The sequence below is a fragment of the Carica papaya genome, chromosome 4 (assembly GCF_054855325.1).
Source record: "Carica papaya isolate Zhongbai chromosome 4, ASM5485532v1, whole genome shotgun sequence".
NCBI classification, from domain to species: Eukaryota; Viridiplantae; Streptophyta; class Magnoliopsida; order Brassicales; family Caricaceae; genus Carica; species Carica papaya.
Window position 1 is genome coordinate 24,594,317 of NC_142312.1, and position 71,948 is coordinate 24,666,264.

At 37.8% G+C, this 71,948-nt stretch overlaps 4 protein-coding genes across 7 annotated transcripts; all 4 read right to left on the reverse strand.

Annotated features, from left to right (window-relative positions):
- Positions 1-29,917: 29,917 nt before the first annotated feature.
- Positions 29,918-32,192, reverse strand: GLIP5 (GDSL-motif lipase 5). Its single transcript, XM_088218355.1, has 5 exons — positions 31,794-32,192; positions 31,549-31,670; positions 30,747-30,977; positions 30,403-30,667; positions 29,918-30,327 (listed from the first exon to the last, which is right to left on the reverse strand). Exons 1-5 carry the CDS (start codon positions 32,047-32,049, stop codon positions 30,077-30,079), a joined length of 1,125 nt encoding a protein of 374 aa, XP_088074481.1. The 5' UTR covers positions 32,050-32,192; the 3' UTR covers positions 29,918-30,076.
- Positions 32,193-34,245: 2,053 nt separating this feature from the next.
- Positions 34,246-35,977, reverse strand: LOC110822150 (uncharacterized). Its single transcript, XM_022052169.2, has 3 exons — positions 34,586-35,977; positions 34,397-34,501; positions 34,246-34,317 (listed from the first exon to the last, which is right to left on the reverse strand). The coding sequence occupies exons 1-3, from the start codon at positions 35,090-35,092 to the stop codon at positions 34,252-34,254; spliced, it is 678 nt and encodes a 225-aa protein (XP_021907861.1). The 5' UTR covers positions 35,093-35,977; the 3' UTR covers positions 34,246-34,251.
- Positions 35,978-36,126: 149 nt separating this feature from the next.
- On the reverse strand, positions 36,127-39,388 carry LOC110822141 (ethylene-responsive transcription factor RAP2-12). 4 transcript variants are annotated; one of them, XM_088218356.1, is made up of 3 exons: positions 38,954-39,388; positions 36,492-37,412; positions 36,127-36,384 (listed from the first exon to the last, which is right to left on the reverse strand). In XM_088218356.1, exons 1-2 carry the CDS (start codon positions 39,261-39,263, stop codon positions 36,535-36,537), a joined length of 1,188 nt encoding a protein of 395 aa, XP_088074482.1. In that variant the 5' UTR covers positions 39,264-39,388; the 3' UTR covers positions 36,127-36,384; positions 36,492-36,534. The 4 variants fall into 4 exon arrangements, with proteins under 4 accessions (XP_088074482.1, XP_088074483.1, XP_088074484.1 ...); XM_088218357.1 differs by having other exon boundaries at positions 36,127-36,400; XM_088218358.1 differs by having other exon boundaries at positions 36,488-37,412.
- Positions 39,389-45,535: 6,147 nt separating this feature from the next.
- LOC110822132 (Subtilase family protein) lies at positions 45,536-48,347 on the reverse strand. The gene has a single exon (XM_022052148.2). It carries the CDS (start codon positions 48,194-48,196, stop codon positions 45,839-45,841), a length of 2,358 nt encoding a protein of 785 aa, XP_021907840.2. The 5' UTR covers positions 48,197-48,347; the 3' UTR covers positions 45,536-45,838.
- Positions 48,348-71,948: the final 23,601 nt, after the last annotated feature.

Here is a 71,948-nt window from a genome sequence, read left to right on the forward strand (position 1 = left end):
ATCCAATCTCATCACCAGTATTGTTAGAATAAAAAAAATATTTTTTAAATTAATAGATCTGTAAATCTTCGTACTGAATTAATGAGAATGAATAAACGGAAGCGTACATGGACCCGTCGCGGAAGATTTAGTTACGTTCTGCAGTAAGTACTTTCGAATTAACACAATGTCTCAAAAGATAAATTTTTTGGTGACGGAATTTCAGAAAAATAAAATGGCGATATTGTGATTCAGAGACCATAACCGTCTTTTACATCAACAAATTTTTACAATTTTTATTTTGTCCATCATAAAATGAGAATATTACAAAAAAGGTATCTGCACATTACAAACTCATACTTCAACCTGATCCATTAAATCCTAATATTGTTTAAGTATATTTGATTAGACAAGTTCATTAAATTAATAGTCTAATACACATATTAAGTTCTATATTAAGCCCACATGTTAGAAAAAATCTAACAATTTTCTATTTTAACTTTATGTGACATCTTAATTATGCATTAAATAACTGTAGGAGTGCTCAGAATTGCGCTATCAATACTTGAATGTATCACCAAACAATCTCGTCCATCGATCATAATGACATAGAATCAAAGCAGCCTTCGCTACATTTAACGTAGCTAAATCGATCAAAGGTTACGTATATCAGTATAACCGAACGATATGGATCAACTATAGATATGCAACATAGAAATTATATGCTATGTGATCTAATCATGCCTATTTTTAACTGGTCCTACTTTATCCTTAGTGAGATCAACTGTAAGAAAACTCAAAGATAATATATATAAGCAAAAACACAAAACTGGAATTAAACTATACATACATAAACCAAAACTAAAACCAAAATATAAAATTTATAACATGTCTTATAAAATAAATGAAACTATGGTACAGGACTCCCACTAAACCTATACATCATCTAAAGAAACAACATCCATATGAGCAGTGTGCTCATGAAAGACTTTATGTGGTAATCTCTTAGTGAGCAGATCTGCAATCATGAAGTTTTTTTCAATATACTCTATTAATATTTGCTTATTCTGAACTTTTTCTTTAACAATGAGAAACTTGATATCTATGTATTTTGACTTCGTCGAGCTCTTATTGTTGTTGAAATACATAACTGCTCATTTATTGTTACAAAATAACTTTAATAGTCGTTCTATACCATCAACAATACACAACCAAGTGAAAATTTTTTGCAGCCATATTCCATGATTAGATACCTCATAACAAGTTACAAACTCTGCTGCCATAGTAGAACAGGCTACAAATGTTTACTTAGCACTCTTTCAGGAAACAGCTCCCTTAGCAAACAAGTAGATATAGTTTGATGTAGATTTTATGCTGTTTTGACATCCGGCGAAATTAGAATCAGAATAACTAATGATCTCCAACTAATCTGATCTCTTATATTCAGCATATAACATTTTGTTCTTTATAGATACCGTATGACACATTTGGCTGTTTTTGAACGATTCATACATAAATTGCTTAAATATCTACCTAACATCCCAACAATGTACGCAATATCCAGACGTGTATAAATCTGTGCATATATAAAACTCCTTGCAGCTGAAGCATAAGGAATCTTTGCATCTCCATAATCTCTAAGTTATTGTTGGAGCATTGAATTAGAGTAAACTTATCTCCTTTAGTTATAAGAGAATCACCTAGATTACAATCCTGTATGCTAAACCTTTTAAGAATATTATCGAAATAATTTTTTTATAAGAATCCAAGAATACCTCGAGAGCAATCTCGGTGTATCTAGATCTCTAATATAAAAAAGGCATCCCCAAGATCTTTCATCTCAAATTTATTTGACATAAATCTTTTAGTTTCGTGCAATAAGTCTATATCACTACTGGTAAGCAGTATGTTATTGAAATATAAAACTAAAAAAATATACTTACTCTCACTGAACTTATGGTATATATAATCTTTCACTAAATTCATCTCAAACCAAATGAGATGACGACTTGATGAAATTTGTGATACCATTGACGAGAAGTCTGTTTAAGTCTATAGATGGATTTCTTTAATTTACGAACTATTTACTGTGCATCTCCATATACAAAATTTTCTGGTTGCACTATATATATCATCTCATCAATGTCACCATTGAGAAATGTTGTTTTAACATCCATCTGATGTAGCTCAAGATAAAAATATGCTACTAAAGCTATTATATTCCTAAAAGAGTCTTTTAAAGAAACCGGAAAAAAAGTCTCTTTATAATCAATGTCTTCTTTCTGTGTAAAGCCTTTAGCGATAAGATGGGCCCATACCTCTCCATATTATCTTTCGAATCCCTCTTGCTCTTAAATATCTATTGCGACCAATGGGCTTCGCATCCTCGAGCAATGGGACAAGATCCCAAACATCATTATTCTTCATGGACTTTATCTCTTCATTCATGGCATCAATCTACTTTTGAGAGCTAGAACTTTTCATGGCTTGACGAAAGTTGATAGAATCATCTTCCACCGTACTAATGCCAAACTCATATTCTTAAAGTATACAATATAATCATCTATAATTACACTTCTTCTCTCTCTAGTGGATTGCCTTAATGGCATAAGTTCTTAAGGACGTGAAGTTTGTGCTTCAAAAATAGTTTCCTGAACAGGTACAAGAGATACTATAACATTGTCTTGATTTGGATTTGTTTCTTGAATAATGTTAAGTATAATAACCTAGTCTTGATCATTGTTAAGAACAACTGAGAAAATAGGAATATCGACCCATCCCTATTCAAAGACAAAGTCTCGAATTCTTTCTCTCCTCGTAAACTCAACATTATCAAAGAACTGGATATTTTTCGTTTCAAAAATTATCTTAACAGTAGGATCATAAAACTTATAACCCCTAAATCATTCAAAATAACCAATAAGATATCAACTAACAGTTTTAGAGTCTAATTTCTTTTACTATGGCCTATAAGGCCTAGCCTCAACTGGACATCCTCAAATATCTAAATGTCTCAAACTAGGCTTCTTGCCCATCCAAAGCTTATAAGGGGTTTTTGTAGTTGCTTTAGTTGAAACTCTATTAAGTAAATATGTTATAGTCTTGAATGTTTCTCCCCATAGTAATTTAGGTAAGGAAGAATGACTACTCATACTCCACCATATCCGTAAGTGTTTTGTTTCGCCTTTCAGCAACACTATTCGTGCTAGAAGAACCTGGAATGGTGTACTGTGGGACGATACCGCATTTTTTTAGGAATCAAGCAAACAACCCTAGACATTGTTCACCTGATCCATCATATATATCATAGTATGTACCACCACCGTCATATCTAACAACCTTAATCTTTTTGTTGAGTTGGTTCTCAATTTTTGCTTTAAAACTCTTGAACACATCCAAGAACTATAACTTATCATGAATGAGATATAGATAGTCATATCTTGAATAATCATCTATGAACGTTATAAAAATTTGTTTACCATTCTAAGAAATCATAAGGAACGATCCGTAAATATCTATATGAATGAGTTCTAATATGTACATAACCCTATTGACACTTAATCTCTTAAGATTTGTCTGTTTTTCCTTAATACAATAGACACATATGTCAAAACCTATAAAATCAAGGAGATCTAAAATTTCATCTGACACAAGTCTCTCAATTTTTCTTTGGGAGATGTCACATAATTTTTTGTACCATAATGAAACGGAATTCTCCTTCATTAATTTTTTCTTTACACCTATTGTACCAGCATGAAAAGATTCATTATAAGAAACAATTGTATCAAATAAATAAAGATTTTCATTCGTTCATAAAGAACTAGAACCAACCAGATTTGAATTAAGAAAAAGACTATAATTTTCATTTTCAAATGAACATGAATAACCAAAATTTTCCAATACAGAAATAAAAATAATATTTCATCTAAATAACGGTACGATAAAAGTCTTTTTTAAATTCAAATAAAATATAGTCTTTAACAACAATCTAAACCTGCCAATTACTTTCACCTTGATTAGTTTGTCATCGCCCACATAAATGAATTTGACACCATCACTTGGCTTACAGCAATGGAGGCAACCCTACATAGACCTAATAATGTGAGTTGTGGCACTAGAATCTATTTTCCAGGTATGTGTAGGTAAAAAAATGTTAAATTAACCTAAAAAAACAAAATTAAGAAGTATATCTTTCTTTGTGCGTCACACATGATAGTTAGTGCATTACTTCTTCTAGTGTTTTAGAGGTTTACAGAAGAAACATACATTTTCATTATAAACCTTTGTTATTTCTTTGGTTGTACAGGAACTGTAACAGATTTACTTTTTTTTTCTTATTTTTCTTATCCTTTGAGATCACTGCGAAATGAGCACTCTCTGTCCTCTCAAACTTGAGTCTTTCCTCATCTTGAATATAATATGAAGTGAGCTTATTCAGATTCTAAGATTCTTTCTAACAATTGTATATCACCTTGAAATGATTGAACTATAGTAGAAGAGAAATGAAAACAAAGTACACAAGTACTTCTTCTGATAATTTCACTTTAAGTATCTTGAGCTTTGCATGCACATGTGACATCTCTATTATGTGTTCTCTTATGTTTCCATTTCCTTTACACCTCATGGAAACAAGAGTCGACAAAAGTATACATACCTCGACCTTATCACTGATGGGAAAACGTTGTTCTAGCGAATGAAGAAAATCTCTAGCTGTTGTATTCTCATCAGACATAGTGTCCTGAAAAATCTTTGGAATGGTCTGTTCCATAACCAACATACTCATACGGTTTGATTGATCACATGTTTCAAACTTATTCTTTTCTTATGGGTTATTGTCAGGAGTAATCAGACCGGGTTGATTAATCCGTAAAACTCAATCCAAATTCATAACTCCAAGCACAAGTCAAACATTATTCTTTCATTGCTTAAAGTTTATGATGTTCAACATTGGGATGGAATTAACATTCGTGGTAATATTCCAATAGAAAAGGAAGATGATCAGAGAACATATAAAAAATAAATTAATTAATACTTATATAAAACTATAAATTATAAAATTTAATAATGAATTTTAAATAAAAGTATATTCTCATATCAAGATACTGAGCACTCTATTAACACTCTATTTTTGGACAGAATGTTAACTTGTAAGTGATACTCTGTAACAGTAATTAAATACAGATAATAAAAATACATCAAACAATAAACCTTTTTTTTTAACCGATTTAAAGTTTATATGTTATATCGATTAACATTCAAATAAATTATACTTATACAATTGTTTACATTATGAAATAAATGAATTATCCACAAGAAATGTTACTTTGGTGACATGTTGTGTAAATTAACTTATTTTAATATGTATATGGACATATGAATATTAAAATTCAAAATTAAAACCAAATTTAAATTGAATTAGGAAGAAAATCAACTACAAAATGACCAAAAATACTTTTAAAAAATTTTATTTTTTTTGGTCAAAAAGTTTATTGTTCACTAGTCAAAGTCAATGTTGACTAGTTAACCGTTGATCGTTGATCGAGTCGGATCAACACCCGGTCGGGTCCTAGACCAGGTTGGTTCTGGGCCAGTTTAGCCCAGACTAAACTCGTTTGGGCTTTGACCCAGCCGAATTGATCTTTTTTTTTTCTCTTTCCTTCTTTTCTTCATTTTCTTTCCTTCTTGTGGACCAATGTCACATAACTTAATTTAAAAACTTAAAAGAAAACCCAATAAACCCCAATTTTTTTTCTTTCTTCTTCCTCACACCTGTAACTGCTTTTTCTAAAGTGCTATAGCAATGGATGGAAAAACCAGCCATTACACATGAGATTCGAACCGTTTCGACCGTAGAATAATCGTGTAACCGACAGGCTTTCTTTTTCATGCAGCAGTTGGCCCTACTTTTCTTTTTTGTTTTATGCTTCATATATTTACATATATATACATCCTAAACTCATATATATACATATATTTTCTGCTTTATGGATCCTTAATTTATATATATATATTTCTAATCCTTATATATATATATATATATATATATATTTTTACATATATATACACATATATATTTGTCAAAATTTAAAATCACAAAAAAATCATAAAATAAATAAAATATCCAAAATTCAAAATTCTGAATACAAAATCCAAAATCACAAAAAAAAAAAATTTGAATCTTGAAAATTCAATATGAGAAATGTTCTTATTCTAATTGTTAGAATAAAAAAATATTTTTCAAATTAATAGATCTGTAAATCCTCGTACTGAATCAATGAGAAAAGATAAATGGAAGCTTACCTGGGTCTATCGCAAAAGATTCGATTGTGTTCTGCAGATAGATACTTTTGAATCAACACAATGTCTCAAAAGATAATTTTTCTGGTGACAGGATTTCAGAAAAATGAAATAGTGATCTTATGATTCGGGAATCATAACCACCTTTTATATCGACAAACATTTATAATTCTCATTTATGTTGCTCATCACTAATCTTCATACAAGAACCCACAAGAACAGATGAGATTTTTCCTTTTTTAAGCACTTTGTTTCTTATCTCTTTTAATGAATTAATTATAAGAAGAAACAAACAGAGAAGGTGAATGGGGAACTATGGCTTTGATACCTTAATTTGCACAACACTGTTTGTAAAGGCCCAGAATTTTAAAAGAAATAAATTTATAATTTTAAATGCGAAAGAGAATAATAAAGTTAGAATTTACATTTCTTACACAATAATTTAGAATGTTCAATAGGGTTATGAGAATCTCCCTTCAAAAGACAAACAGTGATTAAAGAAAAACAAATAAATAAAAATCCTAAAACAACCTTCACTAGCACTTCCCCTTCGGCGGTGAACTATTCATAAACCTCTTGCTGATCGATATCTGAATCTTGGTCTTTTTGGTATGAAATGATTAGTGAAAGGGTGAGCTATACTATCCCAGTAAGAATATTACACTATTAACATATACGAAAAACTGAAGATTTGGTAAACTAATGGAGCCCTTAATTTGAGTAAATTCATTCACTGTAAAGAAAAATCATTTATTCCGAACTTACCATAACGAATTTTCCAAAAACAACCTATGAATACTCATATTTATACCACTTTTTATTTTATGCATAAGAGAATAAGAGATGATAACTTTCCTTTCTTACCTGCTTACTAGTACCTTTGGGGGTCTGTAGTGATGTCCTCCTTCTTGTGAACCCAATATCTAATTCAAACAATTAACTGGGCATCCTTATACCCTGCTTGGTAATTAGCGCCAAATATTCCATCGTCTCGATATCCTGTTCGGTATGAGGGTGAACCGTATCTCTCAAACCTTTTCAGTAAGGGACTTTCCAACCCTATTCAACTGAGGTAACATTAACGGTAGGGTTCTCTATGTACCGGACCCATTCACCCTTTCCTTAGGTACCTAGTAAGCCTTTTACATAAAGATTCTCATCAACAAAATAACCAACCACGCATATCAATATCTCATATTACATTTACAGATCAATTAAACTATATTCATGCTGACGATATATAGCCGGATAAACCAGATAAATTGGTAAGACTATAAAAAATATAATTTAAGAACATGCACCATCTAATAACAAGCAAATAGAGCAGTACAGAAAAATAAATAGAAAATTGGAACAATTGTGAACTAACCTGTTTCGGCTCTACTATTGACCTGTAATTATTTTTACAATTCTCTAATTTTTTCATAAAAACACGAAATTATAAATTGTTGAATCTTAATTTATTGTAACATAGAATAGGGTGAGTGATCCTTACCCGGATCGGTGTTTCGAGACATTACGCTATCTACAACGCCTCTTAATAGGTACCGAATTTTTTAAACTTTTTTCTGTGAAAATTCAAAACACTCATCATATACCTAAAAATACCCCAAAAATTCAAAATCGGTGTCCAACACTCTTTCCGGTCAATTTTAGGTTCGGGCATAGCGGCACTACCGTGCTCCGGTGTTGGCTCTGCCCCACACGACAGTGGTTCACCTTGGCATGGTCATTTTTGGGCGGGTTTGACTGATTTTACACGTATCCCTACAAAAATATACATTAAGGAGTCTCTGTTGGCAGAAAAAATCACAAAAACCAAATCTACCTGCTAGGGGGAGATCTTCGGGTGCGACGGCTCCGTCGATCCCCCTTCACAGCTAGGATTCTTTCTTCGGCTAACCTGCATAGAAAAGGACAGTGAACACAATAACTAGAAAAATGCGTTAAACGAGAAGCAAAAAGGGGCTCATCGGAGAGAATTTTTTAATTTTCACTGCAGCGACTCCATCGAGCTTTACTCGCGATTTCTAGCTCACCCACCATCCCTCTTGCTCTGTTTTCACCACAAGGATGCTCGGAATCGAATTCTGAATGGGTAGGAAATTTTTACCTTTTTTGGCAGTCGGTTGTGACTCCGGTGCAGCGAGGGTTCGCAGTCGGCCTCCTTCTCTAATGCTTGGTTCTTCTTCTCTGGCAAGGGCTATGGCTAGAGTTTGGGTCCCCATGCGACGCGAAGTATTTATACCAATCCCACATCGATCTAGGTCATTCATTACGATTGATCTCGTCCATCCAATCGCGCCTAAGGAGGGAACAAATTCGAACCATCCATGAATGCAGGATCGATCTTGCATCGTTCGATGGCTGGACACATTAATCGCCCACATGGCGTCCTGTATGGCATTGACATCAGCATATCTTGCCAAGCAGTGTGCTTCGATTCGTCGGGACTGCTGATTAAGCCGCTCTACGTGACCAAATTTTTTTCTTTTGCACTTTGATCTTCTATTTCTAATTTTACTTTCAAAAACACCTCCTGAACTCAAATTTTTACTTTTTTTTCCAAAAATATTTTTTGATTACATCTTTAACCTATGTTTTTCAATAATTTAACAAAATTAAATTAAATTAATTTATAAATAATATTTTTATTTATTTTTAAATTGCCAAAATTGATCCCGGGCCAATTTGTGGGCCCGGGTGTTATAACTCTCCCTCCCTTAAGAAGAAATATGGTACCTCAAATTTGTCACCCTCTAACTTAGTTAAACAGTTTGAGATACTGGGCTCTGAAGTCCGATTTTAGCTCCCATGTGGCCTTTTTTTTGTGATTCTGTCATAGGAGTTTGACGAAGAAAATTTCTCTAATACAGAGTACTCTGCTTTTTTTTATCTACAATACTCACTGGTACCTCCTCATAGGATAAATCCTCTTAAAATAAAAGGGACTCGTGGAGTAAGATGTGTGTAAAATTCGGGTTGTACTTGCATAACATAGATACGTGGAACACATTATGAACCTTGGATATCTCTGAAGGTAGTGCCAGTGGCAGTCGTACCAATCCAGTCTAAGATTTTGCATGGCCCGATGAAATAGGGACTTAATTTTTTTCTCTTGTTAAACTTACTGATCCTCTTGAAAGAGGTGACCTTAAGAAATACTCGATTATCTTTCTCAAATTCTAAATCCCTCCTCTAGGTGTCTGCATAACTTTTTTGTCTGCTCTGAGCTGTCTGGATGTTCTTCCTGATATTAACTATCTTGATTGTAGTCTCCTCCATAGTACTTGGGCCAAATAATTTTTTATCACTCATATCTTTCCAACAAATCGATGATCTGCATGGGCGGCCATACAATGCCTCATAGGGAGCCATGTCAATACTTGCTTAGTAGCTGTTATTGTAGCAAACTCTATCAAAGATAGGTAATCATCCCAATGGCCTCCGAAGTTTAGAACACAAGCTCGGAGCATATCCTCTAGTGTGTGAATCATCCTCTCTGATTATCTATCGGTTTGATGGTGGAATGCAGTACTAAGGGACAGTTTCGTTCTCATGACTTACTAAAAACTAGACCAAAATTGAGAAGTGAACCTGGGGTCTCTGTTGGATACTACTGACATTGGAACTCCATGTAACCTGACTATGTCCTGGATGTATATTCTTGCTAGCTTGTTCAAAATGTCGGTCATCTTAATAGATAAGAAGTGGGAAGACTTGCGGAGTCAGTCGATAATTACTCAAATGGTATAATGTCCTAAGTGTGTCTTAAGTAACTCTGTCACAAAATCCATTGTGATATGTTTTCACTTCTACTCCGGGATCTGTAATGGCTGAAATAGACCGCTTGGGCGTTGATGTTCTGCCTTAACCTATTGACATACGAGACACTTGAAAATAAAGTCAGCTACCTCTCTTTTCATCAGAAATAAAGTCGGCTACCTCTCTTTTTATCCTGCTTAACCAAAATTGGGGTTGCATACTTTGATATATTTTAGTATTTTCGGGATGTATGGCGAATTTTGAGTTATGAGCCTCTGTTATGATGTCTCTTTTTAGTTCATTGTTACCTGGACTATATACTCTGTCCTGAAATCTGAGCAATCTATCGGTAGAGACTCGAAATTCTGAATTTACCCCCTATTCTGCATCCTTCCAGAGGGCTGTTAGGGTAGAATCGGTGGATTGGGCTTCCTTTATTCTCCAGATCAACTCAGGTTGAATAGTCAAGTGGGCCAACCATGTGACTCTCTTCAAATCATGAATTCGTATCTGTTGTGCGGCCCCTATTGCCCTGCATTCAGAAACCATTAAGTAAGCTAACATACCTGCACTTTTTGTGCTGAGCGCATCTGCTACCACATTGTCATTGCCTCGGTGATACAAAATATTGCAATCGTAGTCCTTGAGGAGCTCTATCCAACACCTCTAACGTATGTTGAGATCCTTTTGAGTGAATATGTGCTTCAAACTCTTATGGTCGATATAAATTTCAAAAGTCTCCCCATACAGGTAGTGGCGCTAGGTCTTCAAGACGTGGATAATGGCGGCAAATTCTAAGTCGTGGGTGAGGTAGTTTTTCTCATGACTCTTTAACTGGCTGGACCCATAGGCTATGACATTCTCATGCTGCATCAGAACACAACCAAACCCCATGTATGAGACATCACTATTAACTGTATATCCACCTGTTTCACTCGTAAAGTTAATATAGGTACAGTAGTCAACCGCTTCTTGAGTTCTATAAAGTTCCTTTCGTAGCCCTCGTTTCATTCAAACTTAATGTTCTTCTTTGTGAACCAGGTCAAAGGAGCGACTAGGGTATAAAATCATTCCACAAACCTATGGTAATAACCTGTCTTTCCCATAAAGCTACGAAGCTCCTTAATTGAGGTTAATTTCTCCCAACCAAGTACTACCTCAACTTTTTTGGGGTTCACTGATACTTCATCTCGTGATATGATGTGCCCTAGGAAGGTGGTCTACTCGAGCAAGAACCCACACTTGCTTAATTTTGCATACAACCTTTTCTCCTTGAGAACCTGCAAAACCTGAGTCATGTAGTGAGCATGTTCCTCTCTACTTTTTGAATAAACCAGGATATCATCGATAAATATAATGACGAACTGATCCAAGAACTGTCTGAAAATCCTATTTATTAAGTCCATAAAAATGGCTGGTGTATTGGTTAGTCTAAATCGCATGACCAAGAACTCATAGTGTCTGTACCTGGTTCGGAAGATTGTCTTAGAAATATCTTCTACCCTGAGCTTTACCTGATCGTAACCCGAACGCAAGTCTATTTTGGAGAAAACCTAGGCACCTTGCAACTCATCAAAAAGGTCATCGATCTTGGGGAGGGAGTACTTGTTCTTAATTGTGACCCTATTCAATCCCTTGTAGTCAATACATAATCTTAATGTCTCATCTTCTTTCTTTGTAAATATGACTCCAGCACCCCAAGAGGACATACTATGTCGAATGACTCCACTATCCTACAACTTATTGATCTGTTTCCTCAACTCTTTTATCTCAACCTGACTCTGCGGTAAGGGATAACTAATATAGGCTGGGTGTCAGGCTCGAGATTTATGGTGAACTCAACTTTTCTATACACAGGCGGTCCAGATAGTTCATCAAAAAACATATTCAGGAAGTTTTGGACTACTGGAATCTCTTAAATACAATTTCTTTCTTAGATTTGCCTAATGTAGAGAAAACAACCGAGTTAAATCACTATGTAATAAGGAAATTACAATGAGATAATAATATTTAAAATTTTTATTAACTTGTACATGACTCTTCATTAAGAGGGTTGACTACAAGTTTTTTATAGAAATAATCTACGGTGAGTTGATACGCCGCTAACTAGTTCATTTCTATAATTATATCAAAGTCCCTCGTATCAATCTCTATTAGGTCCATACTCAATTTTCTATCTACTATGTTTATGATACAAACTTTGTATATAATCTCCCCTAGTAGTGTCTTACTCCCAAGAATAGACACAAAAAACACAAAATCAAGTCTTTCAGGTAACACATTTAAATTTAGTGTAAAAGCATGTGAGACAAATGAATGTGAAGTACTAGTATCAGTCAAAACATGTGCAAGGTAATTACAGATAGTATACGTACCATGTATCATGTCTGGGTTAGCTTCAGCATCCTGCTGAGTAAGGTTGTAATCTCTGCCCTGGATAAGAGGTCTGATCTGGTTCTGATTTCGCGGGTACTCTCTCGCGTAATGTTGGGCACTTTCACATATGCAGCAGGTATTGTTGAGGTGATAGTAGAGCTGGTTCCCATGATCCTTGCCACTTTGCAGGCAAGTCCTACCGTGTCCTGTTACTGAAGCCTGAGGAGGAGCCTGAGTCACTAGCCTAGGTTTCTTATTCTACTGAACCAATGCAGTGGGTGCTAGTCTGCAGTGTGAAACTGAGGATCTAGGATTCTCCATTGCTTGAGAAAAGATGCAAATGTTCCTCTCCACTAGCTGTGCCTTGGCCAGAATGGCTGAGTAAGTATTAAGCTTAAATATGTATAGTTGTTGTATAATCTCATAACGAAGGCCCCACTCGAATTTCTTTGCCTTCCTACCTTCATCCATCATACTCTCAGGGGAATACCGGCTCAACTCTAGGAACATTTGGGCACACTTCAACATAGTCATATCACCTTGAACTAGGTGTACAAACTCCATTTTCTTCAAATATCATAGGTGCTCTAGGAGGTATTCTACATTGAAGGCCATTAGGAACTGTTTTCAAGTGACTGGAACGGGCAGGGTGGCCTGCTTGAGCTGCCACCAGCGACCTGCTTCTCCCACAAACATGTAGGTGGCAAGTACAACTTTCTGTTCAGAAACCATCCCAAGAGTCGCGAAAGCCTTCTCTATCTCAGCTAATGAATACTTGACCTCTTCAAAAGAGAATGCCCCTACAAAAGTAGATGTGTTTAGTCTTTTGTACCTTTCAATGTAGCTTGGATCCATTATGGATGGAACTAGGTCCTATGGAAGAGGGACTGAATTATGATGGGGAGGGGCCAAGTGGTCATGTGGTGGTGCTGGATGATATATTGAAGGCATCGGATTGTACTGTGGTGGTGTCAGATGATGTGGTAGAGGTACCGATTTTACTGTGGCAGTGCCAGATGGTACATTGGAGGAGCAGGGTTGTACTCGAGTGACTCTGAATTTTTTCGCTTTAAGGGTAGCTCAAACTGTGACAATAGGGGAGGGTCAAACAACTCTCTCTTTTCCTCCTAAGCCTGCTAAGCAGAGATGAGTCTCTTTAGCATCTCAAAGAGTCGGTCAACATCCTCTCGAAGTGAACCATCCTAGGCTGGTCGGTTTAGTGGGAGCCTTCCTCTCCTCATATTTTTGTACCTGCATTTCATAAGAAAGGGTTGAGTGATAGTTCGTATTTGGTATTTTTAAGTCTTTGTGTAAGGAATGATTTTGAAGAATGCGGCTCTGATACTAATTGTAAAAGTCTAAAAACTTAAAGAAAATAAATTTATAATTTTAAATGCGAAAGCGAATAATAGAGTTAGGGTCTATATTTCTTACACAATAATTTAGAATGCCTAATAGAATTACGAGAATGTCCCTTCAAAAGACAAACAATAATAAAAAAAAAAACGAACTACTCACAGGTGGTGAACTACTCACAACCCTCTTACTGATCGATATCTGGATATTGATTTTCTTGATATGAAATAATTAATGAAATGATGAGTTACACTAGGCCAGTAAGAATATCACACTAATCACATATATGAAAAATTGAAGATTTTGTAAAAATTATAAAACAACTAATAGAGCCCTTAATTTGAGCAAATTCATTCAATATAAAGAAAAATTATTTATTCTGTACTTACCATAATGATCAAGAACAAGTACCCCCTCCCCAGGATCAATGACCTTTTTGATCAATTGTAAGGTGCTCAAGTCTTCTCCAAAAGAGACATGAGTTCAGATTACCATCAGATAAAAATCAAGGCAGAGGACATTCCTAAAACAGCTTTTTGAACCAGGTACGGACACTATGAGTTCATGATCATGCCATTTGGACTAACCAACACACCGGCCATCTTCATGGATTTGATGAACAATATTTTCAAACAATTCCTAGATCAGTTCGTCATTGTATTTATCAATGATATCCTGATCTATTCAAAAAGTAGAGAGGAACACGCTCACCATTTAACTCAGATTTTGTAAGTTCTTAGAGAAAAGAAGTTGTATATAAAGTTGAGTAAGTGTGGGTTCTGGCTCGAGCAGACTACATTCTTAGGGTACATCATATCAAGGGATGGAGTGTTGGTGAACTCTAAAAAAGTTAAGGTAGTTCTCAGTTGGGAGAAATTGACCTCAGTCAAGGAGATTCGTAGCTTTCTAAAGATGGTAGGTTATTACCTCAAGTTTGTGGAAGGATTTTCTGGATTAGCTGCTCCTTTGACTCGGCTCACAAAGAAGAACATCAAGTTTGAGTGGAACGATGACTATAAAAGGAGCTTTTCATAACTAAATAAGCAGCTGACTACTGCACCTGTGTTGGCCTTGTCGAGCGGGACAAGTTGATATACAGTTTATAGTGAGGCCTCATACCTAGGGTTGGGTTATGTTGTGATGCTGCATGGAAAGTTATAGCCTATGGGTCCATAAAGTTGAAGAGTCATGAGAAAAATTACACCACCCATGACTTAGAACTTACCGCGATTATCCACACCTTGAAGACTTGGCGCTATTACTTGTATGGGGAGACTTTTGAGATCTATACCGACCATAAGAGTTTGAAACACATATTCACTCAAAATGATCTCAACATGCGTAAGAGACGATGGATAGAACTCCTCAAGAATTATGATTGCAACATCTTATATCACCCAGACAACGGCAGTGTGGTAGCCGACGCACTCAACAAAAAATGTAAAGGTATATTAGCTCACCTAATAGTTTTAAAATATAGGTTAATGGGTCGCACAACATGTACAACTTCAGGACCTGAAGAGAGTTACATATTTGGCCCGTCTGACTATTCAAGCTGAGTTGATCCAAAGAATAAAGGAAGTTCAATCCGCCGATTTCACCCTAACAGCCCTCATGAAAGATGCAGAATAGAGAGTAAATTTAGAATTTTGAGTCTTTGTTGATGAGTTACTCAGATTTCAGGACAGGGTATGTGTTTCATATGACAGTGAACTGAAAAGAGACATCATAATAGAGGCTCATAACTTAAAGTTTGTCATACATCCCAGAAGTACTAAGATGTATCAAAGTATGCGACTCCGATTTTGGTAGAACAAGATGAAAAGAGAGGTGGCCGACTTTATTTTCAAGTGTCTGCTGTGTCAGCGAATCAAGGCAGAGCATCAATACCCAGGCGGGCTACTTCAGTCATTACCAATTTCGGAGTAGAAGTGAGAACACATCACAATGTCATTTATGACAGGATTGTCTAGGGCATGCACGGGACATAATGTCATTTGGATAATTATTGACCGGTTCACCAAGTTTTCTCACTTCTTGGCCATCAAGATGACCGACCTCTTGGACAAGCTAGTAAGAATGTATATCCGGGAGATAGTCATGTTATATGGAGTGCCAGTGACAGTAGTATCCGATAGGGACCCCAGGTTCACTTCTCGGTTCTGCTCTAGTTTTCAGTAACCCATGGGAACAAAACTGTCCCTTAGTACCGCATTTCACCCTCAGACCAATGGATAATTAAAAAGGATGATCTACACACTAGAGGATACGCTCCGAGTATGTGTTCTTGACTTTCAGAGCCATTGAGATGATCATTTATCCTTAATAGAATTCGCCTACATTAACAGCTACCAAGTAAGTATTGGCATGGTTTCTTACAAGGCGTTATATGGCCACCCATGTAGATCACCGATTTATTGGGAAGAGGTGGGTGATAGAAAATTGTTCGATCCATATCTTGTGGAGAAGACTACAACCAAAATAGTTAAGATCAGGAAGAACATCCAGACGGCTCAAAGCAAGCAGAAGACTTATGCAGACACCCAGAGAAGAGATTTAAAATTTGAGAAAGGTGATCAAGTGTTCCTTAATGTCACTCATTTCAAGGGAATCAGTAGGTTTGGCAAGAGAGAGAAACTAAATCCCCAATTTATTAGGTTATTTAAAATTTTAGACAAAATTAGTACCGCCACCTATAGACTAGTACTACCTCCAGAACTATGCAGGGTCCATAATGTGTTTCATGTGTCCAAGCTACACAAGTACAATCTGGACCCCTCTCACGTCTTGGCCCACGAGCCGCTTTCACTTAATGAGGATCTGTTCTATGAGGAGGTACCAATGAGTATTGTGGACCAAAAGAGTATTGTACTCCGCAATTAGAAAATTTCCTTTGTTAAGGTTGTATGGCAGAATCACACACAAAGAGAGGCTACATGGGAGCTAGAATCAAATTTCAAAGCCTAATATCCCAAACTGTTTGATTAAGTGAGAGAGAGACAAATTTGAAAAATTAAATTTCTTTTAAGGGGGAGAGTTGTAAAACTCGGGTTGGAAATTTGGCCCGGGATTAATTTTAAATTTTTTAAAAAATATAAAAATATAATTTTTAAATTTTTAAATTTTTATTTAATGCAAAATTAAGAAAAAAAAAATAGGTGGAGGATAAAATTGAAAATAATTTTGAAAAAAATGGATGAAACTTTGGGTTTGGGGATATTTTTGAAAAAAAAACTCAGAAATTAGGAGTCAAAACGTAATTAAAAAAATTGTGCCATGTATGACTGCTGAGTCAGCAGCCCTGACAAACCGGAGTGCACCGTGTGCTCGAATGGTCCGGATACGTTCCCGCGTGCGTTGACATTCTGGATATGTTCCCTCCTCATGTGCAATTGGACGGTTGTGATTAAACGCGATGAATGGGTTTAGATTCGTTCCCTTTTTAAACACGATCGTACAGTCGAGATCAAATTACGATGAACGGTTCAGATTTATTTTTTCTTTAAACGCGATCGGACAGTCGAGATCAAATGCGATGAACGGTCCAAATTTAAGGGAGACGGGTATAAATATCTCTAATCACATTGAACCTAAACCTTAGCTGCCAGTCTCCTGCCGAAGAAGAAGAACCAGTCGCTGGAGAAGGGAGCCGACCACCACCCGTCGCTGCACCGGAGCCACCTCTGACTGCCAAAAAATATAAAAATTCTCCTATCCGCTTGAAATTTGATTTTGAACACCTCCTTAGCCAAATCAGAGTAAAAAGAACGGCGGATGAGGTGAAAACTACAGGTAAAACCCGGCGGTGCCGCCGTGAGCAAAACCTAAAGTCGCCTTCGATGAACCCCTTCCCTTTTTCTATTTCATGTGATTTTTTACCATTGTGTCTATCGTTCTATTTTCTACAAGTTGACTAAAGAGAAACGTTCAGCCGCGAAGGTGAGTCGACAGAACCACTGCACCAAAAAATTCTGCCACTAGTAAGTTTTTATTTTTGACTTTTTTCGACCAACCGAGATCCCTTAACGTATTTTCTCACAGAGATGGGTATAAAACCAGTTGACACTGGTTGAAAACGGCCAGGCTGAGACAAACTACCGCCCCGGGCGGTGGTGCCGCCGTGTCAAAATTTTGAAATTGGTTGAAAAAGATTTTTAACACCGATTTTGAGTTTTTTGGGGTATTTTTAAGTACATGAAACGTGTTTTAATTTTCACAGAAAAATTCATGAAACTCAGGGACCGCCAGTAGGCACAGTAGAAAGTTCAGTATTTCGGAAACTTATTCGAGTAAGAATCCCTCACCTTATTCCCTATTATAGAATTGAAATTTAATTATCAATAATATGATATTTTGCGTAATTTAAAAAATTTTGAGAATTAATTACAGGTTACTAATAGAGGCAGAACCAGTTATTTATTATTGTTTATCCTGTTTAACCGGTTATTTCGCTTCTCAATTTTGGAATAGCTTTCAGCTAGCCATGGGAATGAAATTGTCCCTTAGTACTGCATTCAACCTTCAGATCGATGAACAGTCAGAAAGAATAATCCGTATACTTGATGATATGCTGGGAACTTATGTCCTTTACTCCAGGGGCCATTGAGATAACCATCTATCCCTGATAAAGTTCGCGTATAATAACAGATATCAAGTGAGTATTGGCATGACTCTGTATGAGGCGTTATATGGGCGCCCATGCAGATCGCCGATTTGTTGGGAATAAGTGGACGATAGAAAACTGTTCGGCCCAGATCTGGTAGAGGAGACTACATCCAAAATAGTTAAGATCAGGAAGAACATTCAAACGGCTCAAAGCAGACAGAAGAGTTATGCAGACACCCGGAAGAGAGATTTAAAATTTGAGAAAGGCGATCGTGTGTTTCTTAAGGTCAATCCTTTCAATGGAATCAGTAAGTTTGGCAAAATGAGAAAATTGAACCCCCGATTTATTGGACCATTAGAAGTCTTAGACAGAATTGGTACCGCCACCTACAGACTAGTACTGCCTCCAAAACTTTTCAAGGTCCATAATGTGTTTCATGTGTCCATGCTATGCAAGTACAACCCGGACCCCTCTCATGTCTTGGCCCACGAGCCTCTTCCACTATAGGAGGATCTGTCCTACGAGGAAGTGCCGGTTAGCATTGTGGATCGAAAGAGCAGATTACTTCGTAACCAAAAAATTTCCTTTATAAAGGTCATATGGTAGAACCACACACCGAAGGAGGCCACATGGGAGCTAGAATCAGAATTTAGAGTCCAATATCCCCAGTTATTCGATTGAGAGTGAGAGATAAATTTGAGGGATCAAATTTCTTTTAAGGGGGGGAGAGTTGTAACACCCATAAATTTTTTGTTGTGATTAAATAATTAATAAATATAAATTTTTTTATTTTATTTTATTTTATTGTATTTTATTTTATTTAATTTAGAGTAAAAAATAAAATAAAATTGATGGAGGATTTAAGTGAAAATAATTTTGGGGAAAATTGAAGAAAATTTAGATTTTTGATGTATTTTTAAAAGAAAATTCGAAAAACAGTAACCAAAACGTAATTTTGGAAAGTTTCGCCACGTTAGACGCCAGGTCAGCAAGCCTGACCAACCAGGACGCGCCAAGTGGTAGAGACGCTGACGCGGGAGGCAACGCGGGGGGCCGCGTGGGCGATTCGCGTGCTTGCAATCGAACGGCTGAGGTCTATTCCCACGCGCACGAACGGCCTGGATGCGCTCCCTCCCAAACGCAGTCGAACGGCCAGATTCAAATACGATCGGACGTGTAGCACCCGGAAAGGAGGAGGAAAAAAAAAAAAAAAAAAAAAAAAAAAAAAAAAAAAAAAAAAAAAAAAAAAGGGGGGCCACGTCAGCAGCCGCGTCAGCAGCCACGTCAGCAGTCCCGGCCAACCAGGGCCTGACACGTGGCAAGATCGCGTCACTCCGAAAGGAGCCACGTTGGCGATCCGCGTGGGTGCGATCCGACGGCCCAGATCAATCACGCGATCGGACGGCCCAGATTCAATCGCACGGACGGCCCAGATTCAATCAAAAACGAACGGCCCAGATTAAAACAAAATGAACGGCTGTGATCAAAAGGCAAGGGGTTATAAATAGAACCCCCACACCAGACCACAAACCCTAGCCGCCAGCCGCTCGCCGGAGAAGACGAACCAGAGGCCGACCGCCGCCACCCGCCGCCGCTCGCCGCCGCACCGGGGAAATTTCCGACCGCCGATCGAGGTAAATTTCATACCCCCGACTCGTTTTTCCCCACTGATTCCTCCTATGGCCAAATCGAAACCGAAATCCCGGCCAAACGGCCGGAATACGCGGCCGAAGCCCAGCGGCGCCGCCGCGCCCCCTCTCGGTTTTTGCCTCCGACGAGGCCCTTCCCGGCCTCCGTTCGATGCAATTTTTATATCACCGTGATCACCATTCTTTTCTCTACAGGTTGACCGGAGCCGAATCACCAAAACACGAACCTCGCCGGAGAGCCGCTGCACCCGAGAGCGCCGCCGCCGGTAAGCTCCGTTTTTCCGTGATTTTTTGGCCCCCCGAGGGCCCTAAGGTTCTTTTCTGACAAGGACCAATGCGAGTGTGGCCGAATTCGGCCGAAAACGGCCGAAAACAGCCAACCCGAGGCGACTCGCCGCCGCCAGCGGCGGCGCCGTCGCCGGAGCACGGCGGAGCCGCCGTGCCGGAGTTGCGATTTGGGCCGAAAGAGGCCCTGGGCCTAATTTGGAATTTTTTTGGAACACGTGCAGGTACTGTTAGTGTGTTTCAGTTCCCCGAGAAAAATTCAGGGAAAATTAGGGACAGCCTGCAGGCGCACTGTGAATCGTATTCGGATCTCGAAAACAAGTAAGGACCCCTCACCCTATTTCCTATCACGGTATTAAAGTTCAAAATGATAAAATGGTATTTCTTGAATTAACGCATGTGTGAAATTGCTTAAGGTTGCTAATGGAGCCCGAGTCTAGTGTGATTGATGATTTACTGTTATTTGGTCTGTTTTACACTGTTTTACAGCTTTAAATGCAGTATGAGGTTTAATATTGTTCATTTTATAGTTTCGAATGCGTATATTACTGTTTTTATTAATTATGGGTTGAATGACTGAAAAAACTGATATTGTATGTTGTCTGTTGGTATGAATTACGATTTGCTTGTTTAAAAGTGAATTGATGATGTTGATTGAGGAAAAGGAAAATGAAAGATTGTATAGACTGATAATTGTATTATGGGGGTCAGCCTGACTAGATATCCTGGGAGATGGTGGACGGACCGGGTCCGTAGGGAACCCTACCGGGATTGTGGTCTCACATGCCGGACGGGGTATGGAGATCTTATGGTTTTGGCGCCCATACCGGACGGGGTATGGGGACGGCCCGTTTCACCCTCATACCGGACGGGGTATTGAGGTTTATGGTTTTGGCGCCCATACCGGACGGGGTATGGGGACGGCCCGTTTCACCCTCATACCGGACGGGGTATTGAGGTTCATGGTTTTGGCGCCCATACCGGACGGGGTATGGGGACGGCCCTGGAAACTGATTATGAATGTTAAAGGTTAACGGGTAGCGGAACCCCTATGGACCCCCACGGATACTAGTAGGCTGGTAAATGAGAAAAAGGGAGATGTTGTACAATGATTGAATTACAAGAGGCGTGATAAGTGTTATGTTTTACAGCTTAGATTATTCAATGATTATGATGATGTTATTGTTTTTCTCATATTGTTTTCATAAATTCCACCAAGGTAAGTGGATGGTAAAGGTTTTCATGTTAATAAACGAGTTTATTGTAAATTGTGCTCCATTGGTCTTTTTGTGTTTTTCTACCCACCTTTACCTCCGTGACGGTGAGATATCGTGATGTTCTTGCTGGGCTAGTGTAGCTCACTCCTTATTTAACCATTTCAGATCAGGAAGACATGGTTCCCGAGCCCGTTCCGCAGGAGGACGACGAAGGGGATACCTAGAGACTCTGTAGTCATACTCATAGTCTTATTTTCGAGTTCCTCTCTTAGTTAGTTTAATCTTTTATATTTTAAGTACGTTTTTGGTTTTTCGTGTAAGGGATGTTAACTAAAATTTTGATCTCGCTTCCGCATTCGATATATTTAAATACTCATTTCTTTTTAATATTTCCGGGGTCGTTACAGTTGGTATCAGAGCCGCATTTCCTCGGACCCATCCCTTACACAATAGTGCCTTAGAGTAATACTCATCGATATATCGTTACTCAATCATTACTTGTGAAGACGAGTACACGGGAATGAGGAGAGGAAGGCCCCCACTAAACCAAGCGGCCCAAGATAATTCGCTTCGGGAGGATTTAGACAGACTATTTGAGATGGTGGAGGCTCTCGTAACTGCCCAGCAAAGGCAAGAGGAGAGAAGGGAGTTACCCGGACCTCCTCCGCTAGCGCAGGTTGAGCCCCCGCTACAGTAGGCTGATCTCGAGCCACCCCGGCAGGAGCCTGTTCCTCCACAGTACCACCCGGCGCCACAGCCGCGGTACGACCCTGTACCACAGCCACGGTACCAGCAGGCGTCGCCACAGCACATTCCAGTACCCCCACCACATCAGCAGGTGCCACCACAGGGTCCCCCAGTTAACCCTCAGCCGGCCCAAGTTCCTCTACCTCGGGACCCCGCTACTTCCTTGATCGACCCCGGCTTCATAGAGAGGTACAGAAGACTGAACCCTTCTACTTTTGCAGGGGGATCCTCTTTTGAAGAGGCCCAATACTAGCTGGCAGAGACTGAAAGAGCTTTCGAGACCTTGGGAGTAGTTCCTGAGCAGAGGGCTGCCATTGCCTCCTACATGCTAGTAGGGGAGACATTGCTAGGAGAGGTTGTCTACAGGGCATGTGTCGTGGAGATAGCAGATAGGAAATTGAGGGTAGACCTGATAGGGTTAGACACATGGGATTTTGATGTAATCCTAGGAATGGATTGGCTAGCGGTGTATCACGCCACTATAGATTGCTTTAACAAAAAGATTGTATTTAATCCTCCCAACGAGGAGCCATTTACAAGTTAATAAAATTATTCGGTACTGATTTTCCCTAATGACAAATTCTTTTCTTCTTAATTCCCAGTGCCTTAATATTGTATTTTCCCTAACTAGGTAAACCCAAGAAAGAAGTTTGTATCCAAGAGATTCCAGTAGTCCGAGACTTTCTAGACGTATTTCCGGATGAACTGCCCGGTCTACCAGGGGACAGAGAGGTCGAGTTCACCATAGACTTACAGCCAGGAACCCAGCCCATCTCGGTAGCTCCTTACCAAATGAGCCGCATCGAGATGGAAGAGCTAAGGAAACAAATCACTGAGCTACAAAACAGTGGCTTCATTAGACACAGCATTTCCCCATGGGGTGCCGGGGTTACTTTTGCAAAAAAAAAGGGGATGGAACGTTGAGACTGTGTATTGATTATAGAAGGATAAACAAGGTAACAATTAAAAAAAAACAAGTACCCTCTTCCCCGGATTGATGACCTTTTCGATCAGTTGCAGGGTGCACAGGTCTTTTCTAAAATAGATCTACGATCAGGTTACCATCAGGTAAAAGTGAGAGCAGAAGACATCCCCAAGACGGCATTCCGAACCAGGTACGGACACTATGAGTTCCTGGTTATGCCGTTTGGGCTAACCAACGCCCCGGCCATCTTTTTGGATCTAATGAACAGAATCTTCAGAGAGTTTTTGGATAAATTTGTCATCGTGTTCATCGATGATATCTTAGTCTACTCAAAAAGTAGAGAAGAACATGCTCATCATCTTGCCCAAGTCCTCCAGGTACTCAGGGAAAAGAAGTTGTATGCAAGGTTGAGCAAGTGTGGATTTTGGCTCGAGCAAACCGCCTTCCTAGGACATGTTATATCGAAGGAAGGGGTGTCGGTGAACCCCGAAAAGGTTGAAGCGGTACTTGGTTGGGAAAGGCTGACAACAGTTAAGGAAAATCGCAGTTTCCTAGGGATGGTGGGTTATTACCGCCGGTTTGTCGAAGGGTTCTCCAGTCTAGCGGCCCCTCTAACCCGACTCACAAAGAAGAATGCAAAGTTTGATTGGAATGAGAACTGCGAAAGGAGTTTTTCAGAATTGAAGAAGCGACTGACTACTGCACCCGTGCTGGCTCTACCGAGTGGATCAGGAGGGTATACAGTTTATAGTGATGCCTCCTATCTGGGCCTGGGTTGTGTCCTGATGCAGCATGGAAAGGTTATAGCATATGGGTCTAGACAGCTAAAGAATCATGAGAAGAACTATCCTACCCATGACTTGGAGCTTGCCGCAATCATACACGCCTTGAAAATCTGGCGCCATTATTTGTATGGAGAGACCTTTCAGATCTACACCGATCATAAGAGTTTGAAGCACATCTTCACTCAGAAGGATCTCAACATGCGTCAGAGAAGGTGGATGGAACTCCTCAAGGACTATGATTGTGACATCCTATACCATCCAGGTAAGGGCAACGTAGTAGCCGATGCCCTCAGTAGGAAGAGTGCAGGCACCCTAGCCCATCTGATGGTTTCGGAATGCAGGTCCATTGGGGCTACGCAGCAGGTTCGACTGCAAGATCTGAAGAGGGCCACATGTTTGAGCCACCTAGCAGTCCAACCCGAGTTAATCCAAAGAATAAAGGAAGCCCAGTCAGTCGACCCCGCCCTAGTAAACCGCAAGAAGGATGCAGAACAAGGAGTAAACTCAGAATTTCAGATCTCTGCCGACGGATTGATTCGTTTCAAGGACAGAATGTGTGTCCCAGACGACAATGAATTAAAAAGAGACATCATGACAGAGTCCCATAGTTCAAGGTTCGCCATGCATCCAGGAAGTACAAAAATGTACCAAACTATGCGACCCCGATTCTGGTGGAATGGGATGAAGAGAGATATAGCCGACTTTGTATCTAAGTGCTTGGTATGTCAGCAGGTCAAGGCAGAACATCAACGCCCAGGGGGGTTGCTTCAGCCTTTGCCGATTCCAGAATGGAAGTGGGAACACATCACTATGGACTTCGTATCGGGACTACCCAAGGCACGATCGGGACACGATGCCATATGGGTAATTGTTGATCGACTCACTAAGTCTTCCCACTTCCTGGCCATCAGAATGACTGATTCGTTGGACAAGTTGGCAAGAATGTATGTCCGGGAAATAGTCAGACTGCATGGGGTCCCAGTAACAGTGGTGTCCGACAGGGATCCCAGATTCACTTCTCGGTTCTGGAATAGTTTCCAGCAAGCTATGGGAACAAAGCTGTCCCTTAGTACTGCCTTCCACCCCCAAACCGATGGACAATCAGAGAGGACAATCCGTACACTGGAGGATATGCTCCGAGCTTGTGTCCTTGACTCCGGAGGCCATTGGGACGACCACCTACCCCTGATAGAGTTTGCCTACAACAACAGTTACCAAGCAAGCATCGGCATGGCCCCATACGAGGCGCTATACGGGCGTCCGTGCAGGTCACCGATTTGTTGGGAGGAAGTGGGCGATAGAAGATTGTTTGGCCCGGATTTGGTGGAAGAAACCACGTCCAAGATAGTTAAGATCAAGAAGAACATCCAGACAGCTCAGAGTAGGCAAAAGAGCTATGCTGATACCCGGAGGAGAGACCTGGCCTTTGAGAAAGGTGACCGTGTGTTTCTTAAAGTCACCCCCTTCAAGGGAATTAGTAGGTTCGGCAGAAGGGGAAAATTAAACCCCAGATACATTGGACCCTTTGAAATCTTAGACAAGATTGGTACCACTGCCTACAGACTTGCACTGCCCCCTGAGCTCTCCCGGGTTCACAATGTGTTTCATGTATCCATGCTGCGCAAGTACAATCCGGACCCTTCTCATGTCGTGGCTCATGAACCGCTTTCACTCCGAGAGGACTTGTCTTATGAAGAAGTACCGGTCAGTATCACAGACCGAGAAAGCAGAATACTCCGTAACCGGGAAATATCATTTGTAAAAGTCTTGTGGCAGAACCACACACCTAGGGAGGCGACTTGGGAGCTGGAATCAGAATTTAGGGCCCAATATCCTCATCTGTTTGATCAAGAGTAATGAGGCAAATTTGGGGACCAAATTTCTTTATGGGGGGGAGAGTTGTAGCACCCGGAAAGGAGGAGGAAAAAAAAAAAAAAAAAAAAAAAAAAAAAAAAAAAAAAAAAAAAAAAAAAAAAAAAAAAAAGGGGGGCCACGTCAGCAGCCGCGTCAGCAGCCACGTCAGCAGTCCCGGCCAACCAGGGCCTGACACGTGGCAAGATCGCGTCACTCCGAAAGGAGCCACGTTGGCGATCCGCGTGGGTGCGATCCGACGGCCCAGATCAATCACGCGATCGGACGGCCCAGATTCAATCGCACGGACGGCCCAGATTCAATCAAAAACGAACGGCCCAGATTAAAACAAAATGAACGGCTGTGATCAAAAGGCAAGGGGTTATAAATAGAACCCCCACACCAGACCACAAACCCTAGCCGCCAGCCGCTCGCCGGAGAAGACGAACCAGAGGCCGACCGCCGCCACCCGCCGCCGCTCGCCGCCGCACCGGGGAAATTTCCGACCGCCGATCGAGGTAAATTTCATACCCCCGACTCGTTTTTCCCCACTGATTCCTCCTATGGCCAAATCGAAACCGAAATCCCGGCCAAACGGCCGGAATACGCGGCCGAAGCCCAGCGGCGCCGCCGCGCCCCCTCTCGGTTTTTGCCTCCGACGAGGCCCTTCCCGGCCTCCGTTCGATGCAATTTTTATATCACCGTGATCACCATTCTTTTCTCTACAGGTTGACCGGAGCCGAATCACCAAAACACGAACCTCGCCGGAGAGCCGCTGCACCCGAGAGCGCCGCCGCCGGTAAGCTCCGTTTTTCCGTGATTTTTTGGCCCCCCGAGGGCCCTAAGGTTCTTTTCTGACAAGGACCAATGCGAGTGTGGCCGAATTCGGCCGAAAACGGCCGAAAACAGCCAACCCGAGGCGACTCGCCGCCGCCAGCGGCGGCGCCGTCGCCGGAGCACGGCGGAGCCGCCGTGCCGGAGTTGCGATTTGGGCCGAAAGAGGCCCTGGGCCTAATTTGGAATTTTTTTGGAACACGTGCAGGTACTGTTAGTGTGTTTCAGTTCCCCGAGAAAAATTCAGGGAAAATTAGGGACAGCCTGCAGGCGCACTGTGAATCGTATTCGGATCTCGAAAACAAGTAAGGACCCCTCACCCTATTTCCTATCACGGTATTAAAGTTCAAAATGATAAAATGGTATTTCTTGAATTAACGCATGTGTGAAATTGCTTAAGGTTGCTAATGGAGCCCGAGTCTAGTGTGATTGATGATTTACTGTTATTTGGTCTGTTTTACACTGTTTTACAGCTTTAAATGCAGTATGAGGTTTAATATTGTTCATTTTATAGTTTCGAATGCGTATATTACTGTTTTTATTAATTATGGGTTGAATGACTGAAAAAACTGATATTGTATGTTGTCTGTTGGTATGAATTACGATTTGCTTGTTTAAAAGTGAATTGATGATGTTGATTGAGGAAAAGGAAAATGAAAGATTGTATAGACTGATAATTGTATTATGGGGGTCAGCCTGACTAGATATCCTGGGAGATGGTGGACGGACCGGGTCCGTAGGGAACCCTACCGGGATTGTGGTCTCACATGCCGGACGGGGTATGGAGATCTTATGGTTTTGGCGCCCATACCGGACGGGGTATGGGGACGGCCCGTTTCACCCTCATACCGGACGGGGTATTGAGGTTTATGGTTTTGGCGCCCATACCGGACGGGGTATGGGGACGGCCCGTTTCACCCTCATACCGGACGGGGTATTGAGGTTCATGGTTTTGGCGCCCATACCGGACGGGGTATGGGGACGGCCCTGGAAACTGATTATGAATGTTAAAGGTTAACGGGTAGCGGAACCCCTATGGACCCCCACGGATACTAGTAGGCTGGTAAATGAGAAAAAGGGAGATGTTGTACAATGATTGAATTACAAGAGGCGTGATAAGTGTTATGTTTTACAGCTTAGATTATTCAATGATTATGATGATGTTATTGTTTTTCTCATATTGTTTTCATAAATTCCACCAAGGTAAGTGGATGGTAAAGGTTTTCATGTTAATAAACGAGTTTATTGTAAATTGTGCTCCATTGGTCTTTTTGTGTTTTTCTACCCACCTTTACCTCCGTGACGGTGAGATATCGTGATGTTCTTGCTGGGCTAGTGTAGCTCACTCCTTATTTAACCATTTCAGATCAGGAAGACATGGTTCCCGAGCCCGTTCCGCAGGAGGACGACGAAGGGGATACCTAGAGACTCTGTAGTCATACTCATAGTCTTATTTTCGAGTTCCTCTCTTAGTTAGTTTAATCTTTTATATTTTAAGTACGTTTTTGGTTTTTCGTGTAAGGGATGTTAACTAAAATTTTGATCTCGCTTCCGCATTCGATATATTTAAATACTCATTTCTTTTTAATATTTCCGGGGTCGTTACAGGACGGCCTAGAGTGAATTACGATTGAGAGCCTATATTGGATCTCGATGAACGGTCCAGATTCACTCTCCATTTAATTGCGATGGGACAATCCATATCAAACGCGATAGATAGCTTAGATAAAAAATGGATGGACATAAATAACCGTCATCTGCACCAAACCCTAACCCTAGCCGCCATAACCTCTCACTAGAGAAGACGACCCAACCACCAGGGAGCCGACCGTCGCCGCACCAGAACCCTTTCCGACTGCCAAAAAAGGTAAAAACTTTTTCTTTTGCACGAAATTCAATTTTAAGCTCACACATGGCTAAATCAGAGTGAAAAGACCAGCCAATTGGCCGAAAAATACCGGCGAAGCCCGGTAGTGCTGCCACGAGTAATTTCACAAAATGCCTCCAATGAGGCTCTTTCCAATTCCTGTTTCGCATAATTTTTTCACTATTGTGATCACCATTTTCTTCTCTACAGGTTAACTGAAGCAAAACACTCAACCGCCACGTGAGCCGGAGGAGCCGCTGCACCGAAGAGCGTCGTTGCCGGTGAATTTCGGTTTTTCGTGTTTTTTTTTTAAAGAATGAGTTTCGTAATAATGTTTAGTACTTTTAAGTTATTATGTAAGGAATGTAAACCTTAACTTTTTATTTCGCTTCCGCACTTAAATTATTATATATTTTCTTTTGAATTTCTGTTACAACTTGAATATAAGATTGGAATGATATTTGGGTTATTGTCTCTATAGGTCAATTTTAGAAATCTCGCAAATGGTAAATATATGCAATAAATAATTTTTTATTATAAATAAATTTGCTTAAATCGATAGCTCCATTAGTTATTTTTTATGATTTTTACCAACCTTCAATTTTTATATCGATGAGTATTGTGATATTTTTATTTAGTTAGCGTAGCTCACCCTTTTATCAATTATTTCAGATCAAGAGGATCAAGACCTAGATCCCGATCAACAAGAGGGTTGTGAATAGTTCACCATCCGGACTCCTTCAAAAGTTAGTGAAAGTCGTCCTATAATGCTCAGTTGTTTACTTTTCGTTTTTCTTTAATTTTTGTTTGTTCTTTTAGAATGAAAATTCTCGTAATCTTATTAGGTATTTTAAATTATTGTATAAGAAATGTAAACTCTAACTTTATTATTCTATTTTCGTATTCAATTCATATCTTTATTTCCTTTTAAGTGTCGGGTCTCTACAAAAAATGAGAGATTAATAGAAAGATTTAATTTTTTAATTTGTAATTGTTGTAAAAAAAATTTCAAGTACATGAGTATATATAGACATTAATACTATTCTTAAAATTATTATTGCATAAATCATAATTAATTCTAACTCATGAATCATAAGCTAAAAATTTATAAATTATTTTTTTTAACTGCTGATAAAATAAAAAGTCTCTTTTATTTATAAATTAGTATTTTTAATGTCTTAATAAGATAAAGAATTTTCTTAATTTATAAATTATTATTTTTAATATCTTTTTATAATTTAAGACTAGAACTTCTAAATAATTTTCTTATAAATGTGAAAGAATCCGATTTCATCAACAATATATCTAGAAAAGTGATAATAAATGATTCATATGCATATGTTTGTGTATATATAGTGTGATTAGACTATTCGTATACTTGATATAAAATTATATATTAAAGTGATTAAATTGGATTAAATCTAAATTTTTTAAGTGAAAGAAAAATTCATCCCCCCTAAGTTTCTTATAGTTGGGTAATATCTAATAGTGTATATATATATATAGTTTGAGTCGTCGGCTTTGACATTAAACACCGTTAGAAAATTTGGAAGAGAGTTTTCAGATTGTAAGGCCCAATGATGTGAGAGGAATTGGGTGATTGAGTCCACATTGAATATGCAAGTTGACTATAAGCCGCTTCTGTGGGATGGTAAGAGTCCCAAAAAACGTAGTCGTTCGGACTGTCACATAACCCATACTCCTTCACCGGCTGTCTCTTTCCTCCGCAGCTGTAGATTCCTCTGAACCGCCCTGCTCCGCAGCATGCAGACCTCCCTTCCTTGAAACCTTCATAGCAACAAAATCAACCCCATTTACTCCGATTGAAAAAGCAAAAATTACTGCATGTTAAATTTGGCATACCATATTTGGAGGGATGATTCTTTCTTTCTCTGAGGCTGCCATGAAGATTAAAGAGAGAATATTTGAATCCATTTAATTGTTTTTCGAGTTGAGAAAGGAGGTTTGATAGAGCTTTGTTATGCAACTTTGCTAGAGCTGAAACTCGTTGAAAGCAGCTTCTACCATTTTTATTAATCTCTGGTTTGATTATTCTCATACCAGGAAGACAACCCAATTCTGGGGAGTTGAGGAATGCAAATTTTCTTCCTCCTACTTCGTAAATTTCCTGCCATAACCCAAGAAAAATTAAGACCCAGAAGATTATATTAGGGGAGGAAAAATGGGTAAGAATCGATTTTGATTACTTTGATAACAGTTGACAAGTTGCCAATCACCATAGAAACATATTGAGAGTTGGAGAAGGAGGAAAGGATAGTGGAATTGATCAAGAAAGGGCTTAAGTAATCATTGTTCCCAATACTCAACATGTACACAGCTCTTGAAAGTCTCATCTCAGCTTCATTATTCCCTAGCTTTTCTCTCAATAATCTCTCCACCTTTTTGTAGAATGTCAACTGTTCTTTAAGATTAATCACCTGTTAATTTAAACAAGCTGTTAACTACAATATAATCAACCATATATGTTGTACGTTTTTGTATGTATGCAAGAAAAAGAGAAAAGCCCAAGTAAACTTCATGTGTGGACTCAAATTAATAGCATTTACTGAGTTGATGTCTGACATATCACTTGAAAAATCTAGTGGACCCATGAAGTTAGGTGCATCCACCCGCATAAATAAAATGAAAATTGTCTCAATTTAAGCTTACAAGATTTAGGTCAACACCATCTAGCACTACTCCCTCCTAACCTGCAACACTTCATGACTACTAGCTGAAGGTCATCCGATTGGATACTTTTTCTGATTTTGACTTCAAATCCAACTGTATTTATATACGTTATCAGTAATAAATTCTATTATTTAATTTATAAAATGAATATATTTTCACTAAAAAAAATAAAATGTCGGAACAGTAATTAATGATATAGAAACAAATTAAAATTAAAAATATATAATAATAAGAATCCATATATAATAAAAAAAAAAATGACCCATTTAATATCTATACATATATATATATATATAGACACACGTATCGAATACATACTTGTCCATTAAAGGTTTCAACAAGAGCACCTGCCCCCCCAGATGCAAAGTTCACTCCATATTCATATTGGTGATTGCCCGGTCGTAGAAAAGGTGGGATCAATGGCAGCTTTGCATATTCAGCTACACACATATATACGTAAAACAAAGGTCGTGATCATACTATATATACATACATATTTATAGAGAGAATACACTGGTTAACTTGTAACAAGAAAGCCCAAGTAAAAAAAAATAGTTTCTCACCAATAAAATCAGATATCAAACGGCCATCGGAGAATCTTCCGGTGGGGAACCTGAAGAATGTTCTTCCGTAGGGGAAGAAGTTTGCTTGGTCAAGAGTTGTAGTGTTGATATAATTATTGTTGCCGGCATCTAAAATGGAGTCTCCGAAGATGAATAAACCAGCAACCTTGTTATGAACTTCATCTTTGCTGCAACTTATTGGATGGATCAAGAAGATAATTACATGAAAATACAAACTCAACAAGGCAGAATTCATTCTTCCTTCTGTTTCAGCAGCCTTAATTTACTATCCAAGGCAACTCGTACGTATAGATATAGAGGATAAAACTGGCCATATATGTGTTTGTATATATGTATATATGTGCTGTCATCTGTGTCTATTTTGTCATGAAAATGACTCAACGTTGTTGAACCAGAGGAAACCATTAATATATATATTATTAAATGGACTCTTGTGTGTACGTATATACATATATATTATTAACTAGATTCAAATAACTGAAAAAAGACAAAGGAGATAGAGATCGACAATTTAAAGTCAAAGCTGAGGGGATTTAAAAGTCTTGTTTGGCTCATTATTCTTCAAATTGTATATTACCAGCATGAAACATGTTCTTGATTATGTGAACAAGAAGAAAACTGGGTATTGAAGTTTCTCCTTCTATTTCTGAATAATATACTTATCTGCATAAAAAAAAAAATATGCTAAGATATTAAACCGTGTTTCCTCTGTTTAATAGTTATAACTTTTATGTTTTATTTAAATATTATAAATTTGAATTTCAGTGAGTTTTAGAATTTACTAATTTCTAAATATATTTTGTACTCATGGTAGTCAGATTTTAATCTTAGATTCAGTTAAATCGGTAATTTAATTCGTTAGTTTATTAATGGAGTTATGATTACCAAATTAATATAAATTTCAACTAATTTATTATATTTTTGAATAAAAGAAACATTAGTAGCGATTATATTGCCTTTATCGAAATAATTACAACGGATTAAAAATAATTATTATTTCTACATCAAATGGAGCTTAGGATTTAGATTATTAATGTTGTTGGTTTATGGTGATTAAGTCGTGTTTTTATATTAGTTAATTGTGTTAGATTTTTTCTAACATATGAATTTAATGTGATCCTTAATATGCGTATCAGGCTATTAATTTAATGGACTTGTTTAAAAGTAATTAAATATTGTTAAATAGTATTGAGTCTTAGTGCATCGGGTTTAAGTATGAGTTTATAATGTGCATATACTATTTTTGTAATATTTTTATTTAATGACTGGCGAAATGAGAATTGTAAAAATTAATTTTTAGGCACCTTGTTGATTCAAAAAATTCTACCGCCGAACGCGAATAATTCTTCTGCGATGGATGCAGGTACGCTTACATTTACATTTCTCATTAATTTAGTACGATATTATGTGTTTAGTTATTATAAATCTAAGAATTTAAAAAATAAATTATTCCAACAAATTGCATTATATGGGATTGTTGCGTCCTAAATTTTTTTTTATTATTTTATAAAAATTATTTATTGCAAAAAAAAAAAACAGTTTGACTATTAGTTTTAAAAAATGGCAGAAATACACACATACACACATATATATATATATATGGAGGACAAAATCTAAATATACTCGAACTGTATAATCTCGTGAAAACTGTTGATTAATTTGTTTTTAATAAAATCTGGAATTACTTGTGTTGTATGTTTGAGAAAAAGAGCTGAAAAACACACACCTACAAATAATCCAACCTAAAAAAGAAAAATTAGGCGATTGAGATTTGTATTAATTAATTGATTAGCGTTACCAATAGGAATGATTAATTCCAAAAGAGAGAGTTTTCGAGAAGCACAAAACTGTTCTAAGTGTAATTTTCCCTAACTTGATGATGACTGGTCGTGTTTGGTTTGCTAGAAAGTAACCCCTACTCGAGCCTTTAGTATAAGAAGATTATTGTGTCGGCAATCATATATTGTTTTTATTTTTAATTTTTTACTTTGATATGAAATCATTTATTACAAAGCTAAGAATTCATTCTTTGGTTGCCCAACCCATTTTTTTACTTGATGCATAACCTTAAAAATTTTAACTCTCGAACAAATTATGTTCATAAAATTGACGATAACGTTGAGTTTTGGTTCAAATCTCAAACCATATGCCATTTTTTACTACTAATAGAAGTAATCCAGGTGTGTATACCTCCTATAAACGAAGCTGGAGAACCTCTAATTCTCTACTATTCAAATATTGACTAGTGTTTTGCATACGCCAAAACACATGTAGTGCTCTGTCAAACTTGCTCGATTTGTTTCCTCACCAGTACAATTATGTTCAACTTGGCCTTGATGATTGATTGATTGATTGACTTGTGAAAAATATAAAACATAACAGTTCATCCATCTATTGATTGATTTGATGAGAGGAGGCATTATTGAGTTGATTTTCTTTATATATGGAGAGCTAAGGTACAATTCTTGGACAAGAATCTGGAGTAGTCAGCAAAAGAAGATGCCTGGCAGAATGTTTGATCATTAGAGTAAGTTTGCAAATTAATGGGTTCTTAATGTCAGAGAAAAATAATATTTACTTACAGTGTGATCATCAAGTCTCCTACCATAAACGGCTTGATTTTGAAGCTTATTAATCAAAGTAAAAAACTGGGTGTAATCAAAAATTATGTCACAGTCCAAGGCTACCTGCAAATTAGATAAATAGGGAACGAAACCCGCATGTTAATAAGCTAGCCTTTGAAATTAATCAAGAACAGGTGGGTGACAAACCTTAATTGTTGGCAGGGTTAAATGGAAAAACAGCACATGCACTCTGATATCACCAAGCATTTTCATTTGAACAACCTTCTTACTCGAACGATCTTGTATTGAGCCTCCGGCAATAACCCGGGTAACATCAACACAACGAAACAAAACCCGTGTTAGCAGACTTGTGTCATTACTTTGAGCAGGTTGATATAATGCTGGGACTTGAATAACCCCTAATAAGGGAAGTTGTTCGTGGTACAAGTAGAGGCGAGAAGCGCTAAACCTTAAGGCAACCTTATTAGGATTTTGAGCATTTAGGGTCAAAGACAAAAGAGATGAAATGAAGAGGGTTGAATTGGAATGAACATGCAGCTTATAGTAATCTACTGTTATGGTCTGTAGAGTGAAAACAGGCTTTTGAGGCTTCAAGAAGAAGATGAAGAACAATGAAGTTGTGAAAGTGAGGAAAATCAAGATGAGGAGAAAGCAAGAACAAGTTTTGAAAGAGCATGAACATGGTGCACCCATGGAGAGTCTTCTTCATGATTGTAATTAAACAATTTTTAAGAGATTAGGAGAAGGAATACAAGTAAATTTTTTTACTCCTCTTATTCCTTTCTTGAAGTGACTTCAATACCTTCCCAAGAGCTGTGCACGCCAAAAGGAATAAATTTCCTGCAAATCCCTGTCCTTGTTTGATAATGTTGAGTAACAGGGGAACCCTTTTCTAGAGACTAGAATTCTTAAAATAATTTTCCCTTCCCTTTTTCTTTTTAGAGATTTTTTTTAGTAAAAAATATATACATTAATGAATTAAGTGATATACATACACTAAATATAATATAACAAAAATAATTTTTAAATAGGAACACACAAGAAAATAGTTCTACGAAATATGAAATAACATACCAAGTATTAACTTAAGTAATGAGTAATCTTTTTAAGATAATATTTATGACTTTTTCAAATAGCTATTGACAAAAGAGAATAACGAAGGAAATAGAAACTGCTTTACATGGAAAGGTTGAAACTGCTTTTAAAAAGCCCTTCTTACAGAAGAAGCAAAGTCATGATTTTTATGAAGTGTAAGCAAATCTAATGATGGAAACTTATATAATTCCATCAATGAAAAATGTGATTTCTGGTGGAAGGTAGTTTCTAAGTTACATCACCACCTACCCACCAAAAAATAAAAAGCAATCTTTTCCTCCGTGAGATTTTGGGATTAGTGGTGGAAATTCTTGTATAGAAACAGTTGCAGGAAGAGTAGGTTTAAATGGTTAAAACTTAACAGCATCACTCCTTCAAATCCCTTGTGTGATAATCTATAATCTATCCTCAGGCAATAGGCATGGTATCAGTCAAACAAATAAGTTCAACAAATCAATATAAGCCCGAAGAAGCTGCTTAAAAATGAGCGGTTAAGAAGAAATAACTCTCATCACCACTAAGCTTCTTCCGAGAAAGACAACTTATCATCTCATTTGGATATATATACAGCAGAGCACATCCCATAAAGAATTAATGGCTTCCTGTTTGAAAGAAAATTAGAATGACCATGATTGGAGGAACAAGCAGCAAAATTAAACATTCCATCATCTAGTTTTAGTATTCCATCACAAGTCACACATTTAAGTCATCCATACAGTCATTAATCCAAGTTTCAAATTCATCAATGTCTACAAAACCCAAAAATAAAAAGAACCTAATGGTACCTATATACTCGCCTTCTATTTAAAGCTCCTGACGACACAACACATGGCTTAAGCAACTTCCACTGTTTCAACTCCATCTTCATTAAAGGAAGAAAACAGCAATTCCTGGAACAATCAGAACCTAAAGTAAACATGATAAGAGAAGAAACAATGTAGATGAAAATGCTAACAAACCAAAAAAGGAAGTATACGGCAAGAAGAAACTCACTAACATTAGCCTTATTTACAAGAACTGGTAAATAGGGGATGACTTGCTCAAAAGACTCCCCCAACCAGAGAAGGAAGGTCATCAAAGGCCCAAAGGTCCATTGAGTTCCCAGCATCCTGAGGCGCATCGCCGTTAAGGAAAGCATCAAGAGATGAATCCCAGTTCGAGTCAAGATGAGGCACTTGTAAGTACTTCATTTGATTGTCAAAAGCTAGCAGCTCCTCAGACAGAGACTTGTTGGCATTGCCTTGAACAGGCACCATAGTTTCAGAACTACACTTCAACTTCTTCTCTGGGTTACAATCCTCCACAAACTGAGGTTGATCCAAAAGAACAGAGGAGATTTCAGGAGTCTTTGTGGCCTGATCTCCCCAGCCAAATTCAGAACACCCAAACGAGTTACTCCCTTGGTCAGAACTGAAGTACATATGGGTGTTGTCACTAGGGACAAAGGGTTTAACTCCAGCATTTCCACTTGCAGGAAATGAATTCATTGATGCAAACTGATTCATTTGTGGTTTCTCATCAACAAAAACCATTGTATTGTAGTAATCCTGACCAAGGTTGTTGAAGTAATTAACATTCTGACTCAGATTTGGCTGTGCTGAATTCAGGATTGCCTTGGCAACTGGTTTCATTGAGTTCACGGCACGCTTTGGAGACGCACGTGGAGATTCATCTGGGAAGTTCACCTTGGCTTTCTTGCCACGAATTCTCCGTGCCTCAGCATCATAAGCTCTTGCAGCTTCTTCAGCAGTGTTAAAAGTACCTAACCAGACCCTGACCCCCTTCCTTGGGTCACGGATTTCAGCAGCCCATTTGCCCCAAGGGCGTTGCCTGATTCCCCTGTATTGGTTCTTCCTCTTTCTTTTTGCAGATTTCTCTGCCAGCCCATTGAATTCCACAGCTTTCACAGGCTTTGATCCTAAAATCAAATGCAAAGGAGGAAGATATAAGAATGAAGTTAACATAGACAAAAATAAATGATGTTACAAGTGTCAGGGTAACCAATTAAGCATTTTCACAAGCATCTGCAGACTTGGCTGGGAAGAGGAAACGATTCACTTGTCTTAACCATCTACTAAAACTATCCATCCACGAGAATTCTACCATGATTCAAATAACTCTAGTTATAAGATGAAAAATAAAGCATAAGCAACCAATCCAGATAGATATCGATCATTAACCAAATTCACAAAGAGACTCTAAACTTAAAATTAAGAGGGGAAAATATGCAAACTGATGGTGATAGCTCAAAGAATTTATAGATCGCCAATAGAAGCATTCTCAAAAGGGCGATCAACAAACCAATCTACAACCAAGAGCCAAATATTGGCAGTTAGCCCTGCAGCAAAACCAATTACAGACTCACCATAACAAAATGCCAACTTCAAAGTTGATGGCGATTACATTTTGAAATACCCACTATACAGGCAGTAAAACAATCCATCACAATTAACTTCAAAAGAAGAATCAATTCAAAATCCCACGAAAGGAACCTACAAAAAATAAAACATACTGAAAATGGTAACTCGGGAGGTCATCAAAAAATAATAAACCGTGCGATTAAATCTAGGTAGAGTTATTTTTCACATGTTTAGATCTAAATAGTCAACCTTCTTTGTTGTATGTCTCCAAACAGTTTTTCAAGGAAATAAACAGAGAAGCTAAAGGGAATTTCAGATTTTGGGAAAATAATGAGAAACACGAAAATAAATGGGGAAATTTGGGGGAACGACAGTGTAATTACAGCAGTTCCAGGATCTAAACCCAAGGAAGAAAAGAAGCAACAGAAAAACCTGGACTGAAGTTAAAAATCAAAATTTTCTGTTATGTTAATCATTAATTACAGATGAAAAGTCCCAGATTAATGTTCTGAAGGCCGAAGCATTTCCAAAAGAATTACCATTCATCGTATTAAGCCAAATTCTGATCCTTTTAAAACCAAACTGCTAGAGTAAAAGACCAAAAGCAAAACTGTTAAAGCATAATTTCCCCAAAAACTGATCACAAAAAATAGAAAATTTTCGGTCAAACCACCTAAAAAAAATTTACCCAGGAGAAATTAAGCAGAACCCCCTCAACCCAATATGAAAATCGGAAGGAAAAAAAATCCTTTCATGGCTCAAAAAAGTCATAAAGCAAAATAAAAAGAACCTAATTACACATTCAAGTAAGCATGATCGGAAATGATTTCCGCGCCAAACGGTCAAAAATGCAACGAAGCCGCCAAAACGAAGGAGCTTCGCCTATAATCAACAAAATTCCACTCCCTCAAAAAACATTTTTGCGAAAAAAAAAATTCAGTGAAAAACTTGTTAAACCCCCCACAAAATCGCAGAACATTAACATACACGAGAAAAGACAGAAAGAATCATCCACAAAATAAAACCATTAAACCATCTAATTAGCATAAGCTACATGTAAACAATTATACATATTAAAAGAGAGAGGAAAAGTGGTTACCATTGGAGAGAGCAGAGGCTGTGGTTTTGCGGGGAAGAGGAGTTGCAGAGAAGGCAAAGGGCTTAATATCAGAGAAGACAGCATCAATATCGTCGAGATCTTCGTCGACGTCAATATCGGATTCGTCGTCCTTGAAGCCCTGGAAATCAGCCTCGAAGTCATCGTCCAAGTCGACAACCTCAGACCTCTTGGAGCTCTTCTTAGACTTCCTATTCCTGTTCAGATCGGGCCATAAGTAGTCGGCGGTCAACTTGCACGACCGAGTAGTAGCGGTGGGTATGAAATCGGAGATTATAGCACCTCCACACATGGCTTACTAATGGCAGAAGGTAGAAGACGAGGGTGTAAGGGAAACGAAAGTTTGAGTTGGGTGGTGAAATGACAAATTTTCTTGCTTTTGTATTGTTTTGTTTTAGGTGCTGAAGCTGATAAAACATGAGAGGGTTTATTATAGGGGGGTAGTTGGGGATTTTTTTTTTTAAAATGATTTTTGGACATGATTTGACCATTTTACCCTTTTGGATTCGGATTTTTATTAAATGACTTTTTTAGGATTAGATGTAAATCTGATTTTTTTTTGCTTGGAGAACACACTCCCCCTTGATTACTAATTATAATTTTTTTTAAATTAAAAAAAAAATCTAATTTTAATAATTTACTCCAATAATTCTAATTTATTAACTTAATACCGCATTAAATACAAGATTTATTACATCAGTAAATCCTTAAAATACGTAAATAAAATCTACTTAAGATATTCTTTGATTTATTATATTAATGATAAAATCTAGCAACCTTAATATAGGAGATATTATATTAAAATAATTTATTTACATTGGTAATTCACTACAGTAAATTTAATTTTGCATGGTAATTTTTTTTGGGTGAAAATATAGCATATTGGAAACTAAGAATATATAATTCATTATTTACTATAACCTTAAAATTTTAGAAAATAAAATTAAACACTCAACACAAATTTTGAAAATGTTGCTTTGAATTAATTTACATTTATAAGAAGGAATTATTCATTTGCATGGGTGGCATTCTTTTTATAAAATATTGTGTGTTTTCGTATATCTTTATCAAAAATATTTGTTATAATTAATGTATACGTATCATAATGGCTAGTTTAGAAAATAAATTTTTTAATGAGAAATTATACATTAATAAAATGATCACATTCCCCGACAAATAAATATTATATATATATATATAAAAGTCTAAATAAGATTACAAATTTCCACTATGTATGATTCTATTATTGAGAGTATTCGAGGACTACAGTTCTTAACCAAAACTTTGAAGTTTCAATTATTATGATCTCTAAAATACTATTAATTTAACCAATTATAAATTTGATAATAATTTTCCAAGTGGGTTTGTTTACCATCTTTGACTAAAAAAAGAAAGGTGAGTTGATTTGAATAACATAACTTGTCTTGAATTCATACGAATGCCTCCCCCTCCCTCCTCGAATTACTAATTCAAGCTACTAATAATAATTAAAAAAAGTCACACCCACCCTTACCCCACATTTCTCTTTTTCTTCTTAAAATTAATAAATTGCTTCATATATTAAATGCCAATGATGTAATTAAAATATTTGTGTTATATTTTAAAATTACAAAATTAGATTTGTTTGAAAATATAAAATTAAATATATTAATCATTAAATTCAGTTGGGTTATATTTTTTGAAAAAAAAAATAAATAAATGGTGACTAAATTCTTTTAATTGAGGTTGAGAAAAATTCTTACCTAATTTTTTTTTGTTATTGGGTGACAATTTACATGTTTTACCGGCATAATTTTATTGGTCGACAATATTTAATTTCAATTAAGTACATTTATGATGATATACAATATATTTCCTTTCTGGCACGGCAATGCATCAACCACGTGCTTTACATATAAGGTGACAGAAAATTTCCCTTTTTTTTTTTTTTTTTTTTTTTTTATTTAAAAATTTTTATACCGTACACAAAAATTATGAATCCCAAACTTTCAGAATATAAAATTTATTATAACTATTTTTTTTTTTATTTTTTTGTTTTAAAATAAATTATTTAATTTTAATAATTTATTATTTCAACTTATAGAAAATAATTAATTTATTGTTTGTATACACACGTACATAATTTTGGTCTCAGTCAGACATGAAATTGAGCGCACAAAATAATATTAGTTATAAACAAGAATGGCACCTGGACAGGTTCATGGTGAGTTTAAATTCTGTAGACAGTATTAAACTTACAAATTATTTAAACTCAAATTAATATAAATATATTTATATTAGTAATAAATTAGTAAATCCGAATCTAACTCGACACTAAATTTGTAATTTTGACAAAAATACATGGCATTGAAATTCTGGTTCTAGACTTCTAGAAGTCCGGAAGAGGAAAGTAGAATAGGCTTCAGGAATCTTGGAAAATCATTTACTGCGGTAATTATCAGCGGAAAGGCCAATAATAATCTGGAAAAACGGTGAGGTAAAAAACAGGTTCATGCACTCAAATCTGGCATAAATATAATAATACGCTCAAAATTCACAAGGCGACAAAATTAAGAAGATAAAGTTAGTAGAGAAATGGGACCCACACGCAGACGGAGGTAAACGTGGAATTTCAGAGTTTGCAAAATAAAATGAAAATAAATTACATAGAAATGGTAATTAATTATTTAAATAAATAACTAATAAATTGATATTGATGATTCTCAATTGGCTAGTGGGTAATTGGGTGAGCATATTTTTCTTTTTTTTTCCCCTTCCAATTTGAAATTATAATAATCAAATTTAATAAGTAATTGCAAATGGGTTACGAATAAAGTATTTAACCTAACTTTTAATTTTAGAAATTCCAATTCGTCAACCAATATGTTACATACTAAATATTAATTAAATTGGGTTTATCCTAAACATCTTTTTTTTTTTTAATCAATTACCAAGAAGTTGTTATTTTACTTGACAACAAATTCATTACGGTCTGGTCAAATCTTGAATCGCCAAATACATTATTATTATTATTATTATTTTTTTTTTTTTTGAATTTCTCTGCCTGAAAAGTCAACATAATCAACGTCAATTCACCCAATATGATTCCGAGATGGCTGTTTTGATGTAGGTACGGCTCGTGCTGGCCACGCGTCACACTATTTTTTTTTATTTTATCATATAATTTTGTTTTGTGTGGCAAGTGGACTGGACTGCAATACTATGCTCATCATTTGAAGGGTTGACAGGCTGACCGATCAGACGGCTGGTATCATCTGATGTACTATTATACTTGTGGGCCCAGTATAAATTAAAATGGTCCCAGTCGCAGGCGGCCCTGTTCCCTATCAAACAACATAACAATATAAAATTTAATTTATCATTCCACTTCAAATTTACAATCTCTTAATGAGTTGAGCATTGATTGTACTGAAAAATGTAAATTTCAGAGCCAACTGGGGGGAACTGCAGTACGTATATATATATATGTGTGTGTGTGTGTGTGTGTGTGTATGTATAGTTGAATTCATATACAGAAATGAGATGGTGATGAAAAATTGATGGCTTAAAATAAAATATAGTATTGATTTCAAGATGTAAATTTTATTTTTTTTCTGTTAAATTGCAATAAATGTAGGTAGTATATTCCATATGCAAATTTCAGAACGATGATGAAAGGGATGGTGCATATGCAGGGTGTATATGTACATGTAACTGTTTCGTGCAATACATGACAAAACGTACATAAATTATTAGACCATGACCCTGTCGTGTCTGTGTACTATGCATTTCGTGGATTGATTATCATCTAACCAATTTCGATTTCCCATCTTCACTATTAATTAATCAGTCTTACATCCTTAATTATTATTTTTTATAATTTTACTGCTCTTTGGAGTAAGGTTAAGAATGATAGTTTACATCCCGATTCGTTTAATCTGATATATTTGAATCTAATTTAATATAATTTTTTTTTTATATTAAAATTTGAATTTTTATAGAATTAATATTTCAAAATCTAATCTAAACCCATTATGTGTGTGTGTGTATATATATTTTTTATTTTTTATAATTAATATATTATAATTATAAATAATAATGAATTAATATTGATTGATTGTAAAAATTAAGCAATAGGGGTATTAAAAATAATAATGCACATGTGCTAGGATTCCCAAATGACTCACTTACCACAAAAAGGTCTTTGGAATTAATGGGTTTTTAACGTATAGCTATTTTGACTTTATTTCAGATTGAATAGTGAGTTTCGACTTTTTATTTTATATTTTGTATACAAATTTGAATAATTTAGAACAATATACTCTTCAATTGACATTTGCTAGAATTAGGAAAGAAAATGGCAAATTACTTGTGAATAGATTCAAAATAAATTATATTTAAGAACATGATTCATTGGTAAATCTCAGTTAATCAACCAAAAATTTTAAAAAAAATATATATATATGGAATCACTAACATGGTTAAAATTAAACCAAAGTTAATATATACAAAAAAAAACTTATGTTGCTTAATTACAAAAGTCTAATTTATAATTGTATTTTTAACAAAATTAGCAATACGGCAACACCCATGTTAGGTAAGTGTGTGATAGTATAATGTCGTTTAAGGTAATTATGAAATTAACTTACTACGGTTAATTAATATATTCCTAATTATGAAATATTTTTGTAATTATTATTATATTTAAATTAGGAGAATAATTCTATAAATTTATGCACAACTTTTTAATTAAAAAATAATTTCCATGTATTCAGTACTTAGTAGTTAGTGGAGTTGGGTAGGCCAAAATAATCGTTTTTGAGTCCATTATTATTTTATCTTGGGCCCAATTTCTCATAAACTAATCGATAAGGCCCAAAACAATTTGGCATATAATCATTTGAATGTAATTTAAATATTATTCTTTTAATAAAAATAACATTTTTTTGAAGTATAACATATAATATTTATTTACTTTTGAACCTCAAATAAAGGTGGAAAAAATAATGACATACTTAAAAAGTTAAGGTTGTATTTTCTACAGAGAAATTATACGATTAAGTGAATTGTTCTCCTGTATTTTATCAATATTTAGAGTTTCTATTATATTACGATTAATGTAGACGTACTATCTAACTAATAAATAATTAAATTACATATAAATGTGAAACAAACCAATTAAAAATTAAAAATTAAAAATTTTCATGTGCTCTTGGGGGATTAGTAGGCGAATTAAGAGCTCTAGACCTATATGCGCATAAATAATATGTATATGTATACACACACACACCCATCTATGCCTATTATGTTTGATCATAATCTTTAGATTGGAAAAGTTTTTTAAGTAGTGCCATTCTTTTTCTATGTTTAATAGATACAATCATGGCATTGTGAGGCCAGAGAATTTTCCATGCAACAAAAAAAAAAAAAGGAAAGACGACGAGTCATGACCCAAGAGAACAGATAAAGAAACCGCGTTCCTGTTTGGCTGCTTGGGATCGTCGCTGTAAAGTAATATATATGCGGAGCAATCATGCCTTGATGAACGCCACAGAAATCTAACTCCATTTCTACCAATTAAGCTTCTATTTCTTCATCTAATTAACTTTTCCAGCCTCACCATCAATAATCAATGTTGCGAACTCCCATGATTAAGTTAGTTGTTCACATGATTAAATTAGATAGTTCGAAGCTTGAGATAGGTTGACAGTGCTCTCGGTAATGTGTTGTGCCCTTCTAGCGAGATGATCAATGCACAAGTTTGCCTCTCAGAAAATATGAGAAATACACATCTCCCAATCGCAATGGAGAAGATCCCTCATCTAGTTTGTCAATCATAGAGACAAACTGATCAATCTTACAATGACACTAGAGGATTTGAGCGATAATAAGCTAATGAATTTCGACGACCCTGCATTAGCAACAAACTCAGCAATAACCATTAGACGGTTATGACCAGGATTGCACATGAAACCTGTAACTCAGCGCCCATGATTGTCACAAATGAGAACACTAGTAGTAACCCCACCAGACTCGTTAAAGACCAATCTATCTGTATTATGCTTGAGCCAATCAACATGTCTAATTTTGGGTTAAATTAGATTTTATCAGTTCATATATATATATATATATTGGGGATAAACACACTTGCATCCCACGGAGGGATAATCAATAATGCATGTCCAGAAGATACAAAACAAACAAAAATCAACACACACCATTATTGGTAGCATAAAGTTGCCCCATCTGATTTTCTCTGTCTTATTCCTTGTCATTTACCATTTTGTCTTTGATGCCAAGATCCCAACCAAAGACTCTTTTAGGTTTGCTTTTTGGCTATGACTGTATCTTCCACTGTAAATTTAAAAATGTTGTTAAACATTTTTAGTCGGAAGCTATTTGGTAGCAAAGCACTTTTCAAATATAGAAGCTTCAGCGTCTGGCACTTAGTACAAGATTACACCCCACTAAACAAGTCAAGTTTAAGTTGATAGTTCAACAAATCAAGATTAACCCACAAATTCAACATAAGAATGAGAAAATTTCTCCATTATCCTTGGTCCATCTTCTCAACCCACAACAAAATTTCTGCAAAAAAGAAACGTATTCTTCATTCTTCATACAACAAAACATACAACATTTTTCCTTCCTTTCCTTAATCAAATTAACCATAAAATATAATACAAGACAACTCCATTACTGGGGTTTCTGATATAGAAAACCTCATCCCCAACATCAACATCAACATCAACATCAACATATTCTCTACTTATACATATAGAGATGATCATCACATATCAAGAGATATATAGCTTGTAGTCCTATATAACGAGGAACCCAAAATTTAAAAAGATGGAAAAACCAAAACCCAAAACTTTTACACTTATCTTACAGAGGTTGCTGCATGGTAACCACCAACGGACTATTCACAATGTGTTTCCCATCTGTCCATTCGATCGAACCACTATGAACACTCGAAGCTCCGGGTGCGAGCTTAACGGCTGTGGCTTCAACCCTAACAAGGAAATTCAGCTTCTGGCCAACCCTCCTAAATGCAAGCCTTTCTGGCTTGACTGTCACAAGGGTCCCTCTTGGAGCTCTAATGGTGACATTATAGGCTGAATGCGGGTCCCCAACATTTGTCACTTGCCGGATAAAATGAGTCGACATCTTCTCCCTGCCATACTGCTGAAACACAGCTGACAATGAAGGGTAATTCAAGTTTCCAACATGGCCAGCCCTCTTAGCCCCATTACAATCTGCTTTCCTTCTGGTTATAACTTGAATGTTGTTAATGGTGTAATTTGAATTGCATAAGAAGTCAATATAATCATACGAAGTTATATCATAGATTAAACCAGGATCCATAGCTTTTGTAGGGTGAACATGACCCGCTCCGAAATCCATCACAGTTGAAGCATTTCCAGTAGACTCATCAATCATGGTTTCCCCTCTGTTATCAACTGTATAAGCAGTTGTCATTAGGGCAGATCGGATCGCCGCCGGGCTCCATTCTGGGTGAGCTGCTTTTAACAGAGCAGCAAGGCCTGAAACATGAGGACACGCCATGGAAGTACCGGAAAGAATATTGAACTCTGTTCTTCGTTTATCAGTCGGAACTCCTGATGGACCAACTTTATCAGGCCAAGCAGCAAGAATATTCAATCCAGGAGCTATCACGTCTGGTTTTAGAATCTCAGGAGTTTCAGGGTTAGGTCCTCGGGCGGAGAAGGAAACTACAACCGGAGCGGGTCGGATCTTCAATCGGGTTCCTTTGAATATTATCGTTGCAGCAGGTGGTGATCGGGATTTCGAAGCTACTGTTATGTATTTTCTTATCTCATCACCACCGGAAGCTCCCACCGCCGTAGCCGGCAAGACATGGCAGTCTGCAACTAAACCCTCACCATCAAAAACCCCATTCGCTAAAATCATCCCGACCCCTCCGGCTTTCTTCACCACATCGCCTTTTGCAGCTCTTGAATTGATTCCCCTATCACACAAAACTATTTTCCCTTTCACGAATTTGGGATCTAAAGAACCTTCCAGGCATAGAGATGACGAGTAGCCATCACCGCCACCTTCGCTTCCTGCGTAAACCAACGGGTACAACCGACCCGGAGTTAACCCGGGTCCTCCGTATATACTTACACCCGGTATGATCTTGCCGTTTCCAAGTTTAACATCGGCGGGAAAATCCCTATCGATGGTCCCAGCACCAACTGTCGTCATCCAAGGCGCAATGTTCGTCACTGTTAACCCACCGGGTCCGCCATTGCCACCGGAGGAAGAAACGAAAATCCCGCGATCAATGGCTCCGAAAGCGCCAATCGCAATGGCGTCTAAGTAATACGGCACCACAACTCCACCCACACTCAAGGAAATAACATCGACGCCGTCGGCGACGGCGGCGTCAAAAGCGGCTAAAATATCAGAGTCGTAGCAGCCGGAATTCCAGCACACCTTGTAAGCCGCGAGTCGGGCTTTCGGGGCCATTCCGGCTGCGACACCGCGAGCGTATCCAAGAGTTGAGGCAGGAAAGACGTACCTTCCGGCGGCGATAGAAGCGGTATGGGTGCCGTGGCCGTCGGAATCACGAGGGGAGCGATACTCTGTTGTCTCGTTCATCTTCCCGTTCGTCGCCTCGTAGCCATTGCAGAAAAATCTCGCACCAATAAGCTTTTTGTTGCAGGAAGTTAAGGGGAAATCTTTAGTGCTTATGCATTGGCCTTTCCATTTAGCGGGTATTGGACCAAGGTCCCGGTCATTGAAGCTCTGTCTCTCGGGCCAGATACCCGTGTCGATAACCGCGATGACGAGATCCGACCCGAAGTCAGATTCCTTGAGGAGACCGGCGTTGTCGGTGGTCTTCAAGCCGAGGAACTGGGGGGAGCGCGTTGTGTGTAGGCGCCGGACTTGCTCTGGGATGACAGCGATGATGTGGGGGAGGTCTCGGAGCTTCTGCGCTTCTTGGGCGGAGAGGCGGGCGGAGAAGCCATGGAAAACGGTGTCGTAAGTGTGGATGATGCGGGTGGGTGGTGAGGAAGATGAAGAAGAGGTGGATGTAGGTTGAAGTGAAGCGAGAGAGGACTCGTACCAGTGCTTGTGAGTAGGGAAAATGGTGGGCTTTGCATCGTGCTGAACTGTGACGATGAAGGTAAGGATCTTTTCGTCGTTGGCGGAAGAAGAAGAAGAGGGGGAAGAAGAAGAGAGAATAGCGAAAACCCAGAAGAGAAGCAGAGCCATTTGAAGGGGAAGAAGAAGTAAATTTGGATGGGAGGTGAGAGCGAGGGAGTTTAAAGAGAAGGGGGTGAGTGTGTGGTGGAAGATGGAAGTGGGTACAGTGTACAGTGTGGCAGAGAAGAGGATGATGGAGATGGGTTGGGTCTTGTTTGTGGATTTTTGAAAGGGATGGTGTATGGGATTTAAAATAATTAAAGGAATTTAAACCAAGTAGGTTAAATTATCGAATTTAGTAAATTAAATATTATAAATTTTTATTAAACAATAATACATTTAAAAATTGATAAATTCGACATATTCAATAAAAATTAATTGCATCAGCTACAATTTAATATTGAAATTTACGTTAACATAAAAAAAAGTAAAAGTACAAATAATTTAATTAAAAAAGGATTTTCTATCTTAATTAAGTTGATAATATTAATTTTTTATTTTTTAACATAATTTTTTAATAACACTTCTATAATTTAATCGTCTATTCTCACCATTTTTAATAGAAATATGGTCCTTGATATGTAATTAATTTACAATATCACAAATATTTTTTTTAATAATAATTTAGAATGAAGTATAAATATAATTTGATGCTTACATGTGTCAAGATCCAGACATGGTAAACTTTGCTGTCTAATTAAAATTAAAAAATAATAATAATAAGTCAGGAGACATGTGGGGATTACAACAAAATACGCAATTTTTGTAAACTAAAAAATTTGGAACATTCTTGCAATTTTAATTTATAATATTAGAAGAGTCTAAAAAGATTATGATATTAAATTTTGTCTTTTATAACTTTTGTTTTCTTATAAAAATTTTAATTTTATTATCCTTCATGATATGAATTTTAATTAATATAAGAATTAAAATTTAAATTTTTTTTTATCATAAATTAAGATTCAGATGATCATGAAATTTTAATTTTTTTCAATAATTTTACAATATTTAACACTCTATTTTCAAATATTTTATGAGCATTTTGATTTGTTTATTTTAAGTTAACTATTTTTTAAATTTATATCGCATTAATCATCTTTAGAGGATTAAAAAAAGCTATCAATTAAGTGGGTGTTTAAGTCATTGTCATTTAAAACTTGTGTTGTAATATCCTTAATTTATTTTAATTATATTAAAATTAATGTATAAATATAATTTTTTAGTTTTTGAATTTATTATTTAATATAAAAATAAAATAAAAATATGTGAATGATGGAATTGAAAATAATGTTAGAAAAAAAAAGGTGAAATTTTGGGTTCTAGATATATTTTTGAAAGAAAAATCGAAAACTGAGAGTTAAAACGTAAAAAGAAAAATGTGACACGTATGACGCCCAATCAACAGCCACCGACGAACTAGAGCGCATCGCGTGGCAAGGCACGCTGACGCAATGCCACCCAGGGAGCCATGTTGGCGATCCACGTACCTGCGATCGGACGGTACAGATTCGTTATCCCTTTAAAATACGATCGGACAGTGCAAATCTACTTCCTATTTAAAGGCGATTGGACGGTTCAGATCAAATGCGATGGATGGTCCATATTAAAAAAAACGGATATAAATAACCAGTTTCACACCAAACCCTAATCCTATCTGCCAGACCCCCCACCGGAGAAGAAGAGCCAGTTGCCGGAAAGGGAGTCGACCACTGCTTGTCGTTGCGTCGGAGCCACTTTTAACCTCCAAAAGAGGTAAAAAAAATTTTATTCACTTGAAATTCAATTTTGAACACCTTCATAGCCAAATCAGAGCAAAATGACCGACAGATGAACCGAACATTGCGGGCAAAGCCCGGCGCTGCTGCCGCCGAAAAAAGTAAAAATTGCCTCTGATGAGGCTCTTTCTGATTTCCGTTTCGTGTAATTTTTTCTACCATTGTAATTACCATTCCTTTCTCTACAGGTTGACCGAAGTAAAACACCCAACCGCGAAGGTGAGTCGGCAGAGCCGTTGCACCAAAAAACTCTACCAACGGTAAGCTTCAATTTTTCGACTTTTTTTGGCCAACTGAGGCCTCTTAACGTATTTTTTCGCAGGGATGGGTACAAAATCGGCCGAAAACCAAAAACCTGAAGCAAACCGCCGCTGCAGGTGGTAGTGCCGTTGCTGGAGCACAGAGGATCCGCCGTGCCGGAATTCTAAAATTGGCTAAAAAGGATTTCTAACATTGATTTTAGGCTTTTTGGGGTATATTTAGGTACTTGGAGCGTGTTTTAATCATCGAATAAAAATTCAAGAAATTCTAGGACCGCCAATAGGCGCAGCCAAGAGTTTAACGTTCGGATAAGAATCCCTTACCTTATTCCTTGTTATGGAATTGAAGTTTAATTAATAATAATACGGTATTTGTGCAGTTTACAAAATATCCATAATTAATTACAAGTCACTAATGGAGCCGGAACTGGTTATTTATTACTGTTTGTCGTGTTTAGCTGATTGTTTAATTTTATAATTTTCAAATGCATGATAATATACTGAAATTGGTATAATGATGCGATTGTGTTTCCTTAATGCATATATTGCTTGTTTTGTGTAATTACGATTAAAGTGGAAAACTGAAAATTGTTTGATTAAGTAAATGGATGAATAGTAGTCTTACTAGATATCCTAGGAGATGGTGGACGGACTGGGTACATAGAAAATTCTACTGTGAACGTTGTCTCATACCGGATGGGGTATCGAAGATTAGTATTTTGGCACTCGTATCGCACGGGGTACAGGGACGGCCCGCTTCACCCTCATGCCAGATGGGGTACTGAGGAATGATATTTTGATGCTCCTATCGGACGGGGTATGGTGACGGCCCGTTAATTGAAAATATGAATTCATATGGACCCCCATGGGTAGGTTGATACAAGAGAAAGTTGTTGTTGTCGACTGATTGCACATGAGATTATGATATTGTTTATGTTATTGACTTTATAGGTTGGTTTTTGGAAATCTCACTACGGTAAGTATGCGGTAGATGATTTTATTTATGATAAACGAATTTACTTAAATTAAGAGCTTCATTAGTTATTTTTATGATTTTTACCAACCTTCATTTTTGTATCAGCGAGTAGCATAATATTCTTACTGAGCTAGTGTATTTCACTCTTTCATTAATCATTTCAGATCAAAATGACCAAGATCTAGAGCCTGATCTACAAGAGAGTTGCGAGTAGAATACTCAATTGTTTATTTTCTATTTATTTCTTTGATTTTTGTTATTTCATTTAAAGGAGTCATTCTCGTTACCTTATTGGGCAATCTGAATTATTGTGTAAGGAGTGTAAACTCTAACTATTTATTTCACTTCTGCATTCAATTCATAATTTATTTCCTTTCAAGTTCACGGTCTGTTACAGTTAGTATCAGATTCGCGTTCTTCGGAACTATTCCTTACACAAAATCCTTAGAAAACACTAAAAACTATGAATTATCATTCAACTGTTCCTTGTGAAATGCAAGTACAGATAGATGAGGGAAGAAAGACCCCCACTAAATTGAGCAGACCCGGACGGTTCGCTTTAAGAGGATGTTGACCGGCTATTTGAAATGCTGGAGAGACTCATCGCTGTCCAGCAGGCCCAGGAGGAAAGAAGGGAGCTACCTGATCCTCCCTTGGTGCCACAGGTTGAGCCACCCCTGTAGCGGAAGGATCCCGACCCACCCCAGTACGACCCTGTTCCTCCGCAGTACCATCCAATACCTCCACAATATAATCCGGTGCTCCAACCACAGTACCACCCGGCACCACCACAGTATAGCCTGATGCCCCAACCGCAACGGTGTTTGTCTTGTCTAGCGGGACAGGTGGATCTACAGTTTATAGTGATGCCTCCTACCTGGGGTTGGGTTGTGTCCTGATGCAGCATGGAAAGGTCATAGCTTATGGGTCCAAGCAGTTGAAGAATCATGAGAAAAACTACCCCACCCATGACTTAGAACTTACCATGATTATCCACGCCTTGAAGACTTCGTGTCATTACTTGTATGGGGAGACCTTTCATATCTATACCGATCATAAGAGCTTGGAACACATATTCACTTAAAAGGATCTCAAAATGCGTCAGAGAATATGGATAAAACTTCTCAATGACTACAATTACGACATCTTATATCACCCGGGTAAGGGCAATGTGGTAGCCGATACACTCAGCAAAAAAAGTACAGGTATATTAGCTCACTTGATGGTTTTAGAATGCAGTGTAATAGGAGTCACATAACAGGTACAACTTTAGGACTTGAAGAGAGTCACTTGTTTGACCCACCTGACTGTTTAACCCGAGTTGATCCAGAGAATAAAGGAAGCTCAGTCCGCCGATTCCACCTTAGTAGTCCTCAAGAAAGATGTAGAACAGGAAGTTAATTCAGAATTTCGAGTCTTTGCTGATGGGTTGCTTAGATTTTAGGACAGGGTGTGTGTTTTAGGTGACAGTGAGCTAAAAAGGGACATCATGGTAGAGGCTTATAGCTCAAAGTTTATCATACATCCCAGAAGTACTAAGATGTATCAAAGTATGCAACCTCGATTTTGGTGAAACGAGATGAAAAGAGATGTGACCAACTTTGTTATCAAGTGTTTGGTATGTCAGCAAGTCGAGGAAGAGCATCAATACCTAGGCGGGCTACTTCAGCTATTACCAATTCTAGAGTAGAAGTGGGAACATATCACAATAGATTTCGTGACAGGATTGCCTAAGGCACGCTCAGGACATGATGCCATTTGGGTAATTGTTGACCGACTCACCAAGTCTTTCCACTTTTTAGCTATTATGATGATCGACCTCTTGGATAAGTTAGCAAGAATGTATATCCAGGAGATAGTCAGGTTACATGGAGTATCAGTGACAATAGTGTTCGACAGGGACTCTAGGTTCACTTCTCAATTCTAGTCTAGTTTTCAGTAAGCCATGGGAATGAAATTATCCATTAGTACTGCATTCCACCCTCAAATCGATAGACAATTAGAAAGGACAATCTGCACACTGAAGGATATACTTCGAGTTTGTGTTCTTGACTTCGGGGGCCATTGGGATGATCATTTACCCTTAATAGAGTTCGCCTACAATAATAGCTATAAAGGAAATATTAGCATGGCTCTGTATGATGCGTTGTATGGTCGTCCATGCATATCGCCGATCTATTGGGAAGAAGTGGGTGATAGAAAATTGTTCGACTCAGATTTTGTAGAGTAGACTACAACCAAAATAGTTAAGATCAGGAAGAACATTCAGAGGGCTCAGAGCAGGAAGAAGAGTTATGCAGATACCCAGAAGAGGGATTTGAAATTTGAGAAAGGTGAACGTGTGTTCCTTAAAGTCACTCCTTTCAAATGAATTAGTAGGTTTGGCAAGAGGGGGAAACTAAATCTCCAGTTCATTGGGTCATTTAAAATCTTAGACAGAATTGGCACCACCGTCTACAGACTAGCACTACCTCCAGAACTATTCAGGATCTATAATGTGTTTCATGTATTCATGCTACGTAAGTAAAATTAGACCCCTCTCACGTCCTGGCCCACGAGCTCTTTTTACTCCAGGAGGATCTGTCCTACGAGGAGATACCAGTCGGCATTATAGACCGAAAGAGTGGAGTACTCCGCAACTGAAAAATTCCCTTCGTTAAGGTTTTATGGCAGAATCACACATCGGGAGAGGTCACATGAGAGTTAGAATCAGACTTCAGAGCCTAATATCCCAACTATTTGATTGAGTGAGAGGGAGATAAATTTGAGGGACCAAATTTCTTTTAAGGGGGAGAGTTGTAATACCCTTAATTAATTTTAATTATATTAAAATTAGTGTATAAATATAATTTTTTTTAATTTTTTAATTTGTTATTTAATGTAAAATAAAGAAAAATAGGTGGAAGATGAAATTGAAAATAAGTTTGAAAAAAATGGGTGAAAATTTAGGTTCGTGGGATATTTTTGAAAGAAAAATCAGAAATTGGAGGTCAAAATATAATTTAAGAAAATTGTGCCACATAGGATGCTCAGTCAGCAGCCGCAACAAACTGGAGCGCGCCGTGTGGAAAGGCACGCTGACGTGGTGTCATGTGGGAGGCCACATTGGCAATCCGCATGCCTGCGTCAAACGGTTCGGATTTGTTCCCGTGCGCATGGACGGTCCGATCCGTTCCCCATTTAAAACGCAATCGGATGGCTCAAATCAAATTGTGATGAAGGTCCAGATCAACTTCCTACTTTAACACAATCGGATGGTTTAGATCAAATGCGATAGACAACTCAGATTAAAAAGAGACAGATATAAATAACTCTCTTCACACCAAACTCTAACTGTAGCCGCCAGACCTCCTGCCGGATAAGAAGAGCCAGTCGCCGGGAAAGGAATCGATCGCCGGCTACCGCCGCGCTGGAGCCACTTTCGACCGCCAAAAGAGGTAAAAAAAAATTAATTCGCTCAAAATTCAATTTTGAACATCCCCGTGGCCAAATCGTAGCAAAATGACTAGCGAATGAGCCAAAAATCGCGGAGGAAAAAACAAAAAATGCCTCCGATGAGGTCCTTTCCGATTCCCGTTTTGTGTATTTTTTTATCATTGTAATCATCATTCCTTTCTCCACAGGTTGACCGAAGCAAAATACCCAACTGCGAAGGTGAGCCGGCGGCGCCGCTGTACCGAAAAACTTCATCACCGGTAAGCTTCGATTTTTTAACTTTTTTCGTCAACTGCAGTCCCTTAACGTATTTTTTTGTAGGAATGGATACAAATCAGCCGAAAACGGTCAACCTGAGGCAAACTGTCGCCGCTGGTGGCAGTGCCGTCACTGGAGCATGGCGGAGCCGCTGTGCCGAAATTTCAGAATTGGCCAAAAAGTGTTTCTAACACCTATTTTGGGCATTTTGGGGTATCTCTAGATATTTGGAGCCTGTTTTAATCTCTGAATAAAAATTTAAAAAACTCATGGACTGCCAATAGGGTAAGCCAAGAGTTTAGTGTTCGGATACCAATTCGGGTAAGAATCTCTCACCTTATTTCTTGTTTTTGAATTAAAGTTTAATTAATAATAATACGGTATTTTGTGTAGTTTAAAAAATATTCATAATTAATTACAGGTCACTAATAGAGTCGGAACCAGTTATTTATTACTGTTTGCCGTGTTTAGCTGATTGGTTAATTTTACAGTTTTTAAATGCATGATAATACACTAGAATTAGTATGATGATGTGATTGTGTTTCCTTGATACATGTATTGCTTATTTTATGTAATTACGGTTAAATTGAAAAAATTAGAAATTAAAGGTAAACGAAAAATTGTTTGATTAAGTAAATAGATGAACGATAGCCTTATTGGATAGCCTGAGAGATGGTAGATGGACTGGGTACATAGGGAACCCTACTGTGAACGTTGTCTCATACCGGACGGGATATGGAGACGGACTGTTTCACCCTCATGCCGGACGGGGTACTGAGGTATGGTATTTTGGCGCTCATAGCGAACGGGGTATGAGGTCGGCTCGTTAATTGAAAATGTGAAAAAATGTTCACGCGTAGTAGGGACATCCCTATAGACCCTCATGGATACTATTAGTCTGATAAAAGAGAAAGTTATTATTGTCGACTAATTACACATGAGATTATGATATCGTTTATGTTATTGACTCTATAGGTTGGTTTTTGAAAATCTCGCTACAGTAAGTATACGATAAATGATTTTATTTATGATAAACGAATTTACTTAAATTAAGAGCTCCATTAGTTGTTTTCATAATTTTTACCAACATTCATTTCTGTGTTGGTGAGTAGCGTGATATTCTTACTAAACTAGTGTGGTTTACTCTTTCATTAATCATTTCAGATCAAGAGAATCAAGATCCAGAGCCTGATTTACAAGAAGGTTGCGAGTAGGATGCTCAGTTATTTATTTTTCATTTATTTCTTTAATTTCTGTTATTTTATTTTAAAAGATCATTTCCGTATCCCTATCGGGTAATCTAAATTATTGTGTAAAGAGTGTAAATCCTACCTATTTATTTTACTTTCGCATTTAATTTATAATTTATTTCCTTTTAAATTCATGAGTTGTTACATGTATTGCGAGTTTTAAAAATATTATTAAAATAATTATTAATTAAAAATGCTTTTAATTAAAATTATTTGGTGTTTAATAAAAATACATGTAGAATGTATGATCACTTTAGAAAAATATAAGATTTGTATTTGGTGAAATTGATCTTTAAAATTTTAAGGATAAATTTTTAATAAAAAATTAAAGTTATTTTCTAAAAAAAAAATGCACATTTTAGCTTTTGAATTTAACATGTTAAAAGTAGATTTTGACTTTTATACTTCACCTATTTAATTATAAAAATAATTTTGAAACAAAAAAACTACAGCAACAATCTATACTAAACAGATCTATTTTAGTGCACAATAAATTTAATTTTTAAGTATAATATAATAATATTAATATTTTAATATCTTTTCAATTTAAAAATTTTATGGTTAAGAAATACAAACATGAAAAACTGTAACAGGAAAAATAAAATGGGTATTTTTTATTTTTAAAAATAAAAATAAAAATTAGCCCCAAACTGTTCAATTTAGCATGGTTTACTTTGATTTTAAAAAATAAAAAAGCATAAAAATATTATTGTGATTTTCTTAAAATATTTATTACTCAAAATGCTAAAGATATATAAAATCTATATATTTACATAATTATATTAAATAAAAGAATTTAAATTTGTAGGGACATATTAATTCAAATTTGAAATAAAGTTTTAAAGTGATGAAGAAGCATGGCTAAGGACAGTTGTTTTCATCTTTTTAGCATATCATTGCCATCATAGAAGGAAATAAACAAAAAATAATAATAAAAATTAAATAATGACATAAAATTAACTATAAAAGTTTTTTTAAAATTAATTTCTTATTATATTAATAAAATATACTTTTTTTACACGATAATTTTTATGATATCAACCAAATTTGAACCAACTCTATTTTGGTTGAGTCGGTTATGTCCCTCCCTTGTTGTTATTATGAAGGTGGGATTATAAAGAAAATCACAAATTATTATCTTAGTTTTCGTAATTTAACACTTACTAAAATTTAATTTTTAATATTCATTTCGTTATAATTTAATATCCTTTGTTTCAAATGTTCAAATTTCTTTATTTTTAATGGGAAAAAAAATTAAAAATAATTATGTCATATTTAAATATTTAAAAAATAATTTTAATTAATTAAATTTATTTTTATTAATTTAATATTTGAATTAATTAGTTAAAAGTAATATTTTGAGTTACTTTTTAAAATATCCAAACATGGCCTTACAGTTTTTGTTTTTCTAATTACAAAATAGAAGGAAATTAAAATTCTAAAATAAATAAAAATATTATAAATTAAAATGAAATAAATACTAACTTAAAAAATATTAATTTTAAGAATTTATGGTTTTTAAAAAACCAAACATGGACAAACTTTGTAGTTTCAGATTTGCATGACACACCATGCCAACTTGTCACCCACTTGACTTTTAACATCAATTTCCCTCTCTCTCTCTCTCTCTGTACTTTTTTCTTGAGGAGAAAAAAAAAAGCGACAAGAAGCCAAAACTTGGGTAAAGACAATTAAGGGTAAATAGTAAATCTCCATGGTTGTGAGCATATACAAATTACTGTCACTTATAATAGTATATTTAATTTTACCTTTATAAACTATTATATACTTTAATCAATAATATGGTAGTATTGAGACTTTTCATTAACAAAACATTTATGACATCATAAATAGAAACATCTACTTGAATTACTATTTATTAAGCCAAATAAATATTAAGGTTTTTATAAAGGCCCTAAATCTTAAGAAAAAAAATATATATATTGTAATGGCGGAAGTAAATAATAATTAAAGTTTACATTTCTTACACGGTAAATTATGATGTCCAATATTTTATAGCAGTTCATAAAAATAGAATAAATGGTCAAAAACAAATAAATAAAAATCATATGGGGTTAACCTCGATTGACAACTTTGATGGAGTTCGGGAGGTACCTTTACTCGCAACCCTCCTTCTGTTCAGGATCTGGATTTTAATCTTCTTGATCTGAAATAGTTAAATAGGGGATGAGCTACACTAACCCAGTAAAAATATCACATTAATAACTTATACAGAAAATCTAATGTTGATAAAAATTATAAAACCACTAATAGAGCCATTAGTTAGGATAAATTCATTTAACATAAAACCATTTATTCCATACTTACCGTTATGAATTTTCAAAATCGATATTGGAAGACAATAACTCAAATAATATTGTGATTTCATATCCAAGTTGTAACATCCCAAAATAAAATTTTAATGTAATTTAAAATTAATAAATATAATTTTTTATTTTTTTTAATTTAATTTAGAGTAAAAATGAAGTAAAATTGAAGGAGGATGAACTTAAAAATAATTTTAGGCAAAAGGGGTAAAAATTTGGGTTCTGAAGATATTTTTGAAAGAAAAATCGAAAACCGGGGTCAAACTGCAATTTAGAAAAGTTTGGCCACATCAAATGCCCGATCAGCAGGCCCAATGAATTAGAACGTGCCACGTGGCAGCAGGCGCTGACGCGGTGCCACGCGGAGGGGGCCATGCGGGCGATCCACGTGTCCGCGATCGAACGACCCAGATCCGTTCCGCGCGCACGGACAGCCCAGATGCACTCCCTCCACAAACGCGATCGGACAGTCAGATTTGAATGCGATCGGATGGCCCATATTAGATCATGATGAACGACCCAGATTAGATTGCGATGAACGGTCTAGATTCACTTCCTATTTGATCGCGATCAAACGGTCCAGATCAAACACGATGGACGGCCTAGATCAAAAGCATACGGATATAAAAAATCCCCATCAACACCAAACCCTATAGCTGTCAGACCCCTCGCTGGAGAAGAAGGCCCGGCTGCCGTGAAGGAGACTGTTACCACCCGTCGCTGCACCGAAGCCCTTTCCGACCTCCAAAAAAGGTAAAAAAAATTCTTTTTGCTTGAAATTCGATTCTAAACACACCCATGGCCAAATTGGAGCAAAAGAACCGGCTAATTGGTCGAAAAACACAGGCGAAGCTCAGCGGTGCCACCGCAAAGAATTTCATAAAACACCTCCCGATGAGATCCTTCCTGATTCCCGTTTTGTATAATTTTTCTACCGTTGTGATCACCGTGTTATGCTCTACGGTTGATCAGAGCAAAACAGCCAACTGCAGCGTGAGCCGGAGGAGCCGCCGCACCGGAGTGCCCCACCGTCGATAAGTTCCAATTTTTTGGGTTTTTTCGGCCAACCAATATCCCTTAACGTGTTTTCTCACAGAGATTGAGGCAAAATCGGCTGAAAACGGTCAAAAATGACTGAAAACAGCCGACCTGAGGTGGACCGCCGCCGCAGCCAATGGCGCTGTCACTGGAGCACGGTGGAGCCGCCGTGCTGGAATTTTTATAATTGGCCATGTGGGCCCTGGTACTAATTTTGGGTTTGTTTGGGATATTTGTAGGTACTATTAACGCGTTTTAATTTCCGAAAAAAAATTCAGGAAACCCGAAAATCACCCGTAGGTGTAGTCGAACAGTGTAGCTTTTCAGATACCAAATTGAGGAAGGATCCCTTACCCTATTCCCTATCATAGAACTGAAGTATAAATAAATAATAATATGATATTTTGTGTAAATTTAGAGAATGTGCATAATTAATTATGGATTGCTAATGAAGAAAGAACCGAAAATTCTCTACTGTTGTTTTGTTGATTGTTTTACAGTTTAAATGCATGATAGTATCTTATTAATTGATTTTATAGTTTTGAATGTATATATAGTTTATTCTATGTGTTTACTACTGAATCGAAAAAAAATGAAGGTTAAAAGGTAAAAATTGTGTAATGAAATGAATAGATGAAACGACAGCCTTACTGGATATCCTAAAAGATGGTGGACGGACTGGGTACATAGAGAACCCTACTGTGAACGTTGTCTCATACCAAACGGGGTGTGGAGACTTAATAATTTAGCACTCATACCAGACGGGGTATGAGGACGGTCCGCTTCACCCTCATATCGGACGGAGTATTGAGGTTTGATAAATTGACACTCATACAGGACAGGGTATGAGGACAGCCCGTAATTGAGAATGTTCAACAAAAGGGTTCACTTGTAGCGGGGACATCCCTATGAACCCCCATGGATACCAGCAGGCTGGTAAAAAGAGTGATAATTATTGTTGATTTATTGATAATAGACATAGATTTATAATGTGTACTATGATTGTTGATTATACATAGAATCATGATTTGTATAATATTATTGTCTGTATAGATTGTTTTTACGAATCTCACTACGGTAAGTGAACGATAAATGATTTTATTTTTAATAAATGTATTGGTTTAAATTAAGTGCTTTATTAGCTCTTTTGATTTTATACCAACCTTTATTTCTGTATCGACGATATTGTAACACCCTAAATTATTTCTTTTGTAATTTAGGGTTTAATTATAAATGTAAATTCTTAATTTTTCAATTTTTTAATTTTAATTTAGAGTAAAAATGAAGTAAAATTGATGGAGGATTAATTTAAAAACAATTTTGAGAAAATGGATAAAAATTTTGGTTCTAGAGGTATTTTTGAAAGAAAAATAAAAAAATAGGGGTCAAAATATAATTTAAAAAAGTTTCACCATGTCAGACGCCCGGTCAGCAGGCCCGGTGAATCAGGACACGTCACGTGGCAGCGGATGCTGACGTGGTGCCATGCGGGCGATCCGCGTGCATGCGATCGAACGGTCAAGATTCGTTCTCGCACACACGGACAACCCAGATGTGTTCCCTCCCTAAACACGAATGGACGGCCTAGAGTGGATCGTGATGGACGGTCCAGATTGGATTGCGATGAACGGTCCAGATTCACTCCTTATTTAATCACAATTGAACGTTCAGGATCAAATGTGATGGACGGTCCAGATAAAAAACGGAAGGATATAAATAAACCCCATCCACACTAAACCTTAACCCTAGCTGCCAGACCCCCTCGCTGGAGAAGAAGACCCGGTCGTCGGAAGGACACCACCGCCACCTGCTGCCACACCGGAGCTTTTTTCGATTGCCAAAAAAGGTAAAATTTTTCCTTTTATTCGAAATTCAATTTTAAGCACACCCATAGCCAAATCGGAGCAAAAAGACTGGCCAATTGGGCGAAAAATGCCGGCGAAGCTCGGCGCCGCCGCCGCAGAAAATTTCAGAAAACGTCTCCGATGAGGCCTCTCTTGATTCCCGTTATGTGTAATTTTTCCACTGTTGTGATCATCGTATCATTCTCTACAGGTTAACCAGGGCAAAACACCCAACTGCAATGTGAGCCAAAGGAGCCGCTGCACCAGAGAGCCCCGCTGCCGTTGAGTTTCAGTTTTTTGTATTTTTTCAGCCAACTAAGATCCTTTAACGTATTTTCTCACAGAGATCGATGCAGAATTGGCCAAATTCAGTCAAAAATAGCCAACCCGAGGCGGACTGCCACCTTGGACAGCAGCGTCGTCGCCGGAGGACGGCGGAGCCGCCGTGTCAGAATTTCGAAATTGGCCAAGTGGGCCCTGAGACTGATTTTGGGTTTGTTTAGAATATTTGTAGGTACTATTAGTGCATTTTAATTCCCAAAGAAAAATTCAGAGAACCCAAGAATTGTCCGTAGATGCTGTTGAATAGTTTAGCTTTTCGAGTATCAAATCGAGTAAAGATCCAACACCCTATTCCCTATCATAGAAATGAAATCTAAATAAATAATAATACAATATTTGTGTAAATTTAGAAAATGTGCATAATTAATTACGGATTGCTAATGAAGACGGAACCAGAAATTCTCTACTGTTGCTTTGTTGATTGTTTTACAGTTCAAATGCATGTTAGTACATCTTTAATTGATTTTATGGATTTGGAAGCATGTATTATTGATTTTTGTGTTTATAATTGAATTGGAAAAATGGAGGTTAAAGATAAACGAAAAACTGGATGATGAAATGAATAGATAAAACGACAGTCTTACTAGATATCATAGGAGATGGTGGATGGACCGGGGACATAGGAAGCCCTACCGTGAACGTTGTCTCATACCGGACAGAGTACAGAGACGACCTGTAATTAAAAATATTAAATAAAACGATTCACGTGTAGCAGGAACATCTTTATGAATCCCCATGAATACCAGCAGGCTTGCAAAAAGAGTGATAGTTATTGTTTGATTTATTGATGATGAATATGAATTTATAATATGTGCTATGATTGCTGATTATACATGGAATCATGATCTGTATAATATTATTGTCTGTATAGATTTGTAACACCCCAAGTGTATTATTATTATTATTATTTTTTCAATTTATTTTATTTATTTTATTTTGTAATTATTGGAATTTTATTGATTTTTTATTTAATTTAATTTAATTTGATTTAATTTAATGAAAATAAAAATAATAATAATGATAAAATTGGGTAAAAAATATTATTTAGATTTAATTGAAATTGATTTTGGGAAAAGGGGTGAAAATTTGGATTTTGGGGGTGTTTTTGAAAAAAAAAAATCGGAAACCATGGGTCAAAACACAATTTAGAAAAGTTGTGACACGTCAGCACCACGTCAGCAGCCACGTCAGCGGCCCGGTCAGCAGCCCCGGCCAACAGCGTGGCAAGAAAACGCTGACCAGGGGACTGGCCACGTGGGCGATCCGTGTACGCGCGATCAGACAGCCCAGATATGTTTCTACGCGCACGGACGGCCCAGATCAAACATGTGCACGGACGGCCTAGATTCACGCGTACGGACGATCCATATTCAATCAGGCACGGATGGCCCAGATTGCATCGCGATGGACGGCCCAGATTTAATCCCAATTAAATCGCAATCGAACGGTCCAGATTTAATCTTGATGGACGGTTGAGATTAAAAGACAAAGGGTATAAATACCCCCACCCACACCTGACCAAAGAAACCCTAGCCGCCAGTGCTCGCCGGAGAAGAAGAACCAGACACCGGAGGAGCCGGCTGCCGCCACCCGCCGCCGCACCGAGGAAGTTTTCGACTGCTGATCGAGGTAAATTTTCTCCCCCTTGCTCGTTTTTCGACGTTGAGTCCGCCTATTGCCAAACCAGAGCCAAACTACCGGCCAAACGGTCGGAAAACCCAGCCGAAACCTAGCGGTGCCGCCGTGTCCCTCCTCGATTTTTGCCTCCAATGAGGCCCTTCCCGGCCTCCGTTTGATGCAAATTTTATACCACTGTGATCACTGTTCTTTTCTTTACAGGTTGATTGGAGCTAAACATCAAAACGCGACTCACGCTGGAGGAGCTGCCGCACCCGAGAGCACCACCGGCGGTAAGTTTCGGTTTTTCGTAATTCTTCGGCCCACTGAGGGCCCTAGGGTTGTTCTATCGCAGGGACTGATGCAAGTGTGGCCAAATTCGGCCGAAAACGGCCAACCCGGGGCGAATCGCCGCCGCAAGCGGCAGTGCCGTCGCCGGAGCACGGTGGAGCCGCCGTGCCGGAATTGAGATATTGGCCGAAAGGGGCCCTAGGTCTAATTTGGGATTTTTTGGGACACGTGTAGGTACCAGTAGTGCGTATCAGTTTCCCGGAAAAAATTCAGGGAAAATTAGGGATAGCCTGTAGGCGCACTGTAGAGCCGTATTCAGACCCCGAAACAAGTAAGGACCCCTCACCCTATTTCCTATCACGGTATTAAAGTTCAATAAATGATAAAACGGTATTTCATGAATCAATAGATGTGTGAAATTGTTTAAGGTCGCTAATGGAGCCCGAGTCTAGTGTATTTGTCGGTCAGTTGTTGTTTGTTATATTTTACAGTTTTAAATGCAGTACGATGTCTGATGTTTTCATTTCATAGTTTCATGTACATATATCACTGTTTTATTGATTATGGGTTGAATGACTGAGAACCCGATGTTGTGTGTTGTCTTGTTTGGCATAAACTACTGGTTTGCATGTTTGTGTGTGATTTGATGGTGGTAACTGAGGAAAAAAGGAATAAAAGGTTACGTGAATTGATAAATGGATAATGTGGACAGTCTGACTATATATCCTGGGAGATGGTGGACAGACCGGGTTCGTAGGGAACCCTACCGGGAATGTGGTCTCTCATACCGGATAGGGTATGGAGACCTTCTGTGTTTTGGCGCCCATACCGGACGGGGTATGGGGACGACCCGTTTCACCCTCATACCGGACGGGGTATTGAGGTTCATGGTTTTGGTGCCCATACCACATGGGGTATAGGGACGACTCTAGAATCATGTTGTAAATGTTAAGGGTTCACGGGTAGCAGGACCCTTATGGATCCCCATGGATACTAGTAGGCTGGTAAATGAGGAAAATGTGTTATTTAATGATTGAAATGCAAAGGCGTGGTAAGTATTATGTTATACAGTTCATATGATTTCATGATGATGATAATGTTATTGCTTTCATATGTTGTTTTATGGATCTCACCGAGGTAAGTGGACAATAAAGGTTTTTATGCTAATAAACGAGTTTATTATAAATTATGCTCCATTGGTCTTTTTTGTGTTTTCTACCCACCTTTACCTCCGTGGCGGTGAGATAGTGTGATGTCTTTACTGGGCTGATGTAGCTTATTCCTTATTTAACCATTTCAGATTAGGAAGACATTGTTCTCGGGCCCGTTCCGCAGGAAGACGGCGAAGGGGACGCCTAAAGACTCCGTAGTTATATTTATAGTTCTTATTTTCGAGTATCTCTTTTAGTTAGTTTGTTCTTTTATATTTTGAGCACGTTTTTAGTTTTTGTGTAAGGGATGTTAATCAAAATTTTTATTACACTTCTGCATTTGATATTTTTAATACACATATTTCATTCTAAATTTTCGGGGCCGTTACAGTTGGTATCAGAGCCGCGTTCCCCGGATCCATCCCTTACACAATAATGCTTAGAGAAATATTCACCGATAAACCGTTCCTCAACCATTCCTTATGAAATGCAGGGTGCATAAGTCTTCTCTAAAATAGACCTACGATCAGGTTACCACCAGGTGAAGATAAGAACAGAAGACATCCCCAAGACGGCCTTCCGAACCAGGTACGGGCACTATGAGTTCCTGGTCATGCCATTCGGGCTAACCAATACTCCGACAATCTTTATGGATCTGATGAACAGGGTCTTCAGAGAGTTCTTGGATCAATTTGTCATCGTGTTCATCGATGATATCTTAGTCTACTCAAAAAGCAGAGAAGAACATGCTCACCATCTGGCCCAAGTTTTGCAGGTCCTCAGAAACAAGAGGTTATATGCGAAGTTGAGTAAGTGTGGATTCTGGCTTGAGCAGACCGTCTTCCTAGGACACATCATATCGAAAGAAGGGGTATCAGTGAATCCTGAAAAGGTTGAAGCGGTACTTGGCTGGGAGAAGCTGACATCAGTTAAAGAAATCCGTAGCTTCCTGGGAATGGCAGGTTATTACCGCAGGTTCGTTGAAGAATTCTCCAGTCTAGCAGCTTCTCTAACCCGACTCACAAAGAAGAATGCCAAGTTTGAGTGGAATGAAAATTGCGAAAGAAGTTTTTCAGAATTAAAGAAGCAGCTGACCACTGCACCCGTGCTAGCTTTACCAAGTGGATCGGGAGGATATACAGTTTATAGTGATGCCTCCTATCTGGGCCTGCGTTGTGTCCTGATGCAGCATGGAAAGGTTATAGCATATGGGTCCAGACAGTTAAAGAATCATGAAAAGAACTATCCCACCCATGACTTGGAACTTGCCGCAATCATTCATGCCTTAAAAACCTGGCGCCATTATTTTTACGGAGAGACCTTTTAGATCTATACCGATCACAAGAGTTTGAAACACATATTCATTCAGAAGGATCTCAACATACGTCAGAGAAGGTGGATGGAACTCCTTAAGGACTATGATTGTGACATCTTATACCATCCGGGTAAGGGCAACGTGGTAGCAGATGCCCTCAGCAGGAAAAGTGCATGTATCTTAGCTTATTTAATAGTTTCAGAATGTAGACCAATTAGGGCCACACAACAGGTCCGACTTCATGATCTGAAGAGAGTCACATGTTTGGACCGCCTGACAGTCCAGCCCGAGTTAATTCAAAGAATAAGGGAAGCCCAGACAGTTGACCCCGCCCTGGTAGCCCGCAAGAAGGATGCAGAACAGGGAGGGAGCTCAGAATTCTGAATATCTGCCGATGGACTACTTCGTTTCTAAGACAGGGTGTGTGTCCCAGATGACAGTGAGTTAAAAAGGGACATCATGACGGAGTCCCATAGCTCGAAGTTTGTCATGCATCCAGGAAGCACCAAAATGTACCAAAGCATGCGACCCCGGTTTTGGTGGCATGGGATGAAGAGAGACATAGCCGACTTTGTATCTAAATGTTTGGTATGTCAGCAGGTCAAGGCAGAGCATCAGTGCCCAGGTGGGTTACTTCAGCCTTTACCGATCCCGGAGTTGAAGTGGGAACATATCACCATGGACTTCATATCGGGGCTACCCAAGGCACGTTCAGGACACGATGCCATATGGGTAATCGTTGACCGACTTACCAAGTCTTCCCACTTCCTAGCCATCAGGATGACCGATTCATTGGACAAGTTGGTAAGGATGTATATCTGGGAGATAATCAGATTGTATGGGGTTCCAGTGACAGTAGTGTCCGACAGGGATCCCAGGTTCATTTCTCGGTTTTAGAGTAGCTTCCAGCAAGCTATGGGAATAAAGCTATCTCTTAGTACTGCTTTCCATCCCCAGACTGATGGACAATCAGAGAGGACAATTCGTACGCTTGAGGATATGCTCTGAGCTTGTGTCCTTGACTCCGGGGGCCATTGGGACGACCATCTGCCCCTGATAGAGTTTGCCTACAACAACAGCTACCAAGCAAGCATCGGCATGGCTCCATATGAGGCGTTATATGGGCACCCATGCAGATCACCAATTTGCTGGGAGGAAGTGAGCGATAGAAGATTGTTCGGCTCGAAGTTGGTAGAGGAGACCACGTCCAAGATAGTTAAAATCAAGAAGAACATTCAGACAGCTCAGAGTAGGCAGAAGAGTTATGCAGATACTTGGAGGAGAGACCTAGCTTTTGAGAAAGGCGACCGGGTGTTTCTTAAGGTCACTCCTTTAAAGGGAATTAGTAGGTTCGGCATGAGGGAAAAATTAAAACCCCGGTATATTGGACCCTTTGAATTCTTAGACAGGATTGGTACTGCTACCTACAGACTAACACTGCCTCCAGAGCTCTCCAGAGTCCACAACGTGTTCCACATATCCATGCTACATAAGTACAATCCGGACCCTTCTCATGTCTTGGCTCATGAACCACTTCCACTCCAAGAGGACTTGTCTTATGAAGAAGTACCAGTCGGTATCACGGACCGTTAACCGACAACTTAAATATTTGCCCCACGTATAGGGGGGACCCCTATGGACCCCAGAAGTACTAGTAAACAGATAAAAAAGTAAGTTGTTATTCTTGCTCACTTGTGTAGAGACCCCAAAAATATCAAAGAAAATAAGTTATAAATTAAGTGCAGAAGCGTAATAAGAGTTCAAGGTTTACATTCCTTATACAATAACGTAAAGTACCAAACAATGTTACGGGAGTCACTCTTTTGAAAAAAATACAAGAAATAAGGAAATGAACGGAAAATAAAAGAAACTAGCATCTACTCGCAATCCTCTCGTGGATCAGGGTATGGAACCTGGTCCTCTTGATCTGAAATAATTAAATAAGGGATAAGTTACACTAGGCCAGTAAGGATATCACATTATATCTGTAACGACTCCAAAAATATCCAAATGAAATAAAAGATAATTAAAGTGCGGAAGCGTAATAAAAGTTTAGGGTTTACATTCTTTACACAAATAACTGAAAGTACCAAACGGTGTTACGAAATTCACCATTTTGAAAGAAACACAAGAAATAAAGAAATAAATAAAAAATAAAGAAATCTAGCATCTACTCACAATTTTCTTGCGAATCGGGCTCTGGAACCTGGTCATCTTGATCTAAAATGGTTAAATAAGGGATGAACTGCACTAGCTCAGTAAGAATATCACACTATATCACCAACACAGAAGTAAAAGTTGGTATAAAATTAAAAAAAATACTAATAGAGCATTAAATTTAGCAAACTTATTTATTAATCATAAAAATTATTTACCGTTCACTTACCGTAGTAGGATTTCTGCCGATTTTGTACTCATCCCTGTGAGAAAATATATTAAGGAGTCTCGATTAGCCGAAAAAAGTCAAAAAAATAGAAACTTATTAGCGGTGGAGTTTTCCGGTGCGGTAGCTCCACCGGCTCATCCTCGCAGTTGGACATTTTTCTTTGGTCAACTTGTGGGAAACAAAATGGTGAACACAATGGTAGAAAAATTGTACGAAATGGGAATCAGGAAGGGCCTCATCGGAGGCAGTTTTTGATTTTTTCCGCGGCACTGCCTCCGAGTTTTACCTGCAGTTTTCATAAATCCTACTACGGTAAGTGAACGGTAAATAATTTTTATGATTAATAAATAAGTTTGCTAAATTTAATGCTCTATTAGTATTTTTTTTAATTTTATACCAACTTTTACTTCTGTGTTGGTGATATAGTGTGATATTCTTACTGAGCTAGTGCAGTTCATCCCTTATTTAACCATTTTAGATCAAGATGACCAGGTTCCAGAGCCCGATTCGCAAGAAAATTGTGAGTAGATGCTAGATTTCTTTATTTTTTATTTATTTCTTTATTTCTTGTGTTTCTTTCAAAATGGTGAATTTCGTAACACCGTTTGGTACTTTCAGTTATTTGTGTAAAGAATGTAAACCCTAAACTTTTATTACGCTTCCGCACTTTAATTATCTTTTATTTCATTTGGATATTTTGGAGTCGTTACAGAAATAATGTGATATCCTTACTGGCCTAGTGTAACTTATCCCTTATTTAATTATTTCAGATCAAGAGGACCAGGTTCCATACCCTGATCCACGAGAGGATTGCGAGTAGATGCTAGTTTCTTTTATTTTCCGTTCATTTCCTTATTTCTTGTATTTTTTTCAAAAGAGTGACTCCCGTAACATTGTTTGGTACTTTACGTTATTGTGTAAGGAATGTAAACCTTGAACTCTTATTACGCTTCTGCACTTAATTTATAACTTATTTTCTTTGATATTTTTGGGGTCTCTACACAAGTGAGCAAGAATAACAACTTACTTTTTTATCTGTTTACTAGTACTTCTGGGGTCCATAGGGGTCCCCCCTATACGTGGGGCAAATATTTAAGTTGTCGGTTAACGGTCCGTGATACCGACTGGTACTTCTTCATAAGACAAGTCCTCTTGGAGTGGAAGTGGTTCATGAGACAAGACATGAGAAGGGTCCGGGTTGTACTTATGTAGCATGGATACGTGGAACACGTTGTGGACTCTGGAGAGCTCTGGAGGCAGTGTTAGTCTGTAGGTAGCAGTACCAATCCTGTCTAAGAATTCAAAGGGTCCAATATACCGGGGTTTTAATTTTTCCCTCATGCCGAACCTACTAATTCCCTTTAAAGGAGTGACCTTAAGAAACACCCGGTCGCCTTTCTCAAAAGCTAGGTCTCTCCTCCGGGTATCTGCATAACTCTTCTGCCTACTCTGAGCTGTCTGAATGTTCTTCTTGATTGTAACTATCTTGGACGTGGTCTCCTCTACCAACTTCGAGCCGAACAATCTTCTATCGCCCACTTCCTCCCAGCAAATTGGTGATCTGCATGGGTGCCCATATAACGCCTCATATGGAGCCATGCCGATGCTTGCTTGGTAGCTGTTGTTGTAGGCAAACTCTATCAGGGGCAGATGGTCGTCCCAATGGCCCCCGGAGTCAAGGACACAAGCTCAGAGCATATCCTCAAGCGTACGAATTGTCCTCTCTGATTGTCCATCAGTCTGGGGATGGAAAGCAGTACTAAGAGATAGCTTTATTCCCATAGCTTGCTGGAAGCTACTCTAAAACCGAGAAATGAACCTGGGATCCCTGTCGGACACTACTGTCACTGGAACCCCATACAATCTGATTATCTCCCGGATATACATCCTTACCAACTTGTCCAATGAATCGGTCATCCTGATGGCTAGGAAGTGGGAAGACTTGGTAAGTCGGTCAACGATTACCCATATGGCATCGTGTCCTGAACGTGCCTTGGGTAGCCCCGATATGAAGTCCATGGTGATATGTTCCCACTTCAACTCCGGGATCGGTAAAGGCTGAAGTAACCCACCTGGGCACTGATGCTCTGCCTTGACCTGCTGACATACCAAACATTTAGATACAAAGTCGGCTATGTCTCTCTTCATCCCATGCCACCAAAACCGGGGTCGCATGCTTTGGTACATTTTGGTGCTTCCTGGATGCATGACAAACTTCGAGCTATGGGACTCCGTCATGATGTCCCTTTTTAACTCACTGTCATCTGGGACACACACCCTGTCTTAGAAACGAAGTAGTCCATCGGCAGATATTCAGAATTCTGAGCTCCCTCCCTGTTCTGCATCCTTCTTGCGGGCTACCAGGGCGGGGTCAACTGTCTGGGCTTCCCTTATTCTTTGAATTAACTCGGGCTGGACTGTCAGGCGGTCCAAACATGTGACTCTCTTCAGATCATGAAGTCGGACCTGTTGTGCGGCCCTAATTGGTCTACATTCTGAAACTATTAAATAAGCTAAGATACATGCACTTTTCCTGCTGAGGGCATCTGCTACCACGTTGCCCTTAGCCGGATGGTATAAGATGTCACAATCATAGTCCTTAAGGAGTTCCATCCACCTTCTCTGACGTATGTTGAGATCCTTCTGAGTGAATATGTGTTTCAAACTCTTGTGATCGGTATAGATCTAAAAGGTCTCTCCGTACAAATAATGGCGCCAGGTTTTTAAGGCATGAATGATTGCGGCAAGTTCCAAGTCATGGGTGGGATAGTTCTTTTCATGATTCTTTAACTGTCTGGACCCGTATGCTATAACCTTTCCATGCTGCATCAGGACACAACGCAGGCCCAGATAAGAGGCATCACTATAAACTGTATATCCTCCCGATCCACTTGGTAAAGCTAGCACGGGTGCAGTGGTCAGCTGCTTCTTTAATTCTGAAAAACTTCTTTCGCAGTTTTCATTCCACTCAAACTTGGCATTCTTCTTTGTGAGTCGGGTTAGAGAAGCTGCTAGACTGGAGAATTCTTCAACGAACCTGCGGTAATAACCTGCCATTCCTAGGAAGCTACGGATTTCTTTAACTGATGTCAGCTTCTCCCAGCCAAGTACCGCTTCAACCTTTTCAGGATTCACTGATACCCCTTCTTTCGATATGATGTGTCCTAGGAAGGCGGTCTGCTCAAGCCAGAATCCACACTTACTCAACTTCGCATATAACCTATTATTTCTGAGGACCTGCAAAACTTGGGCCAGATGGTGAGCATGTTCTTCTCTGCTTTTTGAGTAGACTAAGATATCATCGATGAACACGATGACAAATTGATCCAAGAACTCTCTGAAGACCCTGTTCATCATATCCATAAAGATTTTCGGAGTATTGGTTAGCCCGAATGGCATGACCAGGAACTCATAGTGCCCGTACCTGGTTCGGAAGGCCGTCTTGGGGATGTCTTCTGTTCTTATCTTCACCTGGTGGTAACCTGATCGTAGGTCTATTTTAGAGAAGACTTATGCACCCTGCATTTCATAAGGAATGGTTGAGGAACGGTTTATC

Excerpts from the sequence above, each read along its gene's own strand:
- LOC110822141 (XM_088218356.1), bottom strand. The coding sequence starts at position 39,263 with ATGTGTGGAGGTGCTATAATCTCCGATTTCATACCCACCGCTACTACT. Across the intron at positions 37,413-38,953 it reads AGCCTCTGCTCTCTCCAATG|GATCAAAGCCTGTGAAAGCT; the intron begins GTAACCACTTTT and ends ATTTGATTTTAG.
- GLIP5 (XM_088218355.1), bottom strand. The coding sequence starts at position 32,049 with ATGAATTCTGCCTTGTTGAGTTTGTATTTTCATGTAATTATCTTCTTG. Across the intron at positions 31,671-31,793 it reads TTTGATATCTGATTTTATTG|CTGAATATGCAAAGCTGCCA; the intron begins GTGAGAAACTAT and ends ATATGTGTGTAG. Across the intron at positions 30,978-31,548 it reads TTGAAACCTTTAATGGACAA|GTGATTAATCTTAAAGAACA; the intron begins GTATGTATTCGA and ends TTAAATTAACAG.
- LOC110822132 (XM_022052148.2), bottom strand. The coding sequence starts at position 48,196 with ATGGCTCTGCTTCTCTTCTGGGTTTTCGCTATTCTCTCTTCTTCTTCC.
- LOC110822150 (XM_022052169.2), bottom strand. The coding sequence starts at position 35,092 with ATGGGTGCACCATGTTCATGCTCTTTCAAAACTTGTTCTTGCTTTCTC. Across the intron at positions 34,502-34,585 it reads TAACCCTGCCAACAATTAAG|GTAGCCTTGGACTGTGACAT; the intron begins GTTTGTCACCCA and ends TCTAATTTGCAG. Across the intron at positions 34,318-34,396 it reads GGAGACTTGATGATCACACT|GCATCTTCTTTTGCTGACTA; the intron begins GTAAGTAAATAT and ends ACATTCTGCCAG.